The sequence below is a fragment of the Solanum stenotomum genome, chromosome 7, assembly GCF_019186545.1.
Source record: "Solanum stenotomum isolate F172 chromosome 7, ASM1918654v1, whole genome shotgun sequence".
Taxonomy (NCBI): domain Eukaryota; kingdom Viridiplantae; phylum Streptophyta; class Magnoliopsida; order Solanales; family Solanaceae; genus Solanum; species Solanum stenotomum.
In genome coordinates, this window is record NC_064288.1 from 23,293,624 (window position 1) to 23,365,712 (window position 72,089).

Here is a 72,089-nt window from a genome sequence, read left to right on the forward strand (position 1 = left end):
GTAAGTGGACCTATTGGTCGTAAGTCATTGTCGTAGTTCACCACTTTATGGCAGCTTGGGGTCTAAACTTAGGGTCCTCCTCAAGAACCCTTAGGGTGGTCCTTGGGGAGTCGTACCCGGACGTTTAACCCCTAAACTCAAGGTTCTAAGTGTAAGGAACATTTCTACAAGAGTTAGACCTCAAACAACACATCAACTTCAACTACAACACACTAGAACACACTAGCACCAAAATACTAGTTTCTGAACATCATGGTCGTTTCTTGACGTTTGACCTCAAAACTCTTCAAACCAAACTTTAAAAGCCAAAACTCAACATTTTAACAATTTAGCAACTTCTAAAACACATGCCAAGCTCTAGTTCATCCTATTCCATTTTAGGGTTGTTACATTATCCCCTACTTGGGAATATTCGTCCTCGAATGACACTTACACATAAAGGGATAACAACTCAAGTAAACAGCCTCACAATCAACCATACAACATCATCAACAAGACACGTAACTAGGAGGAACATCAACTCTACATCAATAAGTCTCAAACAACTTCATGTAGTTCAAGAAAGTAGGAATACATCTACCAACTCCTTATGCATCAAACTTTACCATTTCTCATTTAATTAGAGGAACTTCCTTCTCCAATTCACATCATGCTNCCTATACTAGATTTACCAATTCAAGACATCAAACAACTTCATGCAGTTCAAGAAAGTAGGAATACATCTACCAACTCCTTATGCATCAAACTTTGCCATTTCTCATTTAATTAGAGGAACTTCCTTCTCCAATTCACATCATGCTCATCCCGAAATTATTAAGCACATTATGCAATTTTCTCACAAAAGCACAATTATGCAACATTTTCAAGAACACATTTAAGCATGCACAATAAGTCAACTCATGCAACATTTAAGCATGTTCACCATTTCACCTCATAAAGCAAATAGACAACTCATACTAGATGCATTTTAACATGAGGAATACAATTTATGAAAACTCATTTTCTCATTAAACAAGAATTCAACTAGAACATGCATAACATAAGTAGAACATATGGAAACTCATTTTTCACACAAGACTCCAAAACATAAAACAAGATACTATGAACTCTTTGTTTTAGGCTTGAATAGGCACATAAAGAAAGAGGTAAGGATATCAACACTTCTCAACAACCTTACTACTCAACATACCATCTCCCACTTAAGGGTAAACCTAACTAAGGTCAACATGACATAGGAACCTCAATTAAGAAACCATCAGCATATCGAAGCCTTTAAACTAGGAAGGTCCTCATTAAGCAACTCTTGCTCACCATCAACCTTACCACACCACACAAGGCCTCATATGAGTCTACCACACCAGGTCTAAACTCTTCAACTTACCACACCTCTTAAGGTGAGAACATCAATCAAGCCTAACTCATGAACATCAAGGACACTCAAAGACCTTACCATCTAAGCACTTTATCCCACACTTAGGAGTGAGCCTATACTACCTCTTCTAAACTTTACCCCTTCCACTCTAAGGTCGAAGCAAGACATCACTAAACTTTCATAATCATCACACATATGCATCTCTAGAACACCACATTTCATCATTTCTTTCAACATACCTCAAAATTCATTATATCTAAGCCGGGTTCTACCAACAATACACATAATCATAAGGCACCCATTCAACCTAAAGTCATTATCACAACCTTACACCTGACATCTCTCAAGCCACATAGCCAAAGTTGGCATCACAACCCTCAACCCTTGCAACATAAACCTCTCAAGGGGGGTCACACTCTAAGGACCATCACATAAGGAATAAGGGAAAAACATTATAGAGCGAAACTCTATGGCACGACTTAAAGAATGAAGAAGTGAAACTTTCGTAGCACCCAATAGCCTCTTATTCATAATGTGATGCGCTTCACATTTTGAACAAAACTCTACTAAATGTGGTTTGAGACAACCTAAGACCATTCAAAATCTTGTGCTCTGATACCATATTTGTCATGGCCAGAGAGCACACCCTAGTCGTAGCACGGAGTACTCGACCTTGAAGGGGTCTAATACAAACCTCATAGCTCAATCATTGTATAAGATACTTGAAAATAGAAAAGAACTAAAAACTTTCTTTACAATCGAAGACATTTTCATTAAAAAGCAAGCGGAAGACTTTCTAGACTTTACACAATATGTCTCAAACCATCTAATACTTGAATACACCATTGGGACTAAGCCCATACAAAACTTAAAACAATACTAAAAGACATAAAAGGAATACGTTGGGTTTTGTCCTCGAATCTATGAGGACTCACCAAGTCTTCATCTTCAACCACCTTAGAAACCTATCCATCAACCATAGAATGCCAACATCTCCAATCCCCACACTTTAGTCAAAAGGGGAAGAAATGGGGTTAGCACAATTAAGTACTAAGTATGGAAGCCATGCAAAAATATGCAAAAATGGACATTTATTGAAGAGCCATGTTTTTATACCAGTTGGTAAAACTTCATGAAATACAAGTATAAAAGACATATTATAAGTCATCATCCACATATAAGACAATACCCACATTATAGACATGTTCAACTAGTACCAACATACAACACATAAACATATTCGTCAAGTAAGTCAATTCATCATCTTAGAAGCTCTATTTAAAGTTACCCTAAGACACACCAAAGTGAGACATGAAGTGGCCGCCCATACAACCTCTTCATACACACCTAAGTGTTCCTCAAGGCTACCATAGATAAGGACCTTTCTATTTCAACATAATATCAATAAGTCAACATTCATAATATAAGTCAAATATAGCAAGCATCTTCACATTCTAAGCATTTAGGAGCCAACATTNTGGAAATTCGTGGATCTTTTCTTCGAATTTCCCATATCTTTAGTTAGTTTTTTTTGTTTCTTTTCTTTGTGCTTCCGCATTCTAATATTCAATTCTCTATTTGTGATCTCCCTTAACCTTGTTGTTATCATTTAGGAGCCAACATTCTTTATGAGAGACATTTAGTACACATTCATATATTTAGAGGACTTTCATACATTAGCCATTAAGGCTTAGGGAACTCACTTTAAAATCTTCAAAGCCTACTCATACCATGTGTAGACAACATCCCATACTACTACCTACACGTTGTAGAACCTATCCAATAACTAGAGTGCACATCCCACATGATGGGAATAGGCATTAATCGACATAGACCATGAGAGCTAGACATGGAATTCGGTGTTCTACCCCACATCGGAAAGAGGTGATCTACTTGCCTAAGGTAGAACTAGATGATATTATAGTGTTGGTGTAGACCATTAGCTAATATATCTCCTACGTGGGCACATAATTCTAGGGTAAGAAGATGTTCATTAGAACTCTAGCCTATCATTGGGAGAGTTTTAATCTAACCCTATCCACTCGGTGCTTAGTCTCTATTCCCGTAGAGTATTTCATTCACATTCATTGTACTTGAGAGGGCTACCAATACTAGGTCTACCGACCCAAAGTACATTACACAAGAAAGGGTCCTTTCACTAGGTCTTCCGATTCAAGGTACATTAATGATAGCTCATGACTTTCCAAGAAGGGTGCCTTCTACATTGAGTCTACCAATTCAATGTCATTACTCATTCATTCATGAAAGGGCACCTATACTAGATCTACCAATTCAGGACATCAATCACACTTCATGGGGGGATGCCACATTTGGTCTACCGGTCCTAAGATGCATTCATCACATCACATTCAATTACACAAGGAGGAGGATGTCCTAGGCCTACCAAATCAATGTGCAAGATTACATTACAATACTAGGAGGACCTTTAACATTAGATCAACCTCATACATGATCATTAAGAGATAACATACTTTCCATCATAATACAATAATACTACACACAAGATCATCATAGAGACATAAACACATTCACATTATACAACCATCAATACAATAATATGATAACACTTCAATTCACCATATAATTCCTTCATGGACCTAATCACAACACATTCAATTTATAACCACCTCCACCTTTCAAGTGGATCAATCCATACAGAGCAATTCTACTATAACATGAAGTTAGGTCAACTTACAATTCTCCAAAGCCATAATCACCATTACTCAATTCACCATAATTAGGTATAAACAACAATAGAATCAATAATACAATTCAATCTAAGAACAATTCCATCATCATCCAATCATAACCATAAAACCCACTTCATAAGCCAAATTTAGGAGTTTAGTGAAATCGTGGATTCATAGAATTTTTCATCTTAAAACATCAACTTAACATCAATATAGTCATAACTTATCAATTGAAATCGTTTGATGCAAGATCCCATGAGTTTGAGTAAGAATTAGGGTTTTTCATAAACCTTGAAAACTTGAAAACCATTTTTTAAATTGACTCTAGGGTGATAGCTAACCCTAGATGAAGGACTCCAATACCTTATAAGATGAATCCACACGAATATTGAAGAAGAACACATTTGAACTCCACAATCCTAGCTTGAACTTGACCTTGACCTTCAATGGTGTTCTAGAGAAAACTTTTTAGGAGAGGGGTTTTGATTTTGAAGAATGAATTCTAAATGGAGGTTTAATTATATTAATACACTAAAAATACATAAAATAACCATCCATGTATTTAATTGGCCAAGGGTGGAATGTACCAAACCACCCTTGGTTTGGCCGAACACATGACAGTAAAACAGGCGAGACTTACGAAACCCCCACCTACGGACCGTAGGTGGGGTGACAGGCTATTCAGTCACTCTGTCATTGGTGACTGAGACTTGGCCATGGGAGCTTAGGCTCCCTAGGCTAAGTCTTAACTTACAGAGTGGACTTACTAGCCATAAGTGGACCTACTGGCCATAAGTGGACCTACTGGCCGTAAGTCATGGTCGTAGTTCACCACTTTAGGCTAAGGAACATTTTCTACAAGATTTATACCTCAAACAACACATCAACTTCAACTACAACACATTAGAACACACTAGCACCAAAAGACTATTTTCTGAACGTCATGGTCGTTTCTTGACGTTTGACCTCAAAACTCTTCAAACCATACTTTAAAAGCCAAAACTCGACATTTTAACTAGTTAGCAACTTCTAAAACACATGCCAAGCTCTAGTTCGTCCTATTCCATTTTAGGGTTGATACAATTGTATGCTTTCGCTGCATTATAAAAATGAGATACGAGATTGTTCTTCTCGATTCATTCACCATAACAATCAACAACTATTATTATTATTGATTTTTCCATTAATGATACCTAAAAGAATTTATTAAAACTATTTAATAATGATTGTATGGTAAAGTCGAGTAACTATATGCAACTAAAAAATCATATGCATAATCATTGTCCCAACAAGTCAGTCATCTGTTGCAACAAGTAGGTCATCCATTGCAGCAGATGATTACTTATTGCAACTGGTGACTCACTTGTTGGGTACATGTCCAAATCCATAAGTTTTTCCAACATGTAAGTCAATTGTTGTAAAAGATGAGTCATATGTTTAAACAAATAACTCATATGTTGCAATATATGACTTACATGTTTGGACAAACTTCTGATTTTATCCCAATTTGACCTGGTACTGTAACATGTATCCAACAAGTAAGTCATATGTTGTAACAAATGAGTCAATTGGTGCATCAGATGACTCATTCGTTACAATAAATGACTTATCTATTGGGACAAGCTTTTGGTTATGTCCCAACTTGGTCTGGTACAGTAAGGTGTATCCAATGGATAAGTCATCTGTTGCAATAGATGACTCATCTAATGCAATAAATGACTTATTTGTTGGGACAAGCTTCTGATTTTGTCCTAGCTTGACTTGGTACTGTAATATGTATCCAACAGGTAAGCCATCTGTTGCAACAAATGACTTATCTATTGGATACGCGATTGTAAATTATTGAAAAAACACTCAAAATATCCAAATGAAAAATTAGACTAAAATCATTAATTTACTTACCAAAATCACCTATGAAGTAATGTCCAGTGATATAGGAATGAAATTTGGTCCGATAGCAGCATTACCAACAATGTGAATGTAACGCAACCATAGAAGAAGGAGAAGATGATGAACAAGAAAAAGAAGAAGATGATGAGCAAGAAGAAGAAGAAGAATGATAATGAAAAATAAGAAGAAGAAGAAGAGCAACAGCAATGGAAGAATCGATAAGAGAGAGAAAAAGGAAAAAAAAGAGTTGTGAGCAGTTGTTGCCATTTTTTCCCCCTCCTTTTTTTATTATTAGGATTTTATATAAGATGTGGCAAAGTGTAAAATGAAGAACTTGGGGATGAGAAATTCAACCTCTTAATCTTTAATTTAAAAGTTGTTACCCCTACTCAATAATTAAAACTTGAGTCACTTACATCTAATTTTAAAATTTTTCTATCACCCTTAATTCATTGTCCCTGGTATCTCTAATATGAAAAAATGGAGTAATTTGAAGAGATGAAAAAGGAATGAAGTGAAAAAAAGAAAAAATAGATTTTAAAAAAAAAACTAATGATAAATGATGTGTCATTTAAAATGTGAGGTGGACCATAATATGTCATTTTTGTGAAGGTTCACACATAGAGAACATGCTTAGTTTGATGAATTTAAGGATTGAATTGATACACAATTACAAGTGTAGACCAATTCGCCTAAATTGAATTGAAAAAAAGAAAAGAAAAAAGAAAAGAAAAGCATATTTATCCGCCGGAAGGCTTCCACCCCGGCGGTCGATCTGAAGGTGAGAAGTAAAGGGAAAGAAGGAAGATGGAGAATGAGAATAGAGCTGGGAAAAGTAAAGATGAGAAGAACAATGGCAACGAGATAAAGGGTTTGTTAGCGTTGAAATCCATATTCTCTTTCAATGGAAAAAAACGAAACGGTGACAGTGAAGGTGGCAATGATGCACCGCCTTACCAGCCTTTACCTTTTCTATCTTCAATCGCTAATTCTGTTGTCTCTCGTTCTTGCAAGTAAATTCCTTCTCATTCCATCTTTAAATTACTATTTTTTTTTAGGATAAGGCATGAGGTTGCAAGCTGAAATTTTGATTAATGCATGTTGGAGAAGATGGTTTCAATAATCTACTTAATATGCATGCTATAACAATGTTAATGTTATCATGGCTTTGTAGTATGCATGAGAGTAATGAGCTTAAATTCAAAACTTATCAACTCAATAAACTAAGTGACCCCTCAGGACCTTCTGCACTTGCAGTCTTTGTTGAATGAGGTCCTGCACTGATAGGACTGGAGATTAAGGAAATGGCCCCATAGGAAGTTGAGGACGTTCATATCCATATAATGCTTGAATAGGAGTGCACTGCAGTGAGGTGTGAAAATTTTGTCTTATACCAGCAGTCAGATAGGTGCTTGTCCATTGCTTGGATTTAGAAAATACCATGGCTCTCAAGTACCCTTGAACACATCTATTCAATCTTTCAGTTTGTCTATCAGTCTCAGGGAGATAAGCAGTGCTAAGACATAGTTGAGACTTGAGTCACTGATTCCTTGCGTAAATGTTGCCGGAATTGACTAGTGAACACCTTATCCTTGTCTGATACCAGAGTGTAGGATATTCATGTAAGTTTTAATCTCCTCGAGCAATAACTCTGCTACTTGCACAACTGTAAATTGATGCTGTAGAGTAAGGAAGTGCCTATACTTAGTAAATCTATTAATAACCACTAATATCACATCTTCATCTTGTGACTTGGGTAACCCTTCTATGAGCTTGTGTAGGAAGTTTTAGAGGTCTGCCACAATTTCATCTTTGCTTCTTTTGTACATCTTTTTTCATGGCTGGCTAATAAAACAGATTTGTAACCTCTTCACAACTGTCCTCCAAGGGCGTTAGTTTGCAGGGTCTGTAATTTGTTACCTTCTGCTGGGGTTTTCCCTATGTATATCTTGCCCTTATATCTCAGCACTCCTTGTGACCAGTTATAGTGAGAATTGGCTCCTTAGTTGACTACAACTGCTGCTATAATCCTTTCAACCTGATCATTCCCTTCATAAATCTTTTCCAACTCCTATCCATGTAGGAGAACACCATAGATTGCATAAGTTTCTCCTTGGTCCTTGGGTATCCTGGATAGTGCATCAGCCACCCTATTTTCAGAACCATTCCCATTTTGGATTACATAATTTTGACCAAGTAATTTAGTTTGGTCTTTTTGCTGAATGACTGTAGTTACCTTCTGCTCCAAGTATTTAAAACTGAAATGTTCACTCTTAATGATGAAATGTCTGCCTTGAATGTACTCAATGTAGTGCCTCCATCTGTCTATGGCTGCTATTATTTCCAGTTGTTCCTTCTCATACATTGGCTCCTACATGTCTTGGAGCTAGGGGCGTGCTGTAGTAAGCAGTAGTCTGTTTTCTTCAGTTAGTACTGTTCCAATTCTCTGGTGGCAAGCATTAGGTGAGCTAACAAAGCCTGGCTTTTCCTCAGTATCTTTCCCATTGGTTTAGCTGTGATCTGATTTAGTATTTCCATTCATGTATCTCCCTTATGCTCCACCAATTTCCCAAAATGTTTGACTATGATCTTATAGTGATCATAACTGGACAGTGCGTCTTCCGATCCCCTCCAAGAACGATGTCACAACCTTCAGTTTCAGCAGTCTAAATTCGTCAAGGAACTCTATCCTTTTTGCCTTCTACTATGACATTTGCACAACTTTGATGACCTAACATTTGGGAATCTCCTCTAATAATTCAGTCACAAGCTCCTTTACAGTTTGGTATTATAGGGTGTTATAATAGCTCCCCCAATCCACAAAACCTTGAGTGATAAAGAATCAGGTTAGTTGAAATAAAAATAAGAAAATAATGTGCAGCCACATGTTCTTCATAACTACTTGGAGCGAAATTAAAAATATGGTAATCTTCATATGTTCTTCTTAAATTCTTAAATCCTTTACTAGTGTCCTTGACTGGAGTAATTATCCCCTTGTGCAGCCACTTGTTTTTCTTATCCACAACAATCATTACCTTCTCCTGTTCTTGGCCACTGCTTGAGATAAAATGAAGTGACTGAGTAGCCTCTCTCTATATCTGAGTTCTTCCTTGAGACGACCAGCAAAACATGTTAAAAGGAAATCTTCTGAAATGGTTGAGTTCCTCATAAGAAGTGATTTGACAGACATTGAAATATGATTTTCACCTTCTCAGTCACATTCGAGGTTCGCTACCATCAAACATTGGAAACCGTAAATTAGGTGGATGCTACCTTTGAACCCATCGTATTAACTTCTCCAGTAAATGAGATCCTAGGCCTCAGAAGTTTGTCATCACCCCTGCTGGTTCACTCATTCTTTATGGATGCCTTCCCACCAGAGTGGCCAATCATCATACTTAGATGTTCAAACATTCTTATAGTTGAGTTTTGGAACTCCTCCATTTGTTTGGCTTTACCGGATAGCTTAGAGTTCAATATTCATTATTCTTATCTGTCCCTTTGAATATCGCTCGCGTATCACCTATGACTGCTTGCATCTTCTTATCTAGCCGCCGATAGTTCTCATCCACCTGTTTGGTTCTCGTTGATTCTGCTCCAGTCATTTGCGCCATTAGTCAAGTTCAGGTTGGTCGCGCTCATACTGAAAGTAATGGGCTTATCAAATTGAGTTCCAAATTTAGCAACTCGGCTGGATTTATCAATTAAATTGGAAATTACTGGAGAATTGAAATGCACCACAATATAGTCTCACAATTCACAGCTGAAACCAGTTCAAAACAATGTCTTGCTGATGAAACTAGAAAGGGCCATAGTCTCTGAAATTGTGCCCATCCATGACCAGCATAGTTGTTGTAACCTGAAGAACATAATTTGGTAGGAAAGAGATGAGGAAAAAACGATGAGAAAAAATGTAGAGGAAAGAGAAGAACCAGATAGAGAGAAGTGCATTATAAAGGAATGAAAGTTGCCAGATTTGACACACTGCATACCTTTGCAGAATAGATCCTAGCCGTCCACTTCATTCATTTAACCATTAGTTGTGTTTTGTATTACTGTTAAAAGTAAAACTAGTTACCCTCTAAACGACATCACTTCATTATTTATGTCCCTCCTTTTCTCTTTTCTATCCCAGGTCATTACTGAGAGCAAGAGTGATGAAAACTTTTTGGCTCCTCCAGAATTCATAAGAAGTTGAGTTAGTTTTTTAGGTACTATCTTGTGCATCAATCAAACCTATGAAGAATAAATTCTACATTTTGTTGATTGAAAGGAAGCTTATATGCCGGAAATATTTTCTTGCATATTGTCCTCTGTTTACTTATAGAGACTCTTGCAATTTGAGGGAGGCGTTTGACCCTAATTATTTGCACCTTATTCGATATACCAAGGAAAATTTCGAATTGACGTACTTTGGATTAGACATGCAAACCCAAACACATTGAATTTCAGCCTTTTCTTGGGTTCATTTCAATGAAACTTGAAAACGTGTCATTTTAATTTACTCATAGCTGGCACGGGATTACAATGCCTATATGCAAGCATGTTAGAAATCTAAGCTCAATGTTTCTAGAGAATGAATGATAGATGAAGATGTAACACAGAGAATTAAAATATGATGATTGAACTAGATGAGTGCTATGGGAATATTGTACGATACAATGGTACCTACCAAGTGAATGGAAAGAATATAGAATGGTTGTTAGGCTAACCATGTTATAAGAGAGTTATTATTGAGATTTTAAGGCCCAACATATCTACAAGGTGAGTTCCAAAGGAAGGTAAATGTTAAGATGGATGATAGATCTGTGGTTATACAAGGTTAAATAATATCAGAACATATCATATCCAATAGAAGGTGCCAGTAGCACACATAGAGGATGAAGTGATTGAAGACAATTGAGATAATTTCATCATGTCTAATGTTTATTGAAGATGTTAATAGAAGACAGGTATATCTAAATCATATGAAAGGAAGTTGTGTCAAAAAGACCTAAAATCTCTCACAGTACATGCGAACTTAGCGAAAACTAAAATACAATGTATGTGAAGGATCTACACATGCAACACCCACTAGGTGGATTAAGTCTTAATAAGATTAGGTTCAATATTTGTTAGGATTTTTCTTTAATATGTCTGGGGATGTCCATAGAAATTATGTAGAATTGCTAGTGTTGAAGAACATCATGTAACTGAACATAGGTATGAAATAGATACAACAAGAAATGATGTAACCAATTCTCAAAAAAAATAAAAAATAGATACAACAAGAAATGGACTGTGAGAATTCATGTAGCGGTCACCAATCTCAAGTAGCTTAAAATGAGGTGGTCTTTTTTTCTCATTTCTAATATCTGAATGATGTATGAAAAATCTCTGGTTTTTGGTCAGCTAGCTGGGCTTTGTGGTTTAAATGATCAAACATATTAGTATATAAGGACATTAATCATTAATGATGTTTGTCTGTAACATGATCTCATTGTTATTGAAATTTAAAATCATCCTTAGCCTATAGGATGCTAGAGAGCATCTGCCTCTTAATCTTCTTTCTTGATGATTGATTAGAGTTGGTGATTTTTCTTGGTTTCATGTTCTCTATGTCACTTTTTAGGGTCCTCATGTCCCTTGAATAGTGTCAACTGTACTGGATAGCTGAGATAAATGTTTTGTATCCACATTTTATCTATTACTTTTATCTTGAAAATTTGTATGGTAATATGCTGTCTTCTTTCATAGGAAGTTCTTTTAATAAATCTTAGAATTTAAATTAGTAATCTTTTAGACCTTAACCATTTTATCTTATCATAAATATACATATACCATTTTATCTTCTTGTGAATATACAAATTATTTTTGCTAAGAAGTTTGGTGCCTGTAGATCTTAAAGATCTACATTCAACTCTAAATGTAATTTTGTATAGCAGTCAAGCAGTGTGAGCAAGATACCAAATAGTATCTTACCTACAAGCAAAACGAGAAATCTGTCGTTGTCCTTTCCTTGGAGCTTAGATATTAATGTAAAAGAATTGAGCACTCGAAGAATTGACAATTTAAGCTGTTGTAGTGCCTTGTTTTCTTAAAAGGTGTTGGTTAAAAGACATAAAATTCCTGTCTACTAAGAGCCTGTTTGGATGGGCTTTTAAGCTGGTCAAACTGGCTTAAAAGCCAGTTTTTGACTTATTAGAGTGTTTGGCAATTATCAAAGTGACTTATTTTAAGTCAAAAATGACTTATTTTAAGCCAAAAGCTAAAAGCTAGGGGGGGGAGTTTTTTTTTTTTTTAACTTAAAAGCCCTTTTATGTTGACCAAGTATATTACCTTTGTGCCCTTAATTCTTTTATACAATTTCTAAATTGCCCATATTGAATTATTATTATTATTATTATTATTATAATCATAATTATTATTATTATTATTATTGATCTACAACAGCTTCTACTACTATTGATATTCAACTGGCTGTCTTTTCTTTAGTGCCGAAGATTACTTTCTTTAATCTTGCCAGTAAGCTTACCATAGTCGGGAAATTCATAAAGGGAAAACTAAATATGGAAGAGTTATTATTATATTATTATTATTATTATTACTATTACTATTATTATTTTATTATTATTATTATTATTTTATTATTTTATTATTATTACTATTATTTTATTATTATTTTATTATTATTATTATTATTATTTCTGAAATATGAATTTATATTCCTCTTATAAGGTGGTAAAGAAATATGTGAATGATAGAAAAATATTATTACTTATGGATGCAAAACATAAATTAATTTTGTTTTAAATTTTTTTTTTAAGTATAAAAACCTTAAATTAATCAACTTTTTATCATGTTAACAGCTTAAAGGGTATTTCAGACATTTTGATAAAAAAAAGTGTTTACCAGCACTTATTTGCCAAACACATCAACAACTTTTTTTGCAACTGCAGCACTTTTATCCAAACACATAACTACTTATTTTAAAAATAAGTTCCAGCACTTTTAAAAGTTACTTTTTTTAAGTCAATCCAAACGGGCTCTAACTTCAGCAGATTTGTTCAATTACTATGAAGGTATAGCTGGTCCTTCTAATATAACAGTGTTCAGATCCTCTTTGTTTTCTACCTTCTGCTGGGAGAGAGCATGCTTGGTGCATGTTTTCTGCAGTACTTTTATATCTGTGGCTACCATTTACTATAAGTTTTAGTAAAGCCAGAGATGGATAGGAAATAACGTTTTTTTTTCTTTTTAATCAGTTAGGACAATAACTTTTCCACTAAAGCATTTGTTTCGCAAGGTTAGTATCTACTAAACCGTTCGATTCAAAGCCACAACATAATTCGATCAATCTATACTCTTCTGGATTGTGTTTTGATAATTATTATATTGGTATGTAATTTTATTACTATACCAGTATACCAACACTAAGGTAGTGCTTTCAAAGTTACATTAAGGGTCTGTTTGGAAAGTCACCAGGTGATTGGAATTGGTGTAATTACTAGGGTAATAATTACCAGCCTAGTAATTACACAACTCAATAATTACTTTGACCTGTTTGTTTGTCAGATGGTAATTACAAGTGTCCTATTTGATTGCACAGGTGTAATCATAAGGTTATATTAAATTTTAAAAATAAAAATTAATTATCTAAAATTAAAAATTTATATTAGACAAATACGAGACCTTGTAAATGATATTGAATTAAATATTTAAGATATATATATATATATATATATTATCTTTTAAGAATATATTAATCAACAATATATGTTCTTAACTAATATTATAAAAAAATAATTGATTTATTTTTCAAATAGTATATATTAATTAAATTAATAATAAAAGTACAAGATTTCTATGAACATGATAAAATACATGTTTACAAAGAGAAAACACATAAAATCCCCCCGAACTTGGCAGGACAACTTACTTTAGCACTTTAACTTTACATATAATTATTTACCCCCGTAATCTCATTTGGAATGAATTTAATATCACCTTAAGATTATAATACCAGTCTCACAGTGGCAAGTGCATCTCACACGCGTCATGTCATCGACACATCAGCGCCACATCAGTGCTACGTCTATGCCACCTTGAAAATTATTTAAATTTTGATTTTTTAGTTCTTTTATTTCTTTTTATTTATCAACAATTTTAGAAAGGAAAAAAATTAGGAAAAAATGAGGATTAATCTAACATTAAAAAAAATTCCAAGTTTATCACCATTAATACAAACACGGCCATAAATAGTGATTTTGAAGCAACAATTTTCAACACCAACAATCTTCTCTTTTCAATTTTAAAAATTAGTGATATCAATGTTGATTCAGATCTTGAAAAAAAGATGACCCTCTTCTTGAAATCGAAATTGATATGAGTGAAAGATTAGAAGTAAAGAAAAATATGGTGGGGGGTTCGACGACGAAGGAGAAAGAGGTAAGAAAGATGGTGATTGAAGGCAGGGAGATCTGGAGCAGGAGAAAGAGGGTGGGGTGTGGAGTTTGAAGAACAAGAAATGGGGTGGGGAGTTTCGAAGAAGAACAAGGGGGGGGGGGATTTCGAATAAGAAGAATGAGGTGGTGCAATGGTGGCTGAAGGCGGCACCCCCAGGGGTGGTATGGTGTGAGGAAGAAGAAAGGGTAGGGTTGCTAGTAGCTAAGGGTTGGGTGGTGGGGTGTGAGGATGATGAATAATGAAAAATAATTGGCTGAAAAGAAAAAAAAGGGGACCCACTTATATTTTTTCTCTTTAATTTTTTGCCAATACGCGCTTTTATTTTTTTAATTTGCCACGTCAGCGATTTGGGTGCATTTAAGTTCACTTGATATGAGATTAGGGGGGTAAAGAATTACGCATAAAGACAAAGTGCTAAAGTAAGTTGTCTTGTGATTTAAAAGAAAAGTAAAAACGTAAATCTATAACCTTATTTAACAATTAATTTTCCTTCAATTTAAAAATTAGAATATTAACAAAATCCTGCTAATGAAAATAAATAAATGTAGAATAAATAAATAAAACAGATAATACGAAAAATCTAAAGATTGAGAATGAGAATGAGAAGGAAATGAAATATAAATAATAAAAAAAATTTAGAATAATAAAAATAAAAAAGAATTTAAAATAATAGAATTTAAAATAAATTTAAAAAAAAAAATTAAAAAGTAATCAGCTTGTAATTACACCATGTAATTACTAGCAATTCAGAGCCCTTCGTTAAGAATTGGAGAGTGTAATTGCATTTGATTACCTGCTGATCAAGTAATTACATGGTCAACCAAACAGGCCAGACAGTGTAATTACACCCAATTATACCAAATCCAATTACCAGGGTAGCTTTCCAAACATACCCTAAGAGTCTAGACGAAGTCCTTTCACCCACTGCAAGGAGTCTATCATATTCAAAATATCATCTAACATGTTAACAACAATCAAGCAACAACTGAAGAGATTTTGAAGACATCTCTATACAAAATATATGATAGTCTATTCCATCAAAAATCTATTGTTGCTATCTATCAACACTGTCCATATAATGCAAAGAATAATTTCATAAAAGCTAAAATCAACATGAAGGGGAGTTGTTCTCCAATCTGGACTCTGCATCTTCTTTATCCCCTGACCCACCGGCTGCATAATGCTTCTTTTAATCTTCCTGCCTATAATTATTCACCCCCAAACAAGTTCTGAGACATACACCAAAGAGGCCAGGGTCAGGTGCCAATGTAGAAGAAGATGGTTCACAGATTCTATTGGAGATTTACATAACTGATAATAGCACCTATGCATAAACTGAATGCTCATTCTTTGTAGATTATCTTATGTAGGCACACAAAATTTGATGCTGTCTTCAGATTTGTCAGCAACTTTGTGACAAGATTTTACAGCAAACCTTCATCTGCCTTGGCTGTAAATGGAAAAGAATCTGCCCAATCAGCTTGGCTACTGCAACCTCCAACTTCTTAAAGAATAAATTAACTCTACCAATTTCTAAATATAAAGTATTCCTTGTGAATTTTCAAAAGATTATAGATTTCTGCTTACTGTTCTGTTCATGATTGTAAAGATATGACACTTGAGCCTAGCTGAACCCCAATAGCTAGCTCACGAGGCTAGGATTCCGCAGGTCCTCATAAGTAGACCACCAATCCATTCCTCAACCAATGCGGGACTCTAACCCACTCTAACTACCCCCTTCACGTCCAAGCATACTGGAGCGTGGACAATATAAAATGGGGCCCCTAATAGGAAAGAACTTGGCTCTAATACCATATAAAAATATTACATTGGGGCCTAACATAATCCCAAAAGCTTGTTTAGGAGGGGAGGATTACCTAAGTACATCTAAGCAGACCACCAATCCATTTCCCAACCAATGCAGGACTCTAACAATAATCCACAGACAAACTAAACAACATTCTAATTGCATCCTAAGCCTTTTATGAGAAAACTTCGATGATATATTTTTTCTTTTGCACCTTTTTTCTATAGAAATCAAACAAGAGGTGACCTGATGAAAATCTTGCCATGATGCCACCAGAGTTCTAATATTTCCTGTAAGCTAGGATATTGGTTTATGAAATATCTTATTACTTATTGTCTATCGTGCCTCAACTGCAGGATTTTGCAGGTAGAGATTGAAGAGTTGCAACATCAATTTGATTCAGATCTTGTTGATGATGTTAAACAACCCTTAGTGTATGCAAGGAACTTTCTGGAATTTTGCTCCTTCCAAGCTCTTCAAGTTGTAACCATCCGTCCTGATTATTTGAGCGATAAGGAATTCCGTCGGTTGATGTTCGACATGATGCTAGCATGGGAGGTCCCTGGTGTTGGAAATCAAGTACTAAACTACATGAGATATACTCTATTTCAAGATTGCTTTCTTTTCTAAATTTGCTTGCTATGCCATAGATTTGGCTGTCCATTTGAAAGTCTTAACTGTCTAACAATACCGTCATGGAGATGTCTTCACAGGAAACTGCTGCCTCTGATAAGAGGGAAGTGGAGGATGAAGATAGCTGGTCATTGTTTTATTCGGATTCCACAGACATGGCTGTTCAGGTGGTAATTGATTTAACATTTTCCTTTATTTAGTACTCCCAATGTCTCAATTTATGTGATGCATTTTCCTTCTCAGTCTGCCCAAAGAGGATACTTTTCTATATTCATAAACAATTTTTACCTTAAACTTCCCATTTACCTTAATGAGATGATTTTCCGCCACTCAAATATCTATGACTTGTTTTAGACCACAAAGTCTTAAAAATCTTGCCATGTTTCTAAACTCCACATAGTGAAAGTGCATCACACATAGTGGAACAAAGGGAGTATCTATTTTTGGAGTAAAATTTTTTAGATTACTACTGTTTATCTGTGACAGAAAGTGTATACCTCCACTATAGAAGGTTCTATCCTCGTTGAAGGTCATAGAAATAAAAAGCCGTTTATAACTGAAGAAAGAAAAATATGTTGTTTCTTGTGGTTGTATTGAATTGCAAAAAAACTTTCTCAGAAGGGGTATCATATGATTTTGTCCTGAAACTTTTCAACTGGCTTTTATTTATCCATTTATTTCTCGTCTCTTGTCAGGTTGATGATAAAAAGACAGTTGGTGAAGAATCATTTTCACGAATTGCTCCTGCTTGTGCTATTGTTGCAGACAGTATAACAGTTCACAATCTTTTCGATGTCCTAGCAAGTTCATCAGGTCACCGGCTCCATTTTCTTATATACGACAAGTACCTTCGGAGTCTTGAAAAGTATGCTTCATTACTTGAGCATTAATTGCTGGACTCCACTTTACCTTTTTGTTCTTTGGGTAGTTTACTTTCTCACAAAAGATTGAAATCAAGCTGGTTACAGATCTTTTGAGATTACAGTCAAACCTCCTTATAGAGGCAGGGTTTGTATGAAAATTTTATGGCTGCTATAGTGAGGTGACGTTATATATTATGACATTTGACGTTTTGATCTCATTTATCTGTTATAAACAAAATTACCCTAATTTTTTTTAATGATTTTGTGCCAAGAAGAAGAAATGTATTTGTTAACCAAAAATATAGAAAGAGTATGAATGTTAAAAAGGCAAAGACCAATAGTTTTTTCTCCTGAAGTAATGACCATAACTACTGGGCACCATTTGAGTACAATTTTTTTCCCTTTTGGATATTTGTACTTGAAATTTACTATGTGCGTGACATTATTCATTAATGATGATTACGATAAATATTTTAATGTTTATTCTTATACTTAATATACTTTTTACAAAGTAATATTACACAATATTTGAATGACTGTTATAGAGGGGTAATTTTAGAAAGAGTGTATTGCTACTACGAATGCAACTGCTAGTATAAGTATAATGCTGTTATAAAGAAGTAAAATATAACATGAAAAATCGGTTCTGAAGAAATCAGGCCCTTATAGTGAAATTTTGTTATAACGAAGGGATGTTATAACGAGGTTTGACTGGTTGATTGAATGTCTCCTGATGCTCAAAGGATGGTAAAGCATTAGTTTGATCTAACTTGGAAAGCTGCTTAAATATATTGTTTGATATGAAAAGTTCATACATAGTGATACCGCATAGCTAGAAATCTCGGGTATGCCATTTTGCATTTTCTTCAGTATGTTGTTTTTCAATCTTGATGATCTTTGGGATTATTGTCATGGTTCTCCTAGCTCCATTATTGCAACAATTCACACATCCCCCGAAGTCGTTGGCTTTTTGGAAGACAATATTCCTGCACTTGTCCCACTTCTCCTTCTCCTGCAAAGTTTGCCTGTACCTTTTTGAAGTTTGCTGTAGGACTTGATAAGGCAGATAAACATTGAGGAGTTAATCAGAGTTCGACTAACATAGTTCATCCTCCTTTGACCCACTTGTATCAGCAATCTATCTCAATTTTGATTTCTATGATCTAAAACGACCTGTTCCGGCGACAAAAGTTAGAGAGAAGGGGGGAGAGTCTCTCACTCTAGCAAACTATTTTCTAATTTTCTATTCTGAATTTGGTCCAAATGTTATAGTTTTATTGGTTAAGGTATGGTTAGCATATACTAGAGAGGAATTCGTATGGTTATCGAATTGCTATCCTATTTATGAAATTAATTATCTTAACAAAAGCATCAGAAAATTTTTTGTGATTCTGGCCTTATAATTTATATTATAAAATATATGATTTAAGTTTTCTGTCAGGAGGAAAAAATCAGATATTTGTCTCCCGTTGGGTGCTGTCTCTCCCACCCTCCTGTGTTAGCAGAACCGTCATGATAATTATGTTTTTGAGGAACTTTACATGCATTGTTTGGATGCACTTGTAAACTTGCTTTTGATATGAAGTCTTGGTATATCCGGAGTAAATCTGGGGCTTGATGAATGATTACTAATAAGTTATTTCCTCATTCCTTTTCGTCCTGCAGGGTGATAAAGGCGGTCCAGAATTTCAGTGGACCTCAATTGGTGTCCAACCTTTCACTTGCAGAGGAAGAGATAGTGCTAGAGGTGGATGGTACAGTTCCCACACAACCAGTTTTGGAACATATTGGCATATCTGCATGGCCTGGTAAGCCATACCCTTTTTTTCTCGAAGGATGATTGTATATCTGATGCTTTGAACACTATAACTCTACTAAAATCATCTATGATAGTTTATTTCTTTTGAAATATGAAACAAAAGATGCTTCTGAATTTTAATGACTTCCTCTGCTCTGAAAATTGAAAATTGCATATAAATGAACGAATTTCTGATAACAATTGTTTTGCAAATGATAGTTTCTTGTTGTGGACGCATTTGTGGGCGAGACATATGTGTGACAGAAAGCCAAAGCCGAATAAATTAAGAATTGAATTATATTGTTAGTAGTTTTCTTATTATTCTAGAATAGGAAGAGTTTGATTGTGTTATTAGTAGTTTTGTTATTAGTCTAGAATAGGATTTATGTTTCCTAGTTTCACAAGACTTCCTATTGCTGGAACAAGATTCCTATTTAAAGGAGGATTCAGAGGAATAAGAAGTACACAGATTTTCAACCAAAAACAAGAGATAAGAGTTCTCTCTTCCATTGAACTCTAAGGTTTCAGCTTCCCTTGACGAGCTGAATTCATATGCAAAAATAGGTCGATCTAGGAATTTGAACAAAGGAAAGGGAATACCTCCATCTAGAATGAGAAAGTGATTCACCTGTAATCTTAGGAATGGAAATAAAGGACAAAGACGACACAAAGGCATAATGGGGTGATGATAGACGATGATAACTCAAGAAGGTATAATGTGGGTTAGTATTTCGAGTGGATCGTATACCTTTTTGAAGTGCAAGCGGTTGGCTAGGAGGAAGCAAGTCCACAGTAGGAGCAGGGTCCGCCGCATGACATGAATTATCTAGGACTAGGGCTGGACGCGAACGACATTGATAAGTTAGGAGTGGTGGCACTACAACGGGAGATGTAGAAGTAACCGTAGATTCCTCAAAATTTGGTACAGGTAAAACCTAAGGTATGGTTAAGGCCATAGAGACATCAGGATGATCAGAAGATGTATAGTAAGGCCGAGACTCAAAGAATATAACATCACCGGACATAAGGTATCGATAAAGATCGTGTGAATAACAATGATACCCTTTTTGAACTTGAGAGTAACCTAGAAAGACACATTTAAGGGCACAAGGGGAAAATTTATCTTTCTCTGGGGCTAAGTTATGAACAAAGCATGTGCTCCCAAAGACACCAGGGGGGATAGAATAGAGATGTGACTGAGGAAACAATATGGAATGTGGAACCTGATTCCAAATTGAAGATGAGCGAATTTTATTTATTAAATAACAAGACGTAAGAACTGCATCTCCCTAAAAACGCAGCGCAACATGGGATTCAAGGAGAAGAGTACAAGCGGTCTCAATAAGATGCCTATTTTTTCTTTCTGCTACACCGTTCTGTTAAGGGGTGTATGGACAAGTAGTATGGTGAATAATGCCTTGGTGAGTCATAAACTCCTGAAATTGGGAGGATAAGTATTCTTAGGCATTATCACCACAAAATGTACGAATAGAAACACCAAACTGATTTTGTATTTCAACAAAGAAACTTTTGAATATAGAAAATAACTCAGAACAATCTTTCATTTAGAAAACCCAAGTGCATCCTGAATAATCATCAATGAAACTAACAAAATAACGAAATCCTAAGGTTGAATTGACTCTACTAGGACCCCAAATATCATAATGAACTAATGAAAAAATAGACTCTGAACAACCCTCAGTACTACGTGAAAATGTAGCACGAGCGTGTTTCCTAAGTTGACACGACTGGCAATCTAATTTGGATAAACTAGACAAGCTAGGCACAATCTTTTGCAGTTTGGATAGACCCGAATGTCCCAAACTTTTGTGAATTAGATCTGGGGAATCTGTAACGGAGCATGTTGTTAAGGAATTTGAAGACTATAAGGAAAATGTAATGAAGATGCCATGGTCCTCGGAACATGAGGGCTCACCAAGTCTTCAACCTCGAACAATCAAATGATCATCAACTAGCCACTAGCAGAAGGAGAGAAAACGTCACGCCCTACATTATTGAAACTAGGGGTGGACGTCGGTTCTTTGGTTCGATTTTATCAAACTTTGGTTTGGTTCTTTGGTTTTTGGTTTTAGAAAAGTGTGCACTGTATACTGAACCAAACTAATTCGGTTCGGTTTTTTCTACTTCGGTTTGGTATTTTTAGATCGGTTTTTCGGTGCAAATGAAATATAAATGAGGACAAAATCAAAGTACAAAATACTTATAAAATTTGAAAGTATGTTAAGGAATGATGTGTCTCGCCATGGAACACTTATTGTGCCAACTAAAAGACTATATTTATCTTTGTCAAGAACATTGTGTCTTGAACTACTTCTCAAGAAAAACAAGGACGAAGACGGGTTCCTTTACGTAATGTGCATTGATAAAAATATGTTTTGGTTCCTCTTGGGAACTAATATTTGAAGTTAACTATTGAATTATACATTTGTTGCTACTTTGATTTGTTCATGAATGATTAAATTGTTAGTTGACTATTTATTTTTAGTTAAGAGAATGCATATATATGTATTTTATTTATTTTTTTAAATAAAAGTTTGGTTCTTCGGTGCACCGAAGTTCTGAGATCTTTACACCGAACATCGAACCAAAGAACTGAACTTTTGAAAAAATAACACAGACATCGAACCGAAAAACCAAAGAATCAAAACCAAAGAACTGAATTAGTTCGGTTCGATTTTTCGGTTTTTTGGTATTTATGCCCACCCCTAATTGAAACAATGTAGGCACAAGTATGCATTAGTTCATGGAATGTACTAAGTATTAGGGATATGCATAAAAATATGAAATGTGATCATAAGAGGACATAATCAAAAACATGATATACATGACCAAGCTAAACATAGTGAAACCTTTTGAAGAGACGTCATAAATCATGAACATGGTCAATGCATCTTAAAACCTTTAAGAACATCTTAGTTCGTTTTGTGGGATATATACTAACTGGCATAGACCACGTAAGCTATAACGTGGAATCCAGTGTCGTGTGGAACACTGAAAAGATATGTCCTTTCTTGCCAAGGCAAAGACCTTAACTTCTAGCTTAGGTGGATCCACTAGCTATGTCACTTAAGACAAATCTATGGGGGAATGTAGTTAGGGACAAGGCATTTTGCTACTAGAGACCCAACCTCTACTAACGGAAGAGCCTTCATATTAATATACTCTCGGTGCTAAATAAAATTCCAACGAAATAGTCATAAGCATAAACTTATCATCATACATGGAAAAGCATAATTAAGTTACTAATCCAAGCTTAAAACATCATAAAGTAGCTCCTTAAATCATGTATGAAAAAACCTTTCACCATGCATGATTTCTTAATGTGAAAAAATCTTTCACAATTTAATTGATGTTTATCTTAAAACAACATAAATCATGTCATTCCTTTTTTATAAATCATGCATAACTTCATGAAAACATCATACATAGATTCATAATTCCTTCATCAATTCATGTCATTTAGGGTTCATAGTCAAAATCATGATCAATGCATGGATTCGTATGAAATCAATTGAAAAGCATGTAACTGAGTCAAATTAATCATAATAAGATCAAAATCAAACAATGGAATCAATACAATTAGAACCCATGAGGAATTGATTGAAAATCTAATCAATTTTGGGTAATTGAACTTGGAGAATTTAGGAAATCTTGGGGCTCAATGGGTAAATGGAACCCATTGATAAAACCCTACATACCTTGAGGATCAAAGCCCAAAAGCAAAGGATCAAGAAAACCTTGAAGACTTGAAAACCCCGAGAAATCCCTTGAGAGCTTGGAGAGAAAACCTTGCAAATTTTGGGGATTTTGGGGGATTGAAAGGGAATGGATAGTTTTCTAGGAGTAAAATCAGTTATAGGGTCTATTTATATATTAAAACGACGTAGTATAGATATTAGATGCATAGGAAAAGTCCCAAATACCCTTAAGAAATAACTGCCAGGTTGCCCTACGATTGCGACACGAACCGTACTGTTCAACTGTAGGATGAGTTACTGCAGCCTAAAATTGGCCAACTTCCTACGACACCATTCTACGGACCATCTAAATAACCTATGGTCCGTAGACCTCAACTTTTAACCCAAAAATTCACCAAGTTTGAATCACTTCTATGGGTGCTTCCTACAACCCGTAAAACACTCAATGATCCGTCAATCCTTCTCGTACAGTGAAGTCTCAAATTAATTTCTTTGAATCCTCATGCAGATCAGTCCTACGACCCATCAAACTTTATACGACTCGTCCCGTCAAGCGGTAGGTCCAACATTAGGAACTTTAAATTCCAAAAACTCACATCCCGGTCTACGACTAGCTTCCTATTGCCTGTAGGACTTCCTACAGAATGTAGATAGGACTCGTAGACCACTGCATCAAACAAATTTATGCACTTTTCTTTTCCTTTCTCAACTTTCCAACTTCCAAGATGTTACAAAAGGGTACAACGAAGATTAGTATTATGAGTGAACTATATACCTTTTTGAAGTGCAATAGGTTGATTAAGAGGAATAAGTCCACAGAAGGTGCTGCATCTGGTGCAAGACATGAACTTTCTAGGCTTGATGTCGAACGTGGACAACAACAAAACATCATACCTAGTGAAATCCCACTAGGTGGGGTTCGGGAAAGGCAGAGTGTATGCAAACCTTATTGCTACCTCGTGGAGGTAGAGAGACTATTTTGAAAGACCCTCAGCTCAAGTGCATCAAACCCAAGTAAAGGAAGGAGAAAACAATGAAGTAAACATAGCAGAGAAAGTAGTGTAAAGTCTACAACAAAATAGTGTGATATATATGACCACACATATAAGGGTACGACTAGCCAATATTGTGAAAGGTGATCGCCTCATCGCTAATGGTGAAAGGCAAGGCAACCCTTCATCGCTTTTAGCTTTCTGGCGAGGCATTCTTCAAAAGGCGACGCCATGGCGATAATGGCGACAAAGGTGAGAGGTGAGAAAGGCGACTCCTTTAGTATTTTCTTAAAAAAGGTGACCAATTTAGGGTTTTAAAAGTTAAAAGGTAATTTTAGGTTTTCTTTTCAAATTTGCACAGTTGCACTCTTAGACAGCAATTTCTACTCGACCCGACTAGACTTCTATAGGACCAGCCAGACTTTTCTGGCAACTCCAAAGCCCAACCAATACACATTTCTTCTTTTCTTCGTCAAATTTCTTCTTCCTCTATTTCTTATTCCTTCTTCTTCTTCATACTTCAAAGTTCTACCTCTATGTTTATCTCACTGTTTTGACTTATGATCTGTTTTTTTCTCATTCAAGTTCTAGACTTTTAATATGTACTATATATTTTTCAGTTTTTGTATTGAATATTTGCTAATATGTTATTGCTATTGAGATTTTGCTTATTTATATATGCAATTAAAATATTTTAATTTTTTGGTATTAATTGGAGCCGCACTTCAAAAAGGCGAGTGCCTCGCCGCTCGCTCACCTTGTTGCATGGAAGACCCTTGTCGCCTTTTGTCACCTTTCGCCTTCCAAAACACTGTGACTAGTACTATGACTGGCACTTACAAGCCTAAACCTTTGCAAAGCAAGACAACAATCTACCCTCCTAGCCTTGTACCCTAATACGCAACCTCCACTCCTTTCTAGAGTCATGTCCTTGGTAATAAGAAGTTGCATCACTTCCTGTCTAATCGCCTCTTCCCAATACTTTTTTGGCCTACTTCTACCCCTCCGCATAAGCCCAACATCCATTCTCTCACACCTTCTTACAGGAGCGTTCACGCACCTCCTCTTCACATGACCAAACCATCTCAACTTCGCTTCCCTCATCTTGACCACCACAACGGCCACTCCCACCTTCTCCCGAATACCTCATTCCTTATCTTGTCGCTCCTAGTATGCCACGGATCCATCTCAGCATCCTCATCTACGCAACATGCATCTTTAGGACATGTGAGTTCTTGACTGGCTAGTACTCCACCCTATACAACTAGGACGGTCTAATCACCATTCTATAGAACTTACTTTTATGTTAAGGTGGTACCTTCCTATCACAAAAAAACACACAAGACGCCCGTGGCAAGCCTCCATTTCATCCCTGCTGCCTATATGCGATGTGTGACATCATTGACGATGTCCCCACTATCCTAGATTACGGACTCAAGATACTTAAAACTTTCTCTTTTTGGAATAGTCTGTGTGGCATGCCTCACTTCCACGTTTGTTTCGGAAAGTTGTTTTTTCAAAATAAGAAAAGCGACGTGGTTATTTCAGGGATAGAAGCTACCGCTTCATTCACTTTGCATTGCTCAACCCTCGCCTTGCTTCGCTTCATCGCCTAAACTGATCTTTTCACAACACTGGCTTAAGCTATTAGATCCTTATTATTTACTTAGTTTTTTCTTCAACATATCCATTCACATGCAGGTTTGATTCTTTTTCATAGAGCAATCATGTGAAAATTCGTTTTTGATAATAGGCAGCGATGAAGCTGGAAAGCTGGGCCTTTGCGTGCTCTAATAACATATTAAAGTGTGTAACCATCTCATCTAAAAACGTATTTTGTATTAGTTGCTAAGATGCTTTATTCTTCCATTTTCATTTTCATCCAGGAAGGTTGACATTAACTAACCATGCTCTCTACTTCGAGTCTGGGATGGGCTTATATGACAAGGCAGTGCGGTATGATCTAGCATCCGACTTGAAACAGATCATTAAGCCTGAGCTTACTGGACCTTTAGGTGCTCGCCTTTTTGATAAAGCTGTTATGTACAAGTCCTCATCTATGTAAGCTTAATGTTTTCAGTTGAAGCTATATACCTTAATTCACCAGGAACTTCTAACTTTAAGTTAATACAGGATGGATCCTGCATATTTTGAATTTCCAGAATTTAAAGGATGTTCAAGACGGGACTATTGGTTAGATATTTGTCTTGAGATTTTCCATGCGCACAATTTTGCTCGGAAGTATAAACTCAAAGAGGGTCAGCAGTCCGAAGCACTTGCTAGGGCTGTTCTTGGAATTTACAGATACAAGGCAGTCAGAGAGGCTTTTAAGGTATCGTCTTCCAATTACAAAACCCTACTGTGTTTTAACTTAGCAGAAAGTCTACCTAGAGGAGATGCGATCTTGGAAACTTTGTCAAGCCGCTTGAAACTCATGAACTCTGCCGGCAAGCAACGTGGATTATTGGGTTCTCCTATTGCAAGGAGACAGGTGATACACCCAGTATCACGGGTGTCACTTTGTAGACTTGGAATTATCTCATGCAAGGAGGTCGACATAATTGGAGAAGCAACAACTTTAGTAGGAGATGTCTTTGTTGGTGAGGTAAATCCTCTGGAAAATGCAGTCAAGCAGTCAATGAAGAACATTGGAAGAGCTGAAGCTGCACAGGCGACAGTTGACCAAGTCAAAGTTGAAGGAATTGATACTAATTTAGTGGTAATGAAGGTAGAGATGAACCCCTTTGCCTTTTTCTTTTTTTTGCTTAATGTATCATTCCTGTGTTCAGGAGATTGCTGCTGCTTGTTCTCTTATTGATAGTTGATCCCTGCTAAGTACACTTCTGCATACAGGAAAACTGCTTTATATAGTGAGTTACTTGAGTTCATCCTATATTTAAAAGCTGTGCAAAGTTGAAATACTGCACTCTTTTTTCCTAGGGAACTAAGAAGGTAGCATGATTGTTCTTCAGCCGTTTGTATGTCTTCTGTACATCTTTTTTTTTTAGAGTAGTAAGTAGTTAGCTGCTCCACTTATTTGTGGCTCCCTTTGTTGCATTTGGTTATTATTGTTAAATTAGAACTAAGGAGTTCCTGCACCCTACCTTTGAAAGTATCAGATCATAAATGGGGATACTTTGTTATCTTTGCTTCTTACTGTCAAATTTGAATTTTGAGATGAGTAATACTACATGATCTTTCTTCATTCCTCAGGATGACATAATGTTTGGGTTGTGATATATTATTGCCGCTTACTGCTTAGAAACTTATTTAGTCACTTCATTCCTCAAGATGACACTTTAAATTTATTTATTTATTCACAGGAGCTGCTTTTCCCTCTCATCAAATCAATGAACCAACTTCAACTATTAGCTTCATGGAAAGATCCATGGAAGTCGATTTTATTTATGGTGTTCGTAAGCTATGCTATAATCAGGTATCTAATACTTAATTCTTCCCTTGCTTTTTTGTTAGACAGAACTCAAATCCAAGATGTCGTAGGATTATACAAATATTTTCTTGGCAATATTTTAATAACTCTCTGTCTCTTGAAATTCTAGTTCTATAGATTTAGATTTTAGATGACTTTTTTATTTAGAAAATTGTTAACTGAAATTCTCCTTTTAGGATGTGTATTGTCATCCCTACCTATTCCTCATTACCTTGTAATAGAAATCTGTTGCGACTCTTCATAGGTTTCCAAATAAATCACAATATGGCTTGAGTAAGGGAGAAGGCAATGCTGTGATTTTTACCTAGTTCTTGTATTGTTTCAAATTTTAACAACAGTTGAAAATAAGTTGCTCGGACTCAGGTGCGGGTGTCCGACACGGGTGCGGATCTGCATGTCGGATCCGTCATGATCTATTTTTTAAGATTCAGAGCTATGGATCTAGATACGGATACGGGTGAGGGGACTCGGCAAAAAAAAAAATCTAAAATTATTAATATGTTGAGCATACCTACGCTAAAATTAGTTTCCATAAAAAATATGTGCCTTCAAAGCATATATATTAATCTTTAATTTACAATTAAATAATTATAATGTTTATCCTCAATTATGAACTCTAATTAACTTTAATTTATAATATAATGCTTATCCTCATTTATAAACTCGAATCAATATGTAATATTTATCTCATTTAACCAAAACAAGATATATATGTATGTGTATATATATATATATATATCATATTATAATAATAATAATTAAACATGGCAGCTAGTAAAGGACTAAAATTCAATTTAAAATAATAAATTAGTCTTCTCGGTCATCTTCTACTCTTCTTCATCTTTGTTCCTCTGCAGCTCTGCTTCGTCTTCTCTCCTCCATCTTCTCCCAAACAAGTTCTCTATATCTTTGTTTTTCCTAGTAATATACAGCTTAGTACTCACAAGTCACGACATGCAAAGTCTAGTAGTCCTCCACGGCATCACCGATTCTCAGTTTCTCTGTTCCAAAATAGAAATTGTAGACCTGCAACATCCACATGAACAAGAAGATTTACCAAGAAAAAAGCTTCAAAGGAGACAAAAGGATGTATAAATTACTTTATAAGAGCAGAATTGAAGGTATTTTGTTTCAGGTCTACTCAGATCTTTACTTTTGAGTTGTCAAAGTTACAATTTTCTCTCCAGAGTATTGGTCAACACACCCGATCTCATCTGACCGGATCTGACATAGATCCAACACCCTTACCCGTGTCAGTGTCGTGTCGACACGGGTGCGGCACAAAAATTGCCGAGTCCGAGCTACTTAGGTTAAAAAAAGCCTGTAAATTGAGTTTGGCAACATGAGTTTTTCTATTATGAGAAGCCACATTGCTCCCTCTTCTTTTTAGGAAGCCAGATTCCTCTTACAATCCCATAAAGTCTCTTCCTTTCTCATCTTTTCATAAAGACTAATAATATCTCATTATATGAATCAACCAGTTAACCTACATCTATATACGAAAGAGAATATGAAGATAATATTCAGTTGGCTTGTGACTAGTAAAACAAGTAGTTAGCTTGTGAATACCTGAAGTAGGAGAAAATACATTTTTTCGAGTATATAGAGCACCAAGGGTTGTGTTGGCCAAAATGGGATGAGCTAGATTAACTATCCCTCTCGATTGGCTAGTAGCGACGGGTTAATGAATGAGCTCACTACACTTTTGTTAGAATAGGAATAGGAACACGAATAATATATACAATCCTACTTAAAATAGGTATAGAAATAGGAATAGTATATAGAATCCTACTTAGAAAAAGATTGTATTGTACTGTCCTAGTTGGAAAAGTAATCTAATATAGTGTCTATAAATAGGGTTTCAATGTAATAATGTAGATACACAGTTCAATAATATTCTTCTACAGTGATTTTCACATGGTATCAGAGCCTTTACGATCTTGGTAGAGAATCAAAGAGCTTCCGCTACTGGCAACGGCTATTACCCATATATACCGCCCATATGGTCAATGGTTATGTTAACAAAAGTAGGGTCATTGATACATGCATTAACCCCATAATCAGGGGAAGAAAACTCTGTCCACCGTGTGTCAATTTTCGGTGATTTTCTAGGTCTGTTTTGTGTCAAGCCCATTTCTATCAGTGTTTGTGTAGCATCATGCCATCTTACTGGTGACTACTTTCTATATCTAATTTGTGTAGCACCGTGTCATCCTTCCGGTGATTACTTTCTCATATCTAAATTGTGTAGCACCGTGCCATCCTTCCGTTGACTACTTTCTCATATCTAGTTTGTGTAGCACTGTGCTATCCTTCTGGTGACTAGTTTCTCGTAGCTAATTGTGTAGCATCGTGACATCCTTCCGGTGACTACTTTCTCATATCTAATTTGTGTAGACCGTGTCATTTTGACTACTTTCTCATATTCAATTTGGGTTGGATGGGTGTAATTGGGTTCGATGGGTTTTGGGTCGGGTATGGGTTCTTATGTGATGGGTTGGGTTTTTCATTTAGAGTGTGCCATGTGTTGGTTCCGTCAAATGAGGGGTAAATTTAGAACTTTGCCCAACGACGGGGGTATAGATAACCAAAAAGTATAATTGGGATAGGATTAAACAATAAATGAAAGTAGAGGGGTATATCAAACCTTTTCCCTATATTAATTTAAGATAATGTAAATCTAATCTTATTTTCTAGTTAAAGAGTAGTAGTTTGAGAGTTTAACTTGTTCAACACTTTTCCTATAAATGGGGCCATCATATACTTGGTCAGGGGGACTTGTGTAGCATTTGATGAAATTTTTCTTTGTTATTGTTCTATTTTATCTTTCTTAAATATTCTTCTGTTGTTCCTTCTTCCCTATTTCTCATTTTTTGCTACATCAATGTGTTGGAGCTTAATTTCAGATTCATTAGCTGCTACACTTTTAGCATCCCCTAGCTATTGTTGAAGACACAGTTAAGACAATAAAAGTGTGCTCTCTCAAACAACTTAACCTTTTAGATGAGACTTCAACATGAATCTGAGTATGACCGCCACCCATTATTAGAAGATTTTTCACGTGCCTGGCCCGTGAAAAATAAATAGTCCTGCCCGTGAGGGGACATGTTGAAGGCATAATTTTGAAAATAAAAGCATTATGTCTTACAACAAAACTTTTAGATGAGGTAGTCACACACTTCAACATTCATAAGATACTCATCCGGATAACACTAGTTTTGAGACATCTCCTCATCATGTAATTGGAAACCACAAGGAGGTTTTATGTCTCTTGAACGTGTAAAACCTAAGTTTCTCAAGTTTGGGTGCGGGTATCCGATACGGGTGCGGATCTAGGTTGGATCCTCTATGATCTAACTATTAGATTCGGGGATACGGATCCATGTATGGGTACAAGTGCGGGATTTAGCTAAAAGTAATTGAAATAAAAAGAGTTATAAAACCTAAATTATAAGATATTATGTGGAAAAATTGACAATAAAATCTTGATCAAGAGGAGAATCTTGGAAGGAGATAAAAGGAAAGGGAGTGACAAAATAAATTTATATATACAAGGTATTCCATTTTCTTCAATTTCACCTTAGTTTTTGTTTTTGCGCATTTGTCCAAAATTTCCCTCTCGAGTTTGGTCAAAGTACCCAAACATTGTTGACCAGATCAGGTATGGATCGCACACCCACACCCATGTCTGTCGACACGGGTGCGGCACCAAAAGTGAATAGTCCGAGCAACTTAGTGTGAAATTGTATTATGGTTTTGCTAAACATGACAAATGTAAAAACAATCTTCTCTAAGTTGGTGGTTGCTACAAAATCTTGTTCAATGGAAGGATCATTGCTTGATGCTATCAACAAGGATGAGTTCCACTTGAGATCTGTATCTTTTGAAGTTAGACAAACAATCCCACTCATTGGAATTGAGCTTTTGCGTCATTTTCTTTAATTTTTATTTATGTTTATTATTTAATTAGGATTGGTTTAATTGGAGCAACATGGTTTGTTAAGACTCATATAGCCGACCCAACTTGCTTGGAATTAAAGCGTAGCCATGGTTCTTTTTAGTTAAAAATAGAATAGCTACCCTTGTCTTTAGTTAGGAATAAGGCTTTATTCATTAGTTATAGATAAGGTTTTACATAATCATATGAAGAGTTCTAGTACTTTGAGACTTTTAGGAGTTTAATCAAGTTATCATAAACTTTGTTTGGAAGATTTTATGAGAAGTACCTGATGAAAAATCTCTCCCTCTTCCTCTCTTATTCTTGGCTTCTCATCTTAACTTCTATTCTCTATCACCCCTTTCTCGCTTTTCTTATTTTTGTTGCTACATCAAGTTTAGCATACAAAAGTGATTTCCTAGCGTCATAATGTTGGACTAAGATTCAGTTCCACTATAATCCTTTCTGCATAAGTTGGGATGGAAATTGATCAGGTTCCTTAGGTTTGATATGACCGAAAATTGGTTGTGCTTTTACCTGACAATTCTGACTTTTGGCATTGTTTCTATCTGTCTAAAATATACTGACTCGGTCCTTCTCTTTTGGTCCCTAGCTGTTCTAAAATGTTACATTTTTTATATGCAGGGAGTGGATAAAATATGCATTGCCTTCGTTGTTGGTTGTGCTTGCAGTTATCATGTTTTGGCGTAGGAATGTGAGGAAAGGGACGCCATTAGAACCACTAAAAGTCATAGCTCCTCCTCCAAAAAATGCTGTTGAGCAGCTCTTGATATTGCAGGAAGCTATTAGTCAACTTGAGGCATTAATCCAAAGTGGCAACATTATTCTGCTGAAAGTACGAGCTCTCATTTTTGCTGTTCTTCCACAGGTATTATCATCTGTTTTCTTAATCCTAAAACTGCTATTACCCTATCCAATATTTGGGTTTGATATTGCCATTTCTTTATTCTTAGCATAGCTGCAACTTGAAACTCAATACGTGGGAGGGGATTACAATTTAATTGTTCGAGATGTTTAATGCATATATAAAGTGATTGTGAAAGCCAAGGAATAATTGGACCTCAAAGAAGCTCTAGACATTTGATACAAAATTGTTTCTTGCCATCGATAATGTTGAAGTGTCGATATACGTCGGTGTATTGTACTTGATGGTTTGCAATATTTAATGCATACATGGAAGCGATGGAAAGCCCAGTTGATGCATTTCCTTTATAAATACTAGTTTAGGAGATTTACAGGTTTTTTTTGAAGTGGCAGATCGATAACAACCACGATTTGAGTCGTCACTCATGGTCGTAATCTTCACGATATAGATGATTTCCCTTTGTCCACAACCTAGATATCCTATTGTGACGAAAGGAAGTAGTAACTCGAGTTGTTATTTGTTTCCCATCAGAAACTTTAGGAAACATTTGTTTCCCTACACCATAATGGTGTATTTATAGGCAATCAGTTAAAGTGGAAGTCTAACTAATGGTCTAATGACTTACTAGCACCCCTTACTGGTAGATAGGACACAATATTCTCCCAACCTACCAATAGCTGGACTTGAAGAACCTCTAGAGATTGATTACGGGTCCTGTTTTCTTACTGTAATAATTGAAATGATGGTCTTGACAACATGAAGGTTAGTTTAGAAGTTATCTAGATATTTACAAGTTCTCCCTAAGCTGAATTATTGAACTCGCTACTAAAGGAATGTGTAAAGATCATTTAAGTTACAACTTTCTAGTTACACTTAGCTCGAAGTATTCACTCTTGGTTTTATTTTCTTCATCTTTAGGCAACTGACAGGACAGCTCTTTTACTGGTGATCGTTGCCTTGTCTTTTGCTTTTGTGCCACTCAAATATTTGATTCTTTTTACGTTCTTGGAGTCTTTCACAAGCAATATGCCTCTGAGGAAAATTAGCAGTGAAAGAGATCTTCGACGGGTTAGGGAGTGGTGGATCAGGATACCAGCAGCCCCCGTGCAACTTATCAAACCTGACGACAACAAAGACAAGACGAGTAAAAAACCTATATTCAAAAAGGAGAAGAAGCATGAAGAGTAGAAGTTAATGTAAATACTGGTCCTTTATTGCCATATTTGAATGAAGATAGATGGCACAAATTCAATGAAAAACAATTTGACTTGGTAAAAGAGTTCCTGGTTTCAGTTATTGTGTTATGTAACCACATTAGTGATTGTATAATATTCTTGAATGTTAATGAAAAACTTAAGTGGACAGAATCGGATTTTTTATCAACCACTGACAACTCTACTATGACATAGAACCCAACCTTGACTTTCAATTCAAGACCCGACTTTTGATTGGGGTTATCCAACAAATCTTTCAATTTCTTTTGTAATTCCTTATGTTCTGCTGGAGCCATACGATAAGGAGGAAGAGAGATATGTTGTGTATTTGGGAGAAGGTCAATATCAAAGTATATTTCCCTTTCAGGAGGAACGATAACGCTGAACTACACTTCATCCGATTCTAAGTGTAGACGGTCGCAATCAAGTATAAACTCAACAAAGAATTGGGGTCGATCTTGTCACGACCCGAGCCTACACCCTGGACGTGGCCGGCACTCGAGATCCATTGTTGGTCCCCAAGCGAACCCTCATCCTGGCTGACTACAAGCGGAAGACTAACTCAAGCATACCAAAGCTTAAAAACTAAATAAAAATCCATGAAATTGAAATATAAAACTTTAGCTCAAAAGAAATACTCTGAATATAAAAATAATATTCAACTCACCATAAAATAGGCAACTTAAGTCTTTAAAACATTTAATAAAATAAATGAATAATACAGACTTCTCAACTATACTGGTTATCTATGAAGCCTCTAACTGATAAAGATGGAAGTCGGGACAAGACCCACGACATCCTGACTAAACTGAAAGGTAAATGAAATCCTCCGAAAACAAGGAGGCTCACCATAGCTAACTCGAACTTCTGGATGTATCAACGAAACTCCAGTTGATGATCCTGAATACATGTGTGTGCATCATGAGAAGATGCATGCCAAATGGCTCAGTACGTGGAATGTACAAGCATGTAAGAGAAATTCTAAAACATAACATAAGCTTGAAACTTGATAAAAAGGAGACATAATTACCTCTTTTCAAACTTAGTCAACTCAAGGAATACTCAAAACTACTCAAACTTACTCAACTCAGAAGTATTCAAGGATAAGATACTCAACTCAGAGATATAATATTCGACTATGGGTACTCAACTCAATATAAAGCAACAATACACATGCAATATATGGAAAACTTTATAAAACAGTAAAAACAACTTAGTTCGTTAAAGAAAATGCAATAACAAACTCAACTTTACTTATATAATAAAGTAATATAGTTTTTGTGGGAGATTCTCTAATCGACAACCACCACTATGAGCCTAAGTGGTGATACAGTGTCTTGCCCATGCTGCCAGAACTGTCTTATACTTTGTCGTCATATAGAACGCTTAACTTAGTGGATCCATTAGCTTAACTTATGTGATCATCTAAAAAGTATGACCCATTAATACCCATGATGGCTAGATGGTTTATGGAGACTTGAGTTAATATGAACTCGCATCCCCGTATTGGTGCTCAATACTACTCCCAAAAATATACTTAGCTCATATGTTTTAAAAACAAACTTCTTTCTTTGGTTTGAGATAATTACTCAAAACTTAGCTTAAAAGCTTTCTTGGAATTGATGTTCCCTTTCTTGCTCAAAACTCTTTTGGAAATCTCAGTTTCCTCTCATCTTAAATGTGAAAACATTTACTCTTGGGAATATGTAGTTCCCATATATCATTTTAAAGAAAATGAACTTTACTCTTACTATTTACTCAACTTCAAAGCTTAAGTCTTAACACAAAGTTTAAACATTTGTAAAAGACTTCTTAAAATATGATTCACGCTGAATTATGAACTTGAACGACTCAATGCAAGGTTTTCAATAACCATAGATAGAACTCAATACTTGGAACTCAAGAACTTAAATGATACTACTAATTTCAAGAATGCTCAACTCAGAGGGTGAAATGCGAAATTATGAGCATGAACTACTCAACTCAAAGACTCAAATATACTTCTCATCTCAAGATTGTTCGACTTATAATATTCATGCGGAATTATGGACATGAACAATTCAANTTTTCTTGCTCCCTTAGTCCCGATTTCCCCTTTGATTATTCTTATCACTTATGGTCATTTTAATTGCTTCCGCGACCAAGGATGTGTAATGATATGCTATGAGGCTTGTTTGGGGTTCCTTCGGGTTCCCCATTCGCCGGTCACGTCTAGGCCCTAGGCTTGGGTCGTGACAGGAAGTTATAGGCATGAACGACTCTACTCGAGGGTCTACACAATAACATGGAACTCAGGTATACAACTCTTTTCATTCTCTTACTTATTTCCTCAAATCAATGATGGATCTCAAAGGATTCACAATTTAACTCAAAGACTTTCTTGAACTCTATTTTTAACTCTCTCTTGAATGTGAATTATGAATTCAAGAGTTTTGGTTCATGACATGGAGGATCTCATGATGACAAGGCAGACTCATGAATACATTCTTTTCATCCTCATACTCACTTGCTCGAGTCTTGAAACAAGTTACTAGAAGTTGTAGAAGACTCCTCAAAAGGACTCAAAGGGGCTTTCTTAGAATGATCGAAAGAATTCTCAAAACTTAACTCTTAGCTCTACCTTGAATTTGAATTATGAATTCAAGGTTATTATCATGTTATGAATGATTTCTAGGTGTTTAGAATTAGTTTAGAGTAGTTAGAATCGAAAAAGAGTGAAGGTGTACTTTAAACGAACTCAAACGGGGCAACCGACAACAAACTGGATGGGGCAGGCGACCCTGGCGCTATGGGTGGCGCGGGGCGCTTGCCCCTAAACTTCTAAGGAGGGTTTGGGGAGCTCTGGCTGGCGCATCACGCCAGGCCCAAGAAAACTCAACGAAATTCTTTGCTCGTTTTCTCACCCTATTTCGCCTAGAATTGAACGGTTTCTTCCCCAATCACTTAGAATTGATTACTTAACATAAGTACACTCTAATCTACTCAATACATCCCTTCAAACACTCACTTTGATCTCAAGAAATCATTAAAAACCCAACACAACAAGATTTAGAAAGAACGTCAAGAACACCTATCAAGAACTCTAATCTTTCAACTTCAAGAATGAAATTTCGCTGAAAATAATATGATTGGCGTGTGGGTGAACAAACCCAACACTATGGAAGCTTACATACCTCTTAGGAATCAAACCCATGGCGAAAATCCGCTACAACACGCAAGAATTTTGACGAACGCTCAATCCTCTCCTCTTTTCTCTTCTTTTCTCTTCTTGGTGTATTTTAGAATTATAAAACTGAACCTAATCAGATTAGACCTCTAAAATATTACTAAAAACGAATTAAATCTGTCTGGATAAGGAAAAGACCAAGATACCCCTTACTATTTCCGGTTAACTTTCATTAAATGGACAGCCTAACTTCAAAAGGCCATATCTCACTCATCCGACCTCAAAACTTAGCAAACTTGGCGGCGTTGGAAAGATAATTCACAGGTCTTTCCTACGGTATCTGGTAGCACACCTAAATCATCATGAACTAGGAGTTATGGTTGTTTGAAGTGAACGCAAAACTCATTACTTAAGCATAATTTTTAAAATTTCAAATTTTACTATTTCCAATTTAATTCTTTTTGGAACTCAAGGTGCTATATCTAGTGACCTTAACACTTAAGAAATTTTTAATTCCTTGATAAAATCTCACTCACTACGAAGGACGGTTCGAATCTTAGTTCGAAAAATTTTCTGGGGTGTTACAGATCCCACAGGGAGTGATACAGTAAAGATTTCAATTACAAAGTGAAGGAGTGTTCTAATTGATAGTAGAAGTATACATTTTAGAAACAATTAAAGTAAATGGCAGGGGTTTGACAATTTATGTCAATTGGGGGGATTAGATTGAATAGTTAACAACTACGATTATCAAGTAAAGAAGGATCCTTGGGAATGTGATTGATTGAACGCCAATTTCGCTATGTGGGTGATTAATATTTACTAAAAGTCGTTGAATCTTAGTGGGTAGGCTAGACTTTAGGTGCAATAGCCATTTCTCAATCAACTATCACGAATCAAACGAGTTCTCTCAAACCTCGACAAGCATAACAAAGTTAAACAACCCAATACCTCAATTAATCTACTCTTTCGAGCTAGATTGGTAAGATTGAATTCAGAACCACTTTCTCAAGCTAAGTCGACAATAACCCGATCATTACAATCATCAATTAATAGTTTTAACTCTAAAAACTCTTTCTCAAGCAAGCTCAAAATACTAGGCTAGAATTACATTTGCAACTACAATTCATCAATTAAAACTCAACTACTAATTAAACTCACTTCAAATCAATACTAAAATCAGTAAATACTAACACCCATAAGCTAATTGAAACATTTAATCACATAATCACACCCCCCAAGAATGGGGGTTTTAGCCACACATAATAAAGAGCAAGAAATGGTTCCCAACTATGTTTTCCATCAGCTTGGGTAACAATCCACAAGTCTCCAAAATGCTTGAATTGAGTTAAAAAACAAACAAAACCTAAATCTCTAGTCAAAAACTTAAAGAGTAGTGTTAGGGATCAAAAACCTAATGTATAAACTCTCTAAAACTCAGAACTCTCGCCAAAAACTTCGAAACTCTCTTTTTTAAATCGCATTTATATGCTTCCAGATTTTCAGTTTCGGAGCCACTCAGCGGAGTAAGTCGAGCTTCACCGACCCAATCGACGACTCGTCAAGTGCTACTTTCCATCGCCTTCTTGAATTGGCTTTTTCACACTTTCCTTCTATCGCCAAACTTCCTTCGTCAATTGAGTCGGTCATTAGCCGATTCACCCTTTCAATAGCCGAGTTGTCTTTGTCCAAGTGTTGGCCTGCTGGAACTTTTGGTGAGCTTAAGAGTCACTCGACGAGTGGCTTTGGCGAGAATCAGCCTTGCTTTTCTTAAGTTTTTTTTAGCTTTTTCACTCATGTTTTCCCGATAATGTCCTTGCCTTGCTCTTTTGCCTTCATTGCTGTAAGTTAGCATTTAAACATCAATTTAGAGCATAAAATAGGTATTTAGGACACTAAAACTTTATATATTCAGCCCTAAATGAGTCGAAATCCCCGACTCATCAACATCCCCAACTTAAACTTTTGTTTGTTGTTGACACCCAATTTTAATCGACCTTTAGTCCTTTTGGGATTGCTATCCGATTAAATACGCATTTTAAAATATATTTTGAGTTCTAAAATTCTAGTTGATTTTGTCTAAAAAATGATATATTTTAGTATTCATAATTTACAAATTATTATATTTATTATTATCAATTTAGATTATTATATTTATCCTTAGTTAAACTCGAAATAATTACTTTACTTAAATGTTTTAAAATGTAGATGTGTTTAATTTATATGAAAATATTTTAATATATAGTATTTTATTAATCGAATAGCATTTCCTTGATCTTCCCTTAAATCATTTAAGGCTTAGCCTATTTTAATCTCAATCTCTTTAATTCATAGCCTATTCTATTCAACTCTTATTCCCAATTTAGCCTTTTCAATTCTAATCAATTCAAATCTTATTTAAGTTATAGCCCATAGGTTGTAAAAATCCCATCCCTTAATCTCCACCATTCATTCCTCATTTAATCCATAAGATCAGATCTTAGCCGTCCAAGCCCCTTAAATCAACGGTCCATATTCATCCAAGCATAACCTTCCTATTTTCTATCTAAAAGACCAAAACCCTAAATCTATTTCATTATTTCTCCCTCTCTTAACAGATCAGCCGCCTCCCTTCAGCTCTCATCTCCATTTTTTCCGGTGAAAACTCATCACTACCTGCTGGTGGCAGCCGTCCCTCTCTCGCCCTCGCCTCTTCTCTCCAGCAGCAGCAGTAGCCTCGCTGCTGCTGCTCTTCGTCTCTTCTCTTCTCTTTTTTTTCCAGTGACAGCAGCAGCTCCATCCGGCAGAAACAGCAGCAGGCTCCACCGCGTCCAGCAGCAGCCAGCGAGGAGAGCAGGACCAGCAGCAGCAGCTCCAGCCAGCAGCCGCGAGAACCAGCAGCATCAGCACCCGGCGAAGTGCACACCAGCAGCAGCTAGCAAGGTCTGTTGAAGCAGAAACTCCGGCAAGGTCAGCTAGAAGTCATGGTCGTCTGAGAAAACAAATCTAAACAGATCTGTGTGGGTTCGTTTTCGTTTTAATATTCTCTTAAATTTGCCTATTATGATCATTAATTTATCATTACATGATTGCTCTATACGAAATTTTATAGTATCGTTATCATTAGAATTATGTTCTTGTTTAAGCATAAGATAAATCGGGATTTGTTTGAGCTTATAGACTGTTCTTGAGGATTTTCCGAATTCCGAAAGTATGTGTATTTGTAATTGTGTTGAAATAATATGTTATGCTTCCAGCTCTCCTTAAGATGGTTGAGTGTGACTTTGATGTTGATACACTTGTGAAATTTAGCATTTGATTGCATATGGTAGTAATAGTTTTTAATTGAAATCACCGTTTTTAGAATTGCTTATATATATGTTATCATCCATTGGGTTTGATTTGATAATAATCACCATAGTTGATTATGTTAGCATCTTGACTAATTCCTTAATTTGCTAAAATAATTAATTACTAGTGCAAGGCTTTCTTTCGCCATTAGAACGAAATTTAGTTTTCCATAAATTGTTGTTGTCTATGCTTAATTTGGGGGGTAATTTATTGGAATCCTCTCTTTGCCTATGGCAAGATATAAATTGATAAATAAAGCATGTGAGTTTTAATTGCGGTGATAGTTATTTCTTTCCTTATAAAATTATTTGTGTTGATTTTAAATTAATACATCCTTGCCTTATTTATTTATAGATAGATTCTTACTTATTCTATTTTGGTAAATTTTTTTACCGTATCATAAGGTACTAGTAATTTGCTTTTAGTCTTTATTTTGGTAGCTAACATTTTGATTTGTTTCCTTACCTTATGCCTGTGGACTGATTTTTAGCTCATTTAAAATAAGGAAATTGTTTATTAATTGATTCCTTAAAAAATAAAATTCCTTATATATACCCCTCTTCTAATATATAAATAGGACTCCTCCCTTCATTATTGAAAAAAAAAAGAAACATTCTAATTTGCTCACGCCTTACTCTTGAATACTAAAAAATATATTGCTCTCTATTCTTAAAGATTAAGTTTTCCGGTAAACCTAAAAGCTCCTCTCTACTTGTTATTTTGCCGTGTTCGGGTCTAGATTAAGTGGGGATGTTCATTGCTGATTTCTTTTACTGCATAACTGGTTAGTATCCTTAATACATGTTTAATTTATGTTTCTGCATCATCTTAGCCATCTTAAGTCCAAATTGGGTGTTAATAAATAAAAGGAAGCATTCGGGTTAGTTTTCCTATCCCGTTCTTTCTCGATGTGTGATTGTATATTCTCCACAACTTGTTTAGATCTTACATGCCTATATGTTACTTGTGTGTATCCATATTTTTTTTTATCATGTTACTATATTAAATTGTCTTTTACTTGTTATTACTTTCCCGTATTTTTCATTATCCCCTCTAGCAGGTTTTGAGCTTAGAGTTAAAGGTTCAAGAGTCTCCTCGAAAAGACTTCCGGACGAGATTCTTATGTTCAAGTTTATATTAATGTTGTATCTCTTATTTATTTATTCTTTGAACTTGTAATATTTGTATAACTTTAACTCTCTATCATATATGATATAATTTGGGGGCTATCATCTAAGGGGAGGGGGGATTTAAGTGCTACTTGTTATATTATCGCAACTTATATGTTATTAGAGAGCATGCCTATAGGATTGTGATTAGTTGATAGTTTGTAGCTTAAAACGCCGCTTTAGATCTAACTAAAATAAATAAATAAAAATTAAATCACTACCGCTATTAGTCATCTGTTTAATATTATCTAATCATAGTAGGTTGTTTGTGAATAATTTTGGAGTGTCGTGATCATCTTCTAAATGATAATAATAAATAATATTTGCTCTTTGTTTAATCTAATTCAACCAAAGCTCCTTTTATATAAAATAAATTCTTAAATATCATCATAATATCTCGTATTGGAATGTTCTGCTATTCTAGATATCATGCCTATAGGATCTAGATAATTTTAATATATTATAGTATGTATGCATGTAGGTCTAAATAAGTTATAAATGTATGGTTAAGATCAGAAATTAATCTAAGCATACCACTTAGAAATCATGCCTATAGGACTTCATTAATAAGATTGATAGTAATTTTTTTTTAGCATGGTAATTAGTTGGTTTTGATGTTAATCAATAAGATAGCATGCTTATCGGACTTCATCAATTTCAGCATGTCAATCGACCAATCTAATCTGATATTAATAGACTAGTTATGGTATTTACTTCAAATATTTAGGCTTTAATAATTGTAGTGCTTTAACTACTTGATCAAACTAATTAGATTTATAACAATGGATTTCAACATGTCATTCACATAGATTTTTATAGGATTTAATTAGTTTCAACATGCTAGTAAAATCCGTCATTTTGAATACCTACTGCCCTAATCCAAATCTGCTCTAAATATTAACTTTTGCATTATCAAACCGCTTCGCCACTTAGAATAAATATTTCAGCATTAATAATTGGCTATTGCTTTTCTGCCCATATATTTCTATCTAAACTAATCTGCCCGGATAAAATCAAATTCAGCTACTAATAATTTATTGCATATGCTACTTGCTACCCTAATTCAACTCTGCTTTAAATATTAACTTCTGCATAATAATTCCGCCACTTTGAATTAGCTACTGATTAATTCCTGCATTTAATAAACTGATTGCTATTTAAGATAAATATCTGCATCAATAATTTGACCTTCTATTGTTATAAAAATTATTTCCTGTATCTGTGATACCTTTTTGCCACCATTTAAATCAGTTTATAATTAAAATCTGCCTTGTGTCATAATTATCTGCCCTCTCATTAATTAATCGTTGTGTTGCTTGTTACCGGTTATAACGCTTGTTTGTATGCACACACTTAGCATGAAACCTTTCACTTTATGTGTGTTTACTAGCATGTTTAAATTAAAATCTAGAGGCCAATATGAGACTTTATGTGCTAAATGTCGTCCTATTTGTTTGACTTGTTGTCTAGGTGGGCCTATTATATTTTATTTTAGTCTATACCCACCCTAATAGCAGTCCAATGCCTCTTGGATCTTAAGCGGGGACGCTAGACACCTCTTAGCGACGAAAAGCATGCGGTGGTGGGGTAGGGGTAGTTTAGGCCCTATGGAGATGATGACATCGACTCGGTCTAAATGACAAAACGTTGGTTTTGTCTGTCCCTACGAGAAACCAACCGAAATAAAGAAAGTCGAGTGCTGATCCTAAAGTCCTTCAGAGTCTCCCTTTCCTTTATTCCTTTATTTGTTTATAATAATTATATTTATTTGGGGTATTTTAATAAAAATAAAATTGTTTGCTTATCTATTTGTGTAATTTCTATCTCCTCGCTTATCTCTTTATTGTTTAATATTTATTTGTTGGTTTATCACTTAGTCTTGCATGCTCAATTAATTAATTAAAATAACTAAAGTTTCCTTAATTGTTTAATATTATGTTATCACCTAGTTTTGCATGTTTAACTAATTAATTAAAATAATTAAAGTGCTCTTAATTGCTTAATGTTGTTATCACCTAGTTTTGCATGCTTAATTTATTAAATTAATAAATAAATTGATTTTAATTGTTTAATATTATTTATCACTTAGTCATGCTAATTAAATAAATAATAAATGAAGTGACCATACTTGCTATTTGTAACCCCCACATATTGCATGAGACACGGCCGGGACCGACATTTGTGGACCTCGAGGGATGCCTAACACCTTCCCCTTGAGGTAACTTGAACCCTTACTCTGATCTCTGATTCGTTGACCTTAGCTAGACTTAGTTAGGTTAGATAGGTGCCCTAACGCGCCTTAATTCGTTAGGTGGCGACTCTTCATCCTCCAAAGCCCAAAAGAGTTGTTAGGTCGTGCACCAAAATCCGTTTAGCGAAAAAACGGGGCGCAACATTTGTCTTCAAGTAAAACACAAGATCAAATAGTTCAACAGAGATGTCTATAAATAGTGCTACTCAAGACTCAACATGAGTGCACACAAGAGGTTCAATCTACTCTTGCTATGTTTAATTGTGCACTACAATTTTCAAACTATGACTAACCATCATCGAATAGAACTCAAGTTCACAATGCTTGCTTCAGATGCAAATTCAAGCTCAACAAAAGTATTCAAATGCCCTCATATCAAGAATGATTTCATGCTCACACAAAGCTCATCAAATTTTCAGAATTAAGGAATCAAAATCAACTCTCACACTCTCAAAGATATACACTTTCTAAGAGTACCTTTCTACGACCCATAGACCAGACTATGATTAATCAAATGTTCTCGTAGACTTGAGGTCTCAAATCCATTATTGAATCAACTTTACGGGCACTTTCTATGGCTCGTAGAATGCCCTACGTCTCATCCTATCACTCGTAGATAAACCATTAGAGACTTGGCATTGTCAAAACTCAACCCAAGGACCACGACTTCCTTCCTACGGTCCGTATGACTTCCTACGGTCCGTAGATAAGACTCATAGAACCTGCTTTAGTGAAAAAATTCTATACTTTTCCTTTCCAATTTTTTGAGGTGTTACACTTATGAGACTCATTTAGGGCTCATTATTGAATGAATTAGTGTCCTCAATGCTTATTTTATGCTCATAACTAATATTAATGTGTTTATATGTAGCAATGAAGGCTTAAGAATAAGACAAGGACATTACGATGCGAAAATGAGCGAAAAAGTTGGGAAAGGTGAAGAAAAGAGAAGCTGGAGCTAAAAAAAGCCATTTGGCGACTCGCCGAGTGAGCCTTCAGCTCGTCAAATCTTTCAGCAAAGTAGCCCATGGATCAAGTCAACTCGACGAGTGAAAATACACTTCAGCGACGCGTTGAATGGAATGGTGACAACGATCCAGCTCGTCAAATCTTCCAAAACAATTGCACACAAGAGTCAAGCTTCAAGGTGAGAAGACGTGCACTTTGGCGGATCGCCGAGTTGTTCGGCAATCCTGTCTAATATCGCTGATTGGACTCCATGCTGAGATTTTGGGAAGTTTTTGGAAAGATATAAATTCTTTTTAAAAAAAAAAAAAAGAGAAAAGGAGTTCCCACATAGTGTATTGCCTAGTTTTGAGAGGTTTTTACATATTTTTACATTATTGAACACTCTTGGAGAGGATTTGGATCTTGAATTTGTGGTTCTAGGATCCTAGTCTTAATTTTGGCATTGAGCATTGCAGATTGTTAACAATTTGGATGGATAATCTTTTTGGTAATGATTTCTTACTTTTTGCTATGTTTGGCTAAAACCCCTTCCCTTAGGGGTGTGATCATATAACCGGATACATAAATTAGCTTATGGTTATTGTTAATTGCTAAATTTAATGTTGTTTTGAAATGGATTCAATTGTTTATTCATGTTTTCATTGATGAACTGAAGTTGCAAATTCGGTTCTAGCTTAGCTCTCTATACTTGCTTGAGAAAGATTCTTAGAGTAGAATGAATGATTGATAGTTGAATTGATTTTCATCTTTACAACCCAGCTTGAGAAAGTGGGTTTAATTAAGAAATTGGGTTGCTTGTATTGTTAAGCTTGTTGAGGTTCGAGAGAATTCACTCGAAACATGATAGTTGATCGAGAGATAACTATTATATTCAAAACATATCCAACCCATTGAGATTCAACAACTTAAATCAATTAATAACTACCTATTAAGCGAAACTAGTATTTGATTGCTCACACTCCTAAGGTCCTCTTTCTAATCGTTCAATTCCCGTGTTAATTACCTTTGTTGAAAATTGGTTACTAAATCACCCATTTGATATTCATCATCAAAACTCATTGATTTAGTTTATGTTGCGTAGTCTTTTACTTCAACAAAAGATTAGAGCACTTCTTTACTTCATACTTGAATTCTTTATCGTATCACTTCATGTGGGATCGACCCCAACCCATCGTTGGATTTGTACTTGATTAGCAACCGCCTACACTTTTAATTGGAAGAAGTATAGTTGAGCGTTATCAACTTACACTACATTGAAGGTCCAGATCATAACTATTGATAAAGATGTGAAACAGTGGACTATAGCCTGAGCTCAAATGACACCACCGACTATATGTGATTTTTGTGGGAATGGACATACGACTCATGAATGTTAGCTAGGGAAAGCTGTAGAAGAAGAGGTGAATACAATTGGTAATTATAATAGTGTAAACTATTATAGATGCACCAACTTTAATTTTATGGGTCAGAAACATCCTAGATTTTGATGGAGTTCATCAAATGGTAGTTTGAATGCATGACAACAAAATAACTCTAGAGGTCAAGATCAAGCACCTCAGGGGTACCAAAATCAACAAAGATAACAAGGCAATCAATCAAGTTTGGAAGATCTAATGAAGACATTCATCATAAAAAATGATAAGATGTTTGAAATTCAAAGTGTTTCTATCCAAAATTTAGAAAAGTAGGTTGGAAAGATTGCTAATCAGATATCCCAGAGACCACCTGGAACTCTTCCAAGTGACACAGTGAAGAACTCTAAGGAGTTGAAGGCTGTGACTTTGCAAAGTGGAAAAATGTTCAATGATATTTGCAAAAGCAAAGCTTGTGAAGCTACAAAGAGACAAGATGAGACACAAGGAAGTCAAAAAGTAGTAGGGGAGTCCAGTGAAATTCATAAAGGAAATGAGAAGTCAGAACTAGAAGTTGATTCTAAATTCATGTCCGCATTGCCTTTTCCTCAAAAGATGAAATCAGAAAAGCTTGACAAGTGTTTTTGGTAAGTCTTTAGATGCTGAAGCAACTTCATGGGAATATTCCTTTCAATGATCTAATCATTCGAAATAATTTAGTCCTCATGGAGATTTGATTGAATTATTATTTGTGTAAATCCTTGTAGAAAAGATCTTTATACTATACTAATTTTGACTAGCGAAGCACTAAAATTATAATGTGTTTGTGCTCCTCAATTAAGAGGACCCCTATTTAATTTATAGGTAGAATAGAGGAGTGATGATGAGAATAAACTTTCTCCCGACCAATAAGATTTAAGTGACATGACAGAGGAGTAGAGATAAGAGCAGGTTTTCTCTAGCTAATTAGATTTAGGTGACATGACTTATCCTATTGACCTTTTTCATTTACTTGACATCCCATGTCATTTGACACTTGACACCAGAATGAGGCTCTACAATGAAATGGTTTTGGGCTTAACAAAGTGGGCTCATCATTTTTAGTCCTAATAAATGAATTTAGATTTTAATTAAATTCATATTTATTGGACTTAAACAATTAATCCATTTATATTATGGGTAAACTACATAAATTTCACTAGTTTAGGACCTAATTACTAGAATTCAAGATAGTTTCGGTAACTACATCCTATACCATATTTTTTTCTGTCGGATACATATATCATTACTCGCGAGATACATGTATCCAACGGTTTGAATTAAAGAGATACATATTTTAATAATTTTGAATTAAATGTGTGTAACCTATTTCCTTAAATAAATGAGTAATTTAGGCTTAATTAATAATTCTAACTGATTTGCACATTCATTAACATATCAATTTTAACAAATCTTCCTAAAGTAATGAAATCCTCAAACCACAAGAGTTTTCTAATTGAAAACTTCATCTCGCTGGCAACAAGTTTGAAAATCGTGGACTACCATGGGATCAATCTTGATCTTTTCTTAATCTCAAATGCTAGAAGAGACATTCTTGAATCTCAGAGTTAGGCTCAGTGCTGATGATATTCATTTTCGAATTTCTGTGATTGAAAGGAACCAACAAGGAGAGAAAAGTCCGGTGGACGAAGATGGGATCATTTTTTTCATTTCTCCAGATTTATCTCGATGTGTATCTAAACTTTTTACTTTCTTCTTTCTTTTGTTTTTGTTTTAGCTTATTTTCTTTTTGGTTTCCGTTTGGTCCAATTTGTTTTTGGATCCTTTTGCACTTATTTCAGCTACTTAATAATATTCTATTTTTTTTCTCTCTGTAATATGAGCTTTGATTAGTATTAGAGTTTCAAGAAGTGGAGACTTATGTTTTTGACACATTATTGATGTATCTAACACATAATTGAGATGTGATTATATGTATCTAGTTTATATGTATATAGTTTTTATCAGTGTATCTTATTAAGTATGCATGTATCTATTTTTTCTTGGGTATTAATTTTGAATTATTATTTTTTTAGATTAATGATACGACAGATACTCTAAATTGTTCCTAAATTCATGTGTTTCAGATACATTTCATATTTAGCTACACATAATTAGACGTATTTCCTTATCAATACGTATTCGAGATACATATTTTTGGAATGGAGTGGAGAAATAACAAACTCAAACAATGTAAAAATCCCAAAATCAATCGGCTAAAAAAGTTCAAAATATTGCTTAAGATACATGATATAGGGTTGAAAACAAATATACAATATGAATAACTATATAAAATCTTACTTTGCCACTTCAACTAATGTTGATTATGCAGTGGATATGAATCTTGTACATGCAAAAAGTATATTGAACTGTTAATGAAGAAGGGGTAATGGTGGGATACGTGTGGGAGTGGGAATGAGATACAAACTTGTTTTGTGAATTGGGGGAAACGGGTTAAGGAAGCAGGGTAAATGGTGGGACACGTGGGAATAAGATACAAACGTTGAAAAGAGATAAAATTAAATTGAATTATTAATGTCCACTAATTAAGGATACCATATATTTAAGATAATTATTCAGTACTATTTTTTAAAGAGATTGTGTATCTTATTTAACTTTTTAAAATATATGGTACATTTATTAAAAAGTGGTATTCTATGTAATATTTTTAAAGTAGAGATAAAATATGTATATAGGGTAGTAAATTATGTCTAGATGGATAGTTTTTCCTTATATACACAATATTTATTTGAACAAATATATCATGAATTTAATACAATTTAAATCATTTTATAAATTTATATTTAATAAATTTTAAATGATTACATACTCATTTAAAAGTTCCGAGTAATATCTTATATTTGAGTGTAGGTCCAAAATTGTCTCTTAAATATGTATTTAATAGTTTTGATCATTCAAATTTCTCAGAAATTAATATTTTCAATCTCCATCAAATATTTGAATACAAAAAATTGTAAACGGATTGTCTTCTAGTTCATTCGAAAGCTGAAATGGCTTTTTTTTTTTTTTTTTTTGGAGTTTGTAGCTTGTTACTCAGCCCAGCCCAGCCCATGATCCTTAATTTAATTGGCGCGGGTATATCTTATAAGAGAAACCAAATTTTCCCGCTTTAATAAAAAAATTGAGAACATTTCCCACACAAATTGCCGGAAGATGTCGACGTGGCAGTTGTACTCCGTCTCGGTGAATGATTTCCGATGGAAAGTCTCGGATGGAGAGTCTCTTACTGAACCGAGCTTAACCCTAGCTCCCCAGCAGCTCCAATCCATGCCCGATCTCTTGCGTCACGGTACTTGTTTGTTTTCTTCAATATTTGCATGCCATAGCATTAAATTAATGGCTTTGAAATGCAGGAAGTTCGAGATTAGCAGGGAACACTGATTCAACTTCTACACAATTTCCAATTTTTCGAACTGGATCAGGGAAACCTGTGTCAGTGAAACATTCTTCCATATCAGCAGCTCTTTCCATCCTTGGTGATGAAGACAAGCCGATTTTGGACACAGGTGTCACATTTTATCCTCCATAATAATATAATCTATTATGTCAAAATTTTAATCTTCTTTTCATTTTCTGGGGACTTGGTTTTTTTTTAAATAAGACCCAGAACTTAGAATCAGTATTTGACCTAATATTAATTGAAAATTCAATCTTGCATTATTCTGTGTAACACTGTTTCCTTTAGATTTGTCAATTTTAGAGATACAGTGGAGTATGTGAGTCCATATCCAAGTTTCTTGACTTTATGGATATGCATTACCAAATTATTGTGCAGGCATAGGAACTGGAAGACAAGATGTTCAGGAAGCCGTGTTCCAGAAAGGCTCAGGGAAAGCCCTTAATGCTCCACAATCCTTTTCCCTTTCTAGCTTGAACAAACAATTTAGCATGTCCAACTCGTTGTTCCAGACAGCCTCCGGTAAACCAGTCAATATATCTTCTACAGGTCTTAATAGGGCCAAGGCGTTGTTGGGCTTGGAACAAAATGGTGACCATGAAACATTTCCAGGTTCTGGAAAGAAAAATACAACGTCAGATGAGCTCTTTGGTTTTCGGAATTCATTTCCTATTCTGGAAGTAGAGGGCGTTGCTAGCACAGGGTCTACTAATGTTTCAGCAGCTTCATTGTCTCCGTTTGATGTTAAATTTAACTCCTCAGTTTGTCCAGCAGAGGAGTTAGTAGCAGATTTTATGCATTGTGCAGATAAACCTCCTCCAATAAAGTTTCATACTGCTGGTGGTAGATCAATAACAGTTTCCTGTGAGGCATTGAAACGCGCAAGGAGTCTGCTTGGAGATCTAGAGCTGGGTTGTCTTGTTAATGAAAAGGATGTGGCTGATCCATTGCTTTCTTTTTCAAAAGACCAAAAATCTGTTGATCAGGTCTCCACCAAAGAATTGAACTCTGATACTCCTGTTTCCCTCTTATTGGCAGCGAAAGGTTGTGGGTCCTCAAGCATTTTTACATCGCCACTGAGATCAACTTTGTATCATAAGAAGTCTTCGATTAAAACAGAGAATCTCGTTCCAGCAAGTAACTTGATAAAGGAATTTGATGCTGTGGCAAAAGAACGCACTAGTAGGCTGGACCATAGTATTCCACAGAATGGAGAGCCTTTCAATAAGAACTCAGCAGCTACGAACCTTAGAGAAAATGACAACCCTTCAAAACCTAAATTGCTAGAACGGCCTTCCAGGGGCCCTTTGGTGGATATCTCAAATAGTATTGGAGGAGGATTTGCAGATAGAAACCAGAACGTTGGTCGGAAGAGGAAACCCGGGGGAAGTTTTGTTTCTCCATTCAAGAAGCCTCGAAGCACCAGCATCGTCAACTCTCTCAAAAGAAACGATTCCGGTGCTGCTAATGGTATATTTGAAGTTTGTAAATAGACTCTTTATGGCTTGTCTTATATCATTTTTGATAGGTTTGATATCATTTAACTAGGGTTCTCAGATTTAGCACCAAAATCACCCTCTCAAAAAGGAAAGGTTTCAGTTCGATATCCATTCCATGTGGCACGATTGTATATGAAGGAGTATCTTGGAAAGCCCCCATCAATCCTGAGCAAGGTGTGAATGGACCAGAATAATTTGTTTCCTTTGATTGATGACTTTGCTTTTGATAGCTGATACTTCTTATATTCTGTGGAGATTCAGCTAGAGAGTTTGCCAGATGACGTGAGAAGGATGAATCCAGTTACTGCTGAGACTTATGTGCTCAATGATAAATCTTGCTCAGGTTGCATTGGAGTAGAGTCTTTTTTGGAGATGCTGTCTCATTCAGGAGCTTCCATGCAATATGTTTCTAAAAAGTAATTTTTTATACCTCTCTGCAAGAACGTTAAGAAAAATTTGTTGGCTGTCAGAATAGCTGCTGTTGGAGTAGCTACATTACTAGAAGCAACCAATTTGTTTCAAGTGTTGCATTAAATGATTGTTGACCTCTTGTAGCAATATGAATAGATATTGGTAATAGTACCCATTGAATCATGCATGTGTGTCTGGGAGCTTTTGTTGAAGCTACGAAATTATTTGGCTATAGATTTCACATTCTGTTCTGACATTGTTGAGAGTTACAGGAACTTGTATTTTCTACATTCCCTTAGATCCACGGATTGATCTATAAAGCTATAATCATGGGTGTACGGTATGAATTATCAGATGGAACCAATTAGTTCCAAGTGCTGCACTAAAGAATTGTTGCTTGTAGCAGTATGCATAGTTGTTGGTAATAGTACCCATTGAATTATGCATCTGGGGTGTGTCTGGCAGCTTGTGTTGAAGACTACAAAACGATTTGGTGATAACTTTTGCATACAGTTCTGACATTGTTGAGATATCCTGGCACTTTTATATGCTACTTTCTCTTAGATCCACTTATTGATCTATATAGTTATAAACTTATAATCCTGGGTGTACTTGTCTGCTGAGCAGATCAAGACAATTCTATCGTTTAATATGGTTGATGTCTAATAAAAGTTTATCTTCCTTTTAAATTGTTCTTTGATGCGACATGCTTACAAATATTCTTCATCATTCCAATAGGTGGATTACAAATCACTATAAGTGGATTGTTTGGAAACTTGCATCTTATGAGAGGTGTTACAGTGGCAAATTTTCTGGGAAACTTCTGACAATATGCAATGTACTTGAAGAATTAAAATACAGGTATCTGTAATTCAGCCAGTTTGTGCATTTCCTCTTGGATCTCGCAGGTACAATAAAAACATCAATTCATCCTTTGGACAGATATGAAAGAGAAGTAAATCATGGTCATCGATCTGCAGTTAAGAGAATTTTAGAAGGAGACGTCCCACCTTCTTCTATGATGGTACTCTGTGTTTCCAATATCTATTCAATTTGTGTCTCGCCAGTTGGACCTCAATCTTCACTATCTAGCACGACCGAGAATGGAACTTGTGCAAAAGTTGAACTGACCGATGGGTGGTAAGAAAAATATTAATGTTTATCACTGTGTTATAAATTGGATTTCCTGATCATGCAGAATTTGTTTGTTTTATAGGTATTCAATAATTGCTGTCTTAGATATACAACTATCCAAGAAGTTGGCTGCTGGAAAGCTGTTTGTTGGTCAAAAGCTTAGGGTACCACATTAAATTAATAGTTATAGTCTATTCTTTGAGTTGGGGGTTGTCAGAATTTCATATTTCTCACAGCTTATCTTGTCATTTATAGATCTGGGGAGCTGGATTGTGTGGCTGGACAGGTCCTGTTTCACCTCTTGAGGTTGTTGCCTTTAGCAGCTTCTAGATAATAAATATTGTTTCTTTCAAGGGCTTTTCCAGTTTCTATTGGCATTTTTAAAGGTCTACATTAATTTCAGGTGTCAGGGACGACTAGTTTACTGCTGCATATAAATGGGACATATAGAGCTCATTGGGCATCTCGTTTGGGCTTCTGTAAGTATTAGTAATACCAAAAACTGATTACTTGCAGCAATATCCTGGCTATGCCATTATAATTTTTTCTGTTTCCGTTTGTCCTGTCTTGCTTCATGTAAACATTGTTAGGTAAAGGTGGTGGTATTCCATTATCATTTATGTCAATCAAGGATGGTGGAGGTGCTGTTCCACTAACATTGGTTGTAATTTCAAGGATATATCCTGTTCTCTTCAGGGAAAGGTAATTGAAAGTTGTTGGGGAAGAAAAAATAGTTTTGATTCTGATGACAATCTATGACATCCAGGTTAAGTAATCGGGGGTTCGTTGTAAGATCTGAACGGATGGAAGATAAAGAGATGCAGTATTTTACTGAAAGGTGATACCAAAGAAATAACTATTTGTTTTTTTTGACTGCAAACTTGCTAAAAGATTTCTCTCTGTCTTTTGTTTTGGTATCTGCATTATGGGTTCATTTTTAGACTTGCTTTAACTTCTTCTCTTTTAATTTGAAAATATCTGTCACATTTTCTTCAATTGGTAGAAACTATCACCTAGATGCAAAAAGAAGTAACTTAAGTGATGCAGTCAATCTTTGCCTCACTCTGGATGAAAAAAGCTATCATGAGTTTTGCTCACTGTGCCTTTTTGCATCAAGCAAATGCTAGTTAGCTTTTGAACAATTTAATAGCTCAGTGCTTCCCACAAAACCTTTATCCCTTAAACCCCTTACTTCAGGTGGTCCATTTGAGTTGTATCATTTTATAATCATCCAGTATATCCACCCAAAATGTGTATTTGTCCTCGGTCACTGTTTGATGCTATTACATGCTTCCTTGAATATCTTTTGGTAATAAACTCACTCTCACCTTTGTGTCCTCCTGCCAGCTTCTTGCTTTTTCCTCATTTGAATCCTGTGATACGTTCCCAACCCCATCATAGACCACAGTGCATCTGATACTAGTTTAGTAACATTATGGCAATAATCTTATGGATCACTCTTAAGTCCACGTTTGATTTATTCAATAAATATGATTTCTTTGCTCCAACATAAGTAAAAGTGGCACACTGGTTTTTTCTGTAAAGTGATCCTTACTTCCTGCTATTATGTGTGATTTTCTATCAAATTTCCAGTGGGTCAGACATCTGTATCGATCTATTAATTAGAATAACTATCTAGAATAGGATAGCAGATTAGTTTTTAAAATGGAAAACACAAATTGGTTTGAGTCATGCTCTACATCAACTAGTATTACCATTATTTTGGTAACTGTAACAGACACAAATTGCATGAGAAGGCCTAGAAACCATCACTTGAATATATTTTACTAATCGAAATATTTGACCTTTGCTTTAAGATAGTGATTCAATCCTTCTGAGCATATTGAATACTGGATCTGTTATGAGGCATGAAAATAAAGTTAAGACATTGTGGATAGTATCTCCTTTTTCGTCAGGCAAAGGACAAAAAGAAAATAACTCGCACTGAGCTTAGAGAACAACATCAAACAAGTCACTAATTTTTTTTCATGTTATTAGGAAAAAGAACAGAGCAGTCAGAGGAAAATAGTAGGTAAATGAATGCAAGGAAGAGGGAAAATATGAGAGGATCCAACATAAAAAGGAAAAGTGATGGGATTTTCTTAGCCTTAGAAAACATGAAAAGGATTTTATTTCGCATAACTTACCTTCCTTACCAAATACTCACTCTATCATTGCCATCAGTGACGGGATATGCCACGGAAAAGAATTCATAAGCATGAATCATGGAAGGTATTAAGACTTAGAACATAAATATGACTTTGAATATGTAAGCATCAGTGATAAAACATTTAAGTATGAGTATAGAGTATTGGAAAAGGAATTCTACCTTAAGCTCTTTCTTCAAGACCTTAAACTAGATGCAAATATTTTGAATTCGTGGCTTGTTCAGCCTCCCATGCAGCCTCTTCAACATTATAATTCCTCCATAACACCTTAACTGGGGTCACTTCCTTGCTTCTCAACTTTTGGACTTGGAGATCAATAATAGCTATGGGAATCTATTCATAGGATAAGTTCTCTATAGCATCAATGTCTTAGTTAGGCGCAGTGTTTTTGGACGGCGAAAGGCAACAAGGGTCTGCCTCGCCTCGTGGCGTTGCCGCTCGCCTTTTTGGATTGAGGCGTCAATTAATACCAAATACTTAAAATATTTATTTTGCATATATAAATATCCAAAATCTCAATAGCAATAACATATATTAGCAAATACTATATTAATTAGTACAAAACTAAATTAAGCAGGGCAGAATAAATATAGAAGGATTGATTTTCTTTTTTTTTAAAATGTAGGTAGATTGCAGTAATGCAGTCAGTTAGCAGGTAGCTTCAAAATAAAAAACAGACTTCCTAAAAGTTTATAAGGCTAATGTTCTGGCCTATTCCCTCAACCGACGATCTATGGTTTGTTGAAGTCAATTTGTTTTTCAACTCCTAAAAGCTCTTCTGACAAGCCTGTGATCATTGGAACTTAGTCGTCTTTTGAGTCAATTTAGTCGACGGTGGAGAAATAGAAGATAACCTTCAACAAACCTCTGATAGTAACTTGCCAAGCCCAAGAAACTCCGAATCTCCATAGGGATTGTGGGCCTTGACCAGTTTTTCACGGTCTCAATCTTTTGAAAATTGACTGCGATACACTGGTCAGAATTACACGGCCCAGAAACACCAGTGTTCAACAAAAACTCACATTTAGAGAACTTCACATACAACTGCTGGTGCCTTAGTGTCTGCATCACTACTCAGAGATGATCTGCATGCTCCCCTTCGCATTGCAAATACTCCAAGATGTCATCTATGAAACATAATTACGAACATGTCGAGGAAAGGCTTGAAGACCCTATTCATAAGGTTCATAAAATCTGCTGGAGTGTTGGTCAAGCCAAATGACATTACCAAAAACTCAAAGTGGCTATACCGGGTCTGGAAAGCCAATATAGGGAGATATAGTTGTTTGAAGATGGACCTTGGCCAAGCTAATGCGGAAACTTAGCTTGTCAATAAGCCCCCAACTTAGCTTTGTGCTAGAGTTCCCCTGTGACCTTAATTCACATCCAACATATTCCCCACAGTCAAACCTTGACCTATACACCTAGGCACGGCCAAAATCACCCGGGTTGGGGTCGAACTATACACTTTGAACGGTTCAGACCTTAGTATGGGGATTTGACGTATTTTCTAATACAACTGCAACTTTCATGCAGTGCCGTTTCAATACTAGTTGATACATTTTATCTATGAATATCTGGATATGTACTGATATAACCTATATTTGTGAGTTGTGTCAATGTAGACGTAGTAGCATTTTGGAGGGAGTAGTCTCAGAATCTCAAAGAGAAAAGAGAGATGCATACATCGGAAGCGACTATGAAAGTAAAGAAGGGGCAAGGATTTTAAGGATACTCGAGAGAGCTGCAGAACCAGAACTTCTGATGGCAGAGATGACTTCAGAGCAGTTGAATTTATTTTCATCCTATCAAGCGAAGTTGGAGGTACGTTCATTTCCACCCGCTTTAGCCGTAGGAGGCTAGTCATGATCCCCTTTTTGTCATTTTCAGGCATTCAGGCAGTCTGACCTGCAAAAATCTCTTGAAAAAGCTTTGGAAACTGCTGGACTTGCTGAAAGAGACGTCACTCCGTTTATGCGAGTTAGAGTTGTTGGATTGACTAGCAAACGTACACCATTGAAGTGCTGTCCAAAGGAAGGCTTAGTTACAATATGGAATCCTACTGAGAAACAGGTATGAAATTGGGGTTTAATGTCCTTTTGGTTATCTGATTTTGCACTGAGATATTTTTCTTTAACCTTGTATCCTTTCATTATGCCAATATGTTTCTCAAATTTGTACTTATATCATCTCTAACTGATTTGTTGTATAGCACTGTGGGCTTGCAGAGGGTCAAGCTTTTTCTGTTACAGGGCTTACACCGATAAGCTCAGACTCTAGCACCCTTTACTTGCAAACAAAAGGGTCCACATCCAAATGGCTGCCTTTGTCTCCTCTGGCAGTTGAACATTTTGAGTAAGTATCTGCTATTTTCATTCTTTTACTGCACAAATTTATACATCTGATACCTGATCCTGCAGGAGCTCTTTCTGTCCTCGCCAATCAATTTCATTGAGTAAATTGGGTGAAGTTCCTATTTCCAGGTCGGTCTTGGTGGGAATATCTTAAAGTCAATACTTGTGCTCCCGAAGCGAGAAACTTCTTTTTTTACTTATTTTGTTGCTTGGTTTCACTCAGGGAGTTTGATATTGCTGCAGTGGTTGTTTTTGTGGGGCAGCTGTATACAGAAGCTCATCAAGCAAAGCAGTGGGTATTTGTGGCTGATGGATCCAAAGCTATGTTGGATTCTGATGACGAATTAGAAACCTTGATGGCCATCAGTTTCACCTCACCATGCATAGATTCATTTGCTCCAATAAACTCCAACCTTGTAGAATCTACGGTGAGTACGGATTAAACTACTAGCAGTATGTGATTTTCCTCATAGCCACCATTACCGAACCTCTGATTTTCTGGAAGCTACTTATTGTTCCTTCAGAAAAATCCTCTTCTATTCAGCCATACAGGATATGTTGATATGCCATTAACTTCAACTCTAACAAATCGGTGTGTTGCTGAAAGGCATCTGGGGCTGGGGTCTTAGTACTGCAAATTTTATAAGCTGTCAATTTTTCTCTTATGGTCTTTGCATGTATTCCATCCTGAAAATTATGTCATTGAGGCTCCCACGGTATTCCTGATTAATGAATTTAAAGGGCTGTACTGTAAAAAAGTAAAACCAAATGTTGATGAAGTCTGGTGTTTCTCTTATTTGCACCCAGCTGAAATAATGAAGTTTTTGCAGGTTTGTTTTTGCAATGTCATCAAGAGAGCAAGAGATAATGTTAATAACCTCTGGGTAGCTGAAGCAACCGAAAATTCAACGTACTATTTAAAATATGATCATTCAGATTGTTCTCATCTAAAAGACGCGGGTGCTTCTGCTGAAAGATGGGCAAAGATATCTGGCTTGGTACGTATGCTGGCATCAGGTCAAGGTATTACATATCAGCTGCATTTTTTTCAAACTAGTATTTTTCTTTTATGCAGAGACTTGAAAAGCTTAGGGGAAGAGTGAAATCAATAATTAGCTGATGTGGAACTTAAGCAGGGAAAGGCTGGTAACAATTTGTCACTCCAACTAAAGAAGGCACATTTTAGTGCTGCACACATAAAATGGTAGTCCATGGGTTCCTATCACTAAATCAAACCGTGTTGTGTTTTAATGAAGTTGTATTCAACGATTAACATGTTATGTTGGTTTTGGTTTTGGTTTTCGTCATCATCCCAGCATCAATCCGTCCCTAAATTTTATGTGTTTAGATACAATTTGATGGTTTTGAGGACCTAGCTACATTTACTTAAAATGCAAATTATCTTATAGTCCCAATCATGAAGTTTTTTTTTTTTTTTACACTAGCAACATAAACCCTATTAATAATCAAGGTTTAATCACTATACGTAATAAACTGGGTCCAATGGTGCAGGTCATGTTCTTCGCCGGCAAAAAGGTAGAATTGTCATGCGGTCAAGGACACATGTATTGGTATAACTTTGATTAGTCTATTAGTAATTAAATATGTTAATAAATAATCTGAATGATTGTTGATGTGAAACACTTCAAATTGGCTCATCCAATGTACACGTTATTTTAGATGTTACAAGTTTATGTGGTGTTGCATCCTCACCTTGGGAACTATTGTCTTCAATCGAAGGGTATGGTCAATTTTTCACAGTGCACGATTATATTGCAAGTACCAGCCAAGTCACATCCTCCCAAAAAGATGATGTTTTACCCTTAAGAAATATGTCAATCAATCTATCACCAGACTTCATATGGGGCTACTTAGATTTCACAGTGTATGACTAGTCAGACTTCACCACACAAACATATCATCAATATACTCACAACCAAATGATGAATTGCCCCTAAGAAAGTCATCACTCTATCTATCATTGGGCATGGTCACTCAACATCTCCATATCAAAGTAAAAACAAAAAAGTCCTAGATCAAAATAAATAACAAGAAACAAAAATAAAATGACTAATTTCACACATTCTCAACAAAAGCATATCACATACATAAAATCAAGGGCCGACAAGGCCACACAAATCCAAAACAAGCCCAACAAGGACAGACAGAAAAATCAACGACAAAGTAGAGTAGAAATCCCAACATCAGTCATATAAAATAAAGTACCCTATGAAAAGCGCACCTAACTAAAAATGAAAATATGTCCTCACAGTACAAACATCAAAAAGAGAACACGAGGGACTTTCTAAGATGTCTCAATTAGAATTGGAGCTATCAGGGCCCGAGAGGGAATCATCCTCATCATCTGTACCACAGAACCTCCTGAGTGTGTCCATTATCTTCATCAAAATTTTGCTTTTCTTCTTGTGCTCCTTCTTCTGCTGCTGCCTCTCAACTTTAGCCAACCTGTCTTTGATAGTTTGCTGCTCATGCACTATGGTGGACAAAGTCTATGAAATATTACCTGGGGCAGAGGATGAGCTCTAGGTCTAGTGGGGAGGTTACACACAATCTCTTGAATCTGAGAGTACATACCATGCATTTGTCCAGATATGTGAACCAATGCTGGAGGTCCAATCCGTAGTTGCCCAACGGATCTAGGTGGAGTCTATGGAAGGTGGAGCAGCACTCTCGACGCAAGTTCCAAACTCTGGATCAAGGGTATCAATCCTCCTCTTCTTCATGACATGTCCCAAACCTTTTTCTTCTTCGATAGATGAATAGGCTTTTCAGGGACTTTAATTGTCCATCTACTTTTTGTCCACCCCATCATTCTGACATACGTACAATCGAAGAAGGAAAGTAAAGACTTTTAATATCCAATGACTACCTCTTGTATGCGTTGCACAATAATATTGTCGATATCAATCGGAAGTACGTCCATAATAGCTCAAATCAACAACGCATTATCCGGAGACATATTGGTCTCATTCTTCGAAGGGTTACTCGGTTGCATATATATGATTGAGAGTAAATTCTTGGCCGCAGTGCTGAACTCGTATGACTCAATCCAAAGGTTTTTCTCGATCCATTGTGGTTGTTGCTCCCAATTGCACACGCATGTGTATGTGGTCGCGTAAGTAATATAATGGCTCTGAGAGAGTTGGATTATCGAACCCAAAGGACTTGTCGATTAACTAATTTTTACTAAATTATACCAGTCTAATTATTTTTATAGTATGCAAGAATGAAATAATAAGAATGTAAGAATGAAATAATAAAATTGCTTACCATCTTTGGAAAATTCTAGGGATGCAGTATACATAGGTTTCATATATCACATCTCATGTATGAACTAACTACGATTATCAAATTATTGATTTACAGGGTTAATTTTATGATCATGGTTTCCCGAACTCTAATCGCCTACTCCAATTGGCTTTCGAACTACATCGTTGAGCGGAGATAGACAAGCTCTATTGGCGAGCATTTAATTTTCATCATGTTTTGTATATAAGCTTGGTGTTCATCATGGTGTCAATCCTAAACACAAATCTAATCAAGCGATATGCAAGAAAGATCAAGCTTTTTGTATTCGTTGGTCTATCTATCTCTTCGTCTTCCGAGTCCAAGAATAGACAATGTATTTACTTCTATGGTGATCAAGCATGAAATACTAAAACAAGAATATAAAAGTAATTTAAGCGATAACCAAAGGAAGAAGAGGAGGGCGGGGGGGGGGGGNGAAGGAGAAGAGGAAGAAAAGAATCCTAAAAAGTATTGACGATTTTTCCTTACAAAGTATGATGCTTTCTTAATAATTATTCTCATGGGCTATTTATGGAGGTAGAAAACCCTAAATAAAATAACTGAGTTCAAAACAATTTGAGAAACCAAAACCAACTTGAATTGTGCCGCCTCAAGAATTTGTGTCGTTTTGCCTTTAATTGCTGCCACATTGCAATTCAATTTGATTCTTCAATCTGCACTTTTATAATTGGTTGCCATAAATGATATTTTTTATTTTTTTTCTTTGCAACTTTAGTATCATTTCTTTGATATTGGCATCTAGGATTTTTATTGGCTTGGTTTGCTTACAAATACCCCAGATTTTAACCATGTTTATCACAACCCCTTTTTCTTGAGACTCCAATTTGCTATTTTTTACCACTTGACAGGAGCATTACATACTCAAATTCTTATTCTCACATGGGTCTTCGAAGTTGTAATTTCAAACTCAAGTTGGATCATTTCATGGCACCTAGTTAGGTGCAAGTTGAAAAAATCATCCCTCATTTAGAACATTAGACATTGTAATCTCTCACCACGTTCAAGCTTTTGGGCCAAGCACATGAGCCAAATTTGACTCACCGCACCTATTTCTTCCCACATCTCTTCATCTAGAGAGGCATCCACATAATTTTCCCCAACATAAAGTCCTCCACAACAAGGCCATGGGTCATCAACATAGGGATTGGAACCACCAAGCATTGTTTCATCACAAGAGGCCATAGAACCAAAACAAAAAGAAAGTAAAAATAAATATTCATAATTTGGATAGCAACAAGTACACTCTAAATTCTAAACCAATTCAATATGCCTTATTGTTCCCGACAGTGACACTCAATTACCCATCATATGAATCAATGAGCAAGCACTCGCTAGCAATATAATAACCCGATGTATAAGGTCTATGTCAAATCCCACAAGGAATAATGTGTTAGCGATTGAAAAAATAAAGAATCACAAGATGTGAGTTTGAATCCAAATGAAAAATACATAATTATAATATGAAGATGATCTTACTAACAATCACGTATAGGGTAAAAGGTCTTTTCAAGCAAGGAAGCAAAGGAAATTGGGGAATGGCAAGCTAAGTAAAATTCACAAGAACCATTGCACATTAATCTCGTGCAAACTCATTCATGGGTAAGATCATATGTGCATTATAACCTCAATGAGTCACCGAACCTAGGTAAATATTTCTCAACTAGGTCTATCGAACCTATCTAAGTAGCAACACAATCAATCCAATTATATGCATTGCATGGATTTACTATTTCTATCTATAATCGGATGTATGAGTTGTTACAGCTAAAATTATGCATCAATCAACCTTTCTCAACCTCAATTGACCATTTCAAGCTCAATCAAAGTACATGGACAAGTCCAGGGAGTGATCAAACTCATTAGGAAAGAATGTAATGCATGAATTGATTAGATAATAAAATACTCATTTCATAAATGAGAAACATTCAATCAATTATGAAAGCTAAAGATGTTAATCAACATAAACGTACAAAACCCAAATTCGTGGTATGATAAATTACACCTTCAATTCAAGCAATTCAAAACAAGGAAATGAAGAAAGAGTGAAAATTATTACAATGGAGTATTCAATTTTCAATCTGAATGATGAATTGTGGGGAAGCCTTTTATCCAAACATAAAACCCCAATCTAAGAACTCTGAGAATTTGGATGAAATCAATAATCTTCACAATGGTTGTGCTTGGGTGAAAATGAGATTTTGGGATAAAAATATTGAATTTCAATTTCTTTCCAACACATGGTAGTTTTTGTTGGGTATGTAGCAAGAGTTAATGGGAAATGGAGGGAAGATGAAAGAGGAACTTGAAAAAGTTGGGAACTTGGAAAGTTGAGAACTTGAAAAGTCCTCTTATGCTTTATTGAAAAGACATTTGTCCCTCATCGGTGGTGGAAAGAAAAATAGGAGAGTTTAAATATAGAAACACTCCTATTAATTGTTAAAAGGGTTGGAAAGAGGGACCCCCCTCGCGCCGTTGTTGTCGTCGCTTGGCTCGGCTCGGATTTGGATTTGGATCGATCGAGAGATTATTTTTTGGACAAAGTTTGTTTTAATTATTTTAGTTAATTAATTAAATGGCCAACGTTTTAATTAGTTAACTAACCGATTCAATTAATTAGTTAATTGGCCCGACCCGACTCGGATCCACGCGTGACCCATTTTATTTGAATTTCCCGCCGTTGGAAGTGACTGTTCTGAAAGGGTTACAACTTTCAAAAACAGCCATGACCGTTTGAAAGGTTGCAAACTTTCATGAATGGTCGTGTGGATTTTGAAAGGATTGCAACCTTTCGGAACCAGTTCCTCTTACCTATAAATACATTGATTCCTCAGACTTATTCCTTACGAATTTTTCTGATTTTTTCTTCTTCTTCTGCACAAAATTTCTTCGTGTACTTTACTGCTGTTGAATGGTTCGCTGACACCAGAGTTTTGGGTATCAATACACTAGTGATTGAGATCATTCTATCCTAGGAGGACATATTCCAAATCAAACCTCGGATACTAGAGGGGAATAATTTCCTTAAGGGGACACTGTGCATTCAGTGGGCTTGATCTTTTTCCTGATTCTGTTTTTCCAGATTGTGGTACGTTTTTTACAGATTTTAGTTTTGTCAATTAATTTTTGTTCATCTATTCTTACTGGTTTATTAAACTTTGGTTACTTCGTGTTTCTGCAAAGTTTATTGAAATCAGTAATTTTGATTTTTTAAACACAGATTGATAACATTTTTTGTTCTTCGTGTTCAAAACAGTTTACAATGCAATTGCATTGGGTCATGATTTTGTGGCTCACGGTTGCGATCGCCATGCATAAAGTCCTGTCCGCAGTTTCAATGTGTTTACCACGCGATTGCCATGCATAAAGTCCTGTCGGTCCAAATTTGTAGTTTTTGTTCTCTTTTTGCCTCAATATCACTTGGTTTCTTCAAGTATCTTCTATATCCATTTTTCACTTCATTTTCCTACAAACATGAAGAAAACCACATAAAATGTACCAATTCTCACTTAAACAAGCCATAAACATAAGCTTAATATATGATAAGTTAGTAAAAGATACCAAGTTATCAAAGTGTAGGAGGGTCTAACTAAAAAATGAAGTCCAGTACAAGGGTCTCTCAGGTCATTCCGCCTAACATGAACAAGAAAAAGGATACTTCAACCACATATGGTAGAAATATATAAGCAATTATCTTTACCATGATTGATTTCATCTTAATCTGTAATTTTTTCTTTACCACCAAAACTTTTCTTCTCTTTTAGAATATTATCAAGAGAACGTCGATACCCCGAATTATTGCATGTTGATGTCATCGATTCTAATATGCACCTAATGATCATGGAAAGGTTTATCCAAATCTACCCTCACAATAAAATTTATCATGTCATTTTTAGGTAATTTATATATATTTTCAAGCTTGTACACTTTCATATGAAATAACATAAAATTAGGATACTTGAAGCTCTATGCCGGTGGAGCCTAAGAACCTTTAGGACAATTGAACTGGTCAAAAGGGTAAATCACTGGCTTATATTCCTCCCAACATCAAAGAAGGTAGTAAATGTGTGGAAATTGTTGGATTTAAAGGAGCGGGAGGAATATTGGAAAACTGCACTCATTGGATTGTAATTGGCGATACCCTATTTTTGAAATCTATGGAGAATTTTGTTCAAAGCGTTTGGAAAATAGTAACCCCTCTCCAGATTTTGTTACATGATGAGGGATATTTTGTCTTCTGATTCAACTCTATAGCTTATTCTGAAGAAATTCTGCAAGTTGGACCTTACTATTTTCATAATAAACCTCTTATGCTTCAATAATAGGAACTTAACTTTGAATTCAACCTTGACTGCATCATTACAATTCAACTATGAGTTACTTTTCCTGGTATTCCTATTGGAAATTGGTCGAGTGAAGCACTTAGCAAAGTAGCTAGTGCCATTGGGAAACCTCTCCACACAGATGTCTGTACAACTTCTATGACTAGGATTTCATATGCTCGAGTTCGTGTGAAAAATGGATGTGGCTCAACCTCTCAGACACATGAGTGATCTCAGGTATTTATGGTGAGTTCCAACAAGATGTTGAGTATGAGTGGTGATAGCATCCAAGGAAGCTCTACTCCATTGAAGGACAAGGATGAAGCTTTAGAAACTCCAAGGAGGCCCATAACAAAATCTCAAATCAAGGAGTTCAATGATAAGCTCAACGGGCTTCAATCGCTGATCCAAAGGTGTCTTATTGGGGAAGAAGAGCTCAAGCCCAAGGGAGAGGAATTGTCCAAATGCTACAATTATTTGGTGGCCCAAATTCAAGCCCAAGATGAGGAATTTTAAGGTCCAATTTCGTGCAAATAAGGTCAAGAAGAGTGCAAGAATCAGCCACAACAAGAGTTGCTTTCCGCCCAAGTTTTGAGAGAAGACTAGTCAAACTTTCCAAGATTGTCAAGATTCTTTTCCTAGTTGGGATTTACCTTATTTATTTATTTATATATAGGTTATTAATATTTTCCTTAGTCTATTTATGGTCTCCTAAGTACCATTTAATGCTTTCCTAGAAGTACTAAATTTGTTCCTAGTTAAGTTACTTTATTTCCTTTCTAGAGTAGGATTCCTTATAATTGTCTTTCTAGGGTTTGGCTGACCTTTTAGCTTCTTATAAGGGGTCTTGGACGCTTTTCCCCCTTCTCCTATATATAGGAGTCCTTTTCATTCATTAAAGACAATTTAGATTGATATTAATAATATTTGAGAGAGTTCTTTGAACCTTTGTGACTTGTTCTTTGAAAAAATATCTTTAAACCTTTACTAGTTTCATAGTTTAAGGTATAAAGTAACTTCTTCTTGTGATATCTTTGGTTTCTTTTTGGTATTCTTTAGAAGGTGATTAGTTTCTACATACTAATTATTGTCTTTAGTTACTCATAAAGCGGTCAAGATCCGAATATATCGTTTTGATTCGTTTTCTCAAGTAAAGGCGTTAGATTTCTTCCAGAAATCTATACGTTGTTACTTGGATCTTTTCAAGACCTTAGAACATCTAATCCTTGGAAATTCGTGGATCTTTCCTTCGAATTTCCCATATCTTTAGTTAGTTTTTTTTGTTTCTTTTCTTTGTGCTTCCGCATTCTAATATTCAATTCTCTATTTGTGATCTCCTTAACCTTGCTGTTATCAAGTGGAGGTCAAGACATTGCGTTGAATGTATAAGGTTTGGTCACACAACTGAGAACTGTTGGAACAAGGTAAGGCTACCGAGGTTGGCGGAGCTTATCAGGAGGTAAGGAAGAAGGAAGAGAAGATGATGAAAAAGAAGCAAGGCCAACTCCCTATACAGGATTGAAAGGCAAAAGGTATACTAATACAAGTTGGCGATCACACACAGAAGTCCAAATAGTAATGGAAGGTCAAGAAAATGGCTCCTCTTTAGATGGGTTTTCAATCTTAGCTAGGGTAACAACTCAACCGGAGAGTCTTATAGTAAATGTTCCATTAGCTAACAAGTTTAGTGTCTTAATTACATCTGTTAACACTCAAATAGGCAACCCTCAGGGTCTGCAACAATTTGGAATGTTAGAGGACTTAACTAATCCTCTAAGTAGAAGGAGTTGAAGCTCTCTATGGCAAAGCAAAAAGTAGATGTCTTAGGAGTTTTAGAGACAAGAGTAAAAGAGAATAAGGCACACAATATCTTGAAGAAGTTAGGTGTCGAGCGATCAAATTGTTGTAACTACCTTATGGCTTCAAATGGAAGGATTTGGATTTAATGGAAGAGCTCATCTACATTACATCCTCTTGAGACAAGAACAATTCATTCACTGCAAAACTAGACCATGCCAAAACTGGGCCCCCTTTCGGATTCGAGAAAGGCTAGAAATTAAAGCGAGAAAATCACAAGCCCAAAACTGACCCTCCACGGAGCCCTAGATGGGCCATGAAGGGAACCATGACCCGTTATGGTACTCGTGACAAGAAGGCAGAACATGCCCAAAAAGGTTCCCCCTCCCACGGACCTTTAGACGGCCCGTGAGGATGACGGATTTTACAAGTGGTCGTAAGGGGTCAAGTCAGTAGGGATTCTCCCCTAGCCACTGGTCAAGGGCCACGGGCGTCACAACAGTCGGTGAAGCCCCACACGGACCATGAAGTCGTTTGTGAAGGGTTTTTATCAGACTTAGAGTTGAGGATCAACTTCAAACGATCATAACTTTTAGCACAAAATGAATTAGGTTGCCCATGACCTATCAAATTAAAAATCTCTGAGTCCTCTGTCCAACGCCATTGAGTTTTCCTAGTTCCAAGCTCGAAGTAAAAAGTTATGCCGAAAATAGGGAAGCCCTGCCAGGCAAGATTTCTTCACAACACGTTTGACGGGCCGTGGTGCTGATGACGACCCGTTTTTGGCTTCTAGTGACCCAATTCGATAGTTTTAAGTCAGAGGTTGTAGGGTCTTTTCCTAACTGTTTTAACTCAATACTATGTCGTTTTTCCTTCTACCCAAACCCTATATAATGATTTTAAACCCCCCAAATCATCCAAACTCAATTCATTCTCTTAAATTCTCAAAAGTTGATCAAGCTTCTCCTCTCAAATATCTCTCTCTAGAAGTTGAAGAAGAAAGCTAGGGTTTCAAAAGATGTAAATGTACCTTTGTTTGATACCACGTTTTCAAAAGATGCCTTGGAAGAACATTATCATGCACCCAACTATACATCCTAGCTACAAATTCTTTTGATAGTTAGCAGCCTGGAAAAGATTAGCAACAGTGAAGAGATTACAAAATTTTGGTGTCCAAGTCCCTTTGAAGTGTGTTTTCTGCCATGCTCCTCTTGAAACCTTTGTGCACCTGTTTTTTGGTTGTCCTTTACAAGGAGATTGTGGGGTCAATTTCTTACTTGGCTAGGAATACACAAACTGAAATGCAGAACAACCGTGAGCATATGTTATGGCTAAAAAGCAAGCGAGGCAATGCAGTTATAGCTTCATGTGGTTTTGGCATGTTGGTGGCCGTTATTTGGAGGGAAAGAAATCAACTAAGGTTTCAATCAGACAAGTTTCAAGTTGATAATATATGCCGATAAATAGCTTGCTTTCATATCAAAGGTAGATAAGTAGCTAAATGAAAGCTTCCTTTGCAAAACTTGATTGGAGTGCGATGAATCGCATACTCTAGCTTCAACTCTCTGTAAAGTTAAGCAGTAATAATGACTTCTTTCTTTCATTATAAGTTTAGTACAATAGCTTGTTTATCTAGTGGAGGATATGAAATACTTAGCTCACAGCTTGCAGGTTAAAATGGTTGAGAAATATGTGATCAGCATCTATTTGATTCTTGTATTTCTAACTTCTTAGTATGAAATGAATGAAAGCTGTTTTACCAAAAAAAATTATCATGCCAAAGTGACAAATTTTGATAAGATAATGAATGGCACTAATTGAGAGGATAAAAATAATCTTGACCTAGGCAAAATTTTAACCAACAAAAAGTGTGTTGAGACTCCATTAGTTACAAGTTTAGCCAAAGTATTTAATAACTACAAGACTTTCTTTAATCCAATATTTTTATTTCTTTTTACATGGGTATAAAATGAGAAAAATAATGGGAAAAAAATGGAAGAGAATGCCTTTGTTATTTCTTTCTTGCGTGTTTATTAAAGTATGAGGAACATCCCTTTATATGGTATGATATGAAATCATCAAATGTTACATCTCTTTAGGAGGGTATTGATAAGATATGTATAACATCATACATGTATGTATATCTAGAGGACACATCCACTTCAACTAATGAATTCATAACATCTCCGTTTAAGATATGTTACACTGTCATGTTTCTTTCCCAGGTCTCCCACCTTTCTTAACAAATAACACCTACATTACGGAAAACTACCTTTCTCAATTTCGAATAAGACAGTTTGAAGTAGAGCAAGATGACATTAAATGCATTTAATTTCTAAACCCATTCTGGAGATCAATCACATCCAACAAACAAAACAAGGCATTGGCAACAATAACTACTTCTCCACAAAATTAAGAGGAAAAAAAAACACAAACTAATGTGGACAGCCATCAGATTTGGAACCAAAACTAATCAATAAAAGAGTGTTAAGGATCGTCGACAAAATAGTAGAAGCCAATCAAAGTCAATAAAATGAGTACAAAGATCAGATTTTGAACCAAAAATAAGACATTACTAAATGTTAAGAATTGTTGAAAAAATAGGAATATATCAACATTATTTCATCATTGTTGATCAGAGCCTAGCATATTGAGAGCTTTGAGTATGAAAGTGTAGGTGAAGGCATCCTCCTGGAGCTTCTCAAATCTGCATCAGACACGGAAGGTTAAAACTATGAGAAGATTAGATATGCAATTTTCTCTTCATTCCTTCTTTCTATTTTATTTTTTTTCAAAAAAAAATTCTTTCATCAAAAATCGCAACAGGGGAAAGGAACTCTACAGATTTTAGTTTGAAAGTGGAATTGATTACATGAAGAAACACATCCGATGACCCTGAACTATATTGTACCATGGATCTCACAATAAAATCCAAAAGTTGGAAATTCCTGTAGTTCTCTACGTACCTTAAACACAGTGAGCTTGATTGAAAACTTGAGCAAATGGATATATGAACGACATGAAAAAGCTATTCGTTCACTTTCTATCTTCTCTATTTTCCATCAGACCATTCACAAAGTCCTACTGCAAAAACAATCCTTTTTCAAGTAGGATTCTATATACTATTCCTATTTTTATTCCTATTCTAAGTAGGATTGTATATACTATTCTTGTTCCTATTCCTATCCTATGTAGGAATTGTATATATTATTCTTGTTCCTATTCCTATTCTAAGTAGCATTGTATATATTGTTTTTGTTCCTATTCCTATTCTAATAGATACCGTGATTAAAAAAATGAACTTTGGCGCAGCTCTCAAAAGGTAGCTCATAAGGTAAGGAACTGAGGATTGTCCAAGACCAATAAGGAAACCCAATTTCAAATTCTCAACCGCTGTGAGATCTAACACCCCTACCGTGCATGCTCAGGACTGAACATCTGTGGTGTGTACCTCAGCATTCATACCAAGATTGGGTAAACCATGAAATTGGTATGAACCTCAGCATTCATACCAAGATGAGAACTTAATGATACCAATTTCTTATCATGGTAGCAGTGCTTGGTTGAACAAAACAAGAATCTGTCCCTCTATTTATCTCTGTGCATCTCTCCTATATGATAAAATGAGTAGAAAGTAAAGGTCATATCTATTAAGTTCCGACTCTATTGTCCAAAAAAAAAATCCCAACAGAACAAACTAGTCATACATCACGATTTTTTCTGCATCAAAAGACTCCGCTTTTGTTAGTAAAATTGACACAAACACCTTCTAAGGTTTTTCTGAGATAATGAGGAAACAACAATTATGTTATTATTCAAACTAATAGTTCTCTCGCACTATAAAGTGTCAGATCCTCTCTTCCCATTTCCTTATTTCTTCTATGTTCTTCCAGCAGCAGGCGAGTACTTGGAAAACCAACTTTTTCACTCTCAGGCCAACCACTCACATATATCAGTCTCACCACCAGCTATTCTGATGCACACATTAATTTCTGGTCCAAGAACTCTAGAAATCTGGTAAGTTTCTATATCTTTTCCAGTAAGGTGGCGATTAGATTATTTTCTTGATCCTTGATTACATTTTATTACCAATCATTCATTAACTTAATTGTCTTGAAACTCATCCAAAATGTCAAGGAGATTATTCTTCATAGCGGGAACTAAGTCTTTGGATATCAATGAGTCGGCTTCATCCAAGGAAAATTGGTATGACTAGATAGGGAGGATTGTACAACTTTTCCTTCGTATCCAAGATGGTCAGAAGAAGGATCAGGAGCAAAGGCATCACCTCCCATGGTCAACAAGATTCATGTAGAAAAAAAACTACTTCTTCAGAGAATGGAGTCTCTCCAAAACTGTTTGGTCCAAATATTCAAAGGCCTTCATCAAGAAATACCAACGGGTTCAGATTTGCATAGATGGGTTCACAATAAATGAAAATTTTCCTGAGGGGTTACTATGTATTAAACGAATGATTTAGGTTCCTCTTTGAACTTCCCTTAAGAGAAGTGGCCCTAAGAATCAAAATAGGCAATTACGATGGAAGAACATGGAGCTAAAAATTGACTGGTGTCAGCGGCAGCAGGGTGAATTTCTGAAAGAGCTCAACCAGATCGTGTTTGGGTTTAGATTACTGGGTTTGCTGCTCCACCTGTGATCGCGGAACGCTTTCAGAGCAGTTAGGGAGAAATGCAGAGCTGGCTAAAGACAGGAGAAGACCAGTCTAAAAACCATTTGTGGTGGGCTAAGGTTCGCGTTAAAGGGCACCTAGACAAGATTCTAACCTCTGTTGTAGTAGATGCAGGAGATTTCATGTTCAAAATCTATATCTGGATGGAAACCACCATGACTCGCAGCCAGAAAGACTCAGATTTGTGAAAAGGGTTTGTCGATGATACTCCAACTGGTTACAAGTCATCCATGGGGATGTTAAGCCAAATATCATGGAAAAGCTTGAAAGACTTGCAAGCTAGAAAAGGCAATACCTCTCAATGGATGGAACATTGACTCTAATCAACATCACATTGGACAGCAAACTCACATACCTAATGTTATTATTCCCTATTCTCAGCAAGGTACTGAGTATTGACGAAAGTGGACCAAATCAGGAAGAGGTTCTTACGGGATGGCAACAACAGTCAATACAAGTTCAGTCTGGTGAAATGGGACAAAGTAGACTACCAAAATAGAATGAAGGAACAGGAGTAAAATTGGCAGCACACAAGAAAGTCTACTTATGAAATGGTTGTGGAGATGCAACAATGACAATGGGACCCAATGGAAACAAGTTATAATTGCCAAGGATAGGGAAGAAAGCCATTGGCACCCAAGAATATCAAGTACTCCAAATGGCACTGCTCACTAGAAATATATCAACAAACAATGAAGTAATTCAGAGAACACGGATTATTGTTTTCAGAAGGAATTGACAATATTGGGAGCTCAACAGCTGATGGAGTTGCGAAGGAGAGGCAAAATGAAATGGGGCAGCAATGCGAAAGGTACCTTATCAGTAAAACTATGCAATAAATTACAGCATTTTACCAGCAGATATATGGAAAATTGGCCCTGGAAAACTAATCTTTCCAGTAAAACTGGCATGTTTTACACGAATAGCCTCGTTAAATGTCTGTCTCACACAAGATAACATCAGAAGAAGAGGAAT

The 72,089-nt window shown here is 35.8% G+C and overlaps 3 protein-coding genes across 10 annotated transcripts in view; 2 read left to right on the forward strand and 1 right to left on the reverse strand.

Annotated features, from left to right (window-relative positions):
* Positions 1 to 6,707: 6,707 nt before the first annotated feature.
* On the forward strand, positions 6,708 to 33,846 carry LOC125870810 (uncharacterized). Of its 7 annotated transcripts, none has more exons than XM_049551337.1 (10): positions 6,708 to 6,986; positions 16,582 to 16,804; positions 16,939 to 17,028; positions 17,554 to 17,723; positions 19,387 to 19,529; positions 26,117 to 26,291; positions 26,364 to 26,958; positions 27,554 to 27,666; positions 32,264 to 32,507; positions 33,423 to 33,846. In XM_049551337.1, exons 1-10 carry the CDS (start codon positions 6,781 to 6,783, stop codon positions 33,690 to 33,692), a joined length of 2,229 nt encoding a protein of 742 aa, XP_049407294.1. In that variant the 5' UTR covers positions 6,708 to 6,780; the 3' UTR covers positions 33,693 to 33,846. The 7 variants fall into 7 exon arrangements, with proteins under 7 accessions (XP_049407294.1, XP_049407295.1, XP_049407292.1 ...); XM_049551338.1 differs by having other exon boundaries at positions 16,939 to 17,025; XM_049551335.1 differs by having other exon boundaries at positions 6,736 to 6,986; positions 16,927 to 17,028.
* Positions 33,847 to 49,150: 15,304 nt separating this feature from the next.
* LOC125871595 (protein BREAST CANCER SUSCEPTIBILITY 2 homolog B-like) lies at positions 49,151 to 58,374 on the forward strand. 2 transcript variants are annotated; one of them, XM_049552228.1, is made up of 19 exons: positions 49,151 to 49,304; positions 49,369 to 49,521; positions 49,791 to 50,882; positions 50,970 to 51,085; positions 51,173 to 51,327; positions 52,061 to 52,183; positions 52,265 to 52,462; positions 52,539 to 52,620; positions 52,712 to 52,762; positions 52,860 to 52,935; positions 53,047 to 53,158; positions 53,223 to 53,294; positions 56,250 to 56,448; positions 56,515 to 56,697; positions 56,837 to 56,979; positions 57,045 to 57,107; positions 57,202 to 57,406; positions 57,809 to 57,976; positions 58,054 to 58,374. In XM_049552228.1, exons 1-19 carry the CDS (start codon positions 49,169 to 49,171, stop codon positions 58,096 to 58,098), a joined length of 3,372 nt encoding a protein of 1,123 aa, XP_049408185.1. In that variant the 5' UTR covers positions 49,151 to 49,168; the 3' UTR covers positions 58,099 to 58,374. The 2 variants fall into 2 exon arrangements, with proteins under 2 accessions (XP_049408185.1, XP_049408184.1); XM_049552227.1 differs by having other exon boundaries at positions 50,961 to 51,085; positions 58,054 to 58,373.
* Positions 58,375 to 68,877: 10,503 nt separating this feature from the next.
* Positions 68,878 to 72,089, reverse strand: part of LOC125869755 (uncharacterized) — an 11,538-nt gene continuing 8,326 nt past the window's right edge. The window contains exon 9 of the mRNA XM_049550195.1: positions 68,878 to 69,131. Within this exon, the coding sequence (XP_049406152.1) occupies positions 69,050 to 69,131 (82 nt within the window). The 3' untranslated portion in view covers positions 68,878 to 69,049. The remainder of the gene's footprint in view (positions 69,132 to 72,089) is intronic.

Coding starts and splice junctions, on each gene's coding strand:
- LOC125870810 (XM_049551335.1), top strand. CDS start 6,781: ATGGAGAATGAGAATAGAGCTGGGAAAAGTAAAGATGAGAAGAACAAT. Junction 26,292..26,363: donor ATGTACAAGTCCTCATCTAT/GTAAGCTTAATG, acceptor AAGTTAATACAG/GATGGATCCTGCATATTTTG. Junction 32,508..33,422: donor TTTTTGCTGTTCTTCCACAG/GTATTATCATCT, acceptor CTTCATCTTTAG/GCAACTGACAGGACAGCTCT.
- LOC125871595 (XM_049552227.1), top strand. CDS start 49,169: ATGTCGACGTGGCAGTTGTACTCCGTCTCGGTGAATGATTTCCGATGG. Junction 52,763..52,859: donor GTCCTGTTTCACCTCTTGAG/GTTGTTGCCTTT, acceptor CATTAATTTCAG/GTGTCAGGGACGACTAGTTT. Junction 52,936..53,046: donor GGCATCTCGTTTGGGCTTCT/GTAAGTATTAGT, acceptor AAACATTGTTAG/GTAAAGGTGGTGGTATTCCA.